Consider the following 67,694-nt stretch of genomic DNA (forward strand, 5'->3'; position numbering starts at 1 on the left):
AGTGGAGCTCAGGCCAGGACTTGGGGCACTCATCTTGGAAAGCGGGTGCTGCCTTTGGTGGAGGTGTGGGGTATAAGTCTGGTCCCCTCAAGTGGGGGTGTTCGGTCTTCCCGGGCGGCCAGAGGGCCAGACATCCCACTCAGCCGCAGGGTGCCAGCAGGGAGCAGGCCCAGTAGGGGTCCCCTGCCCCTGGCTCAGCTCCAGCCCCCTCACCCCCACTTCCCCTGCCCAGCGAGATTTCTCCAGCAAGATCAGGAAGCCCCGTCGTCATAGAAACGAACTGTGTTCCCAGAGTAAACCTCGGCCATCTGTGTCCCTCTCCGGCCAGGGCTGGAAGTGGGTGGGGACAGGCAGCCTCTCCTCTCCAGGCCTGTTAATGGGACAAATAGGTGGGGTCCCTGCTTGTACCCCCAGTCGAGCCAGCTTCCCGGGGCTCAGGAATCAAACCCTGAGAGCCTTCTGCACTGCCCGTGCCCCAGCCCCGTCGGCGGCTCCACACCAGGCCCCCACCCCCGGCTGGCCAGCAGACTTGCTGAGCCAGGGCCCATCCCAGCCTCAGGACAGGTACTAGCCACAGGCCACGGGGCCCGGGAGCCCCCAGAAGCGGGACAAAGGGGGGGACCTTCTCTGGAGCCCAGGAGGCACCTTGATGCAGGACTTCTGGCCTCCAGGCTGTAGGGGACAAGTTTCTGTGTGAAACCACCCGGCCTGTGGTCCCTTGTTACACAGCCTTTGGACACTAACACGCTACCTTAAATCGTGGTTATGGTAACCCTTAATGTGTGTGGTCTGAATAAATAAATATAGCTCTGAATCTTTTGCTGTTTTTATTGATCTGTCACATGGAAGGGAAGCACTGCAGCCTCATAACACTCGCCCCCCTTTCCAACCAGACGGGCCCCCCAGGGGCTCCCATCCTCCCCCAGGGCCCCACTGCCAGCCGTCAGGGCAGTGGGCAGTGCTCAGGTGCCCACGAGCGGGCCGGTCAGCTGGCCCTGGGGCAGTTGGGGCTCTGCAGACTGGCCGGGCAGGCAGATCTCCCAGCCCAGAAGCGCCAGACACCCACTAGCCCACTCCAGGGCAGAGCGCCCACCGGCCGCTGCCCATCTAGCCAGAGGGGGCCCCTGAGCGCAGTGGTCACCATGTTTCCTGGAGGGGGTGCTGGCTCACTGTGACGGGGACCACGGCTCCTGGCCCTGCAAGCGTGCAGGGCCCTCCGGTTGGTCAGGCCCATGTGCTCACTCGGTATGGAAGGCAGAGCCCTGCACAGCCCCAGGGGCCAGCTGGAGGGCGCAGGAGGGGCTGGGAGGCTCAGAGAGCTTCCTGGAGGAGGGGGTCCCAGGGCAGGTGCTGAGGATGGAGAGAGAGACAGGAGGAAGGGGTGAGGGCTCCAGGAGTGACAGCAGCCTCGGGGAGGCCCTGGAGGCAGAGTGACCTGGGACCTCAGCACCCCAGAGCTCAGACTGACCAGAGGAGCGACCGGGGGCTGTGGGCAGCCGGGCAGAGCTCACCAGGGAGGAAGGTCCAATAACTCTGGAGCAAATGGTGTTGGTTGGAATGAAGCGCCTGCTCCCTTATGGGGCAGACCTTTCTCTTCTCAGAAGCAAGATGGGCAGTAGTGCGAAGCACGGTCAGCTCTGGGGCAGGCCCGCCCTGTCCCGCTGGCTGCACTTCCGTGGGCAGCAGGTCAGTGCCTACGTGAAGCCATTCTGAGCTGCCCGGGGCCTGCGGGGGCCTTGCAAATGGGGGGCTGGGGGTGGAGGCTGTTTCCCCCACCCCAGCTGAGCCCACCCCACTCACCAGCCCCTGCCTGGTGGGGTCAGGGACGGTCCAACCCCCTGTGAACCCATGCCCAGCACAGTGCCTGCTGCACACAGGGCACTCTGTACAGTTTTACAAGACCACCCTGAATGGCTGGCAGGGGGGGCAGTGGTCAGCCTGTGCGGTGGGGAGGGGAGGCAGCCCCCAAAGGATTCTGTCCTCACACCTTTCAGGGGTCTGAAGACCAGCAGGCCAGACCTTCCCCATTGCCCAGCAATGCCCACCCTCCACACCTCACCCCACGCCTCCCCTTGGCCTCCAATGGCCTCAGGACCTGGTCCTGGGGCCTCCCTGACCCCATGGCCCCTGCAGGGTTGTTCTTGGGGTGTTGCAAGCCCACCCAGGCAGCTCCTGGGGTTCAGAGGATGGTGACTGAGCCCCACATCCTGGATCCCTGTCCCTCGCTGACCGAGGATGGTGCATTCGGTGGCATGGACCTCAGGATACCACCTCTCTCTCAGGGGCCCCTCCCAGCCTGGCCAGCCTGCCTGGGACAGAGAGGGGCCCTCTGCACCCAGGAGCTGACCTTACGCGTGAGGCCACCTCACACAGCCCACCTGAAGTCGGAGAAATCAAGGTGTGGGAAGGGGGTAGTGCAAACTGCCTGGCGCTGTGCCCCAACCTCTGCCCTCCAAGCAGCCAGCCAGGGGCACAAGGGAGGGTGCACCCGGGAGGGAGCAGGGTGAGGAGCCGAGGCCAGTGTGGCTCTGACGGGCAGAGGCAGCGGCTGCTCATGCCTGGGCAGCGGTGACCTTGCCCTCTCCCCTGAGCCCCTAACTGGCTGCCCGCCCCCTCTTGGAGACGCCCTGACTCCAAGTGCACCTGCTTCCACCAGCTAAGTGGCTCCACGTGGCGCCCGCTGCTCCCACGAGGACCACCCGGCCATACAGCCAAAGCCTCTTGCATCTATTTTTGGGGTCTTTTTGGGCTAAGTGCTGGGCAGAGCCCAGCCCTCTGCCACGGCCCGAGCGGCACATGCTTGGTCTATCTGTGCTCTCTCCAGGGCCATGGGCAGGTGAGGCCTCCCCACGCAGCTGCATGCCCAATGTCCCCTCCGATGCCCTTGGGCCGCCCTCCAAGGAGCACAGTCTCCCCTTTCTGCTGGCGGAACGTCATCTCAGAATGTCTGCATGGAGGTGCCCTCCCAGGATCCCAGCGGCAGAGCTGGTGCACCCCTTCCCGGGCAGTGTCTCCCCGCCTCAGCACCACTGGCATCGGGCAGACGATCCCTGGTGGGGGTTGAACTGGCCCTGGGGGTGCTGAGCAGCATCGCCAGCCGCTGTCCACCAGGAGCAGTGGGGGCCACAGAGACGCCTCCAGAGCTTGTGGTGTGTCCCCTGGGGGCCAAGTCACCCCCAGGTGGTAGCCACTTCTGCAGGGGTAGGATGAGGCGGTCTCTGGGGGCTGGGTGACCCCAGGAAGGGGATCTGAGGGGTCTGGGGACCCCCAGTCACCCTGCATGTACAGCAGGGAATGGTAGGTGCAGCCCAGCCTCAGTGGGTGTCACGGCTCCAGCCCCACCCTGGCCAGGATGCCACCCCCATGTCCAGAGCCTGTGATCCCACCACCAGCCAGCTGGGGCTATGGGAGGAAGAGGGGACTTCTCCATATAGAATCCAGGCTGAGGGCTGACCCCCTCCCCAGTTGGGCAAGCAGGCCTCAGCTCAGAGAGGGAAGGAATTTTCCAGAAGTCACACAGCACACAGGATGTGGGCGGACTTCAGGACAGCCCCGTGACCTTGATAGGCTGCCTCCAGAAAGGCAGGACGAGGTGGGGTAGGCGGCAGGAGGCAGATGGGTGGGGATGTGTTCCCACTGTCTTCCCCAGATGACCCTCAGGGCTCCTGAGCCTGCACGCCCTGGAGGGGCTGATTGCTGACAGACTGGGAGCCTCTTAACATCACAAGCCCCCATCCCTCCACTGGGAGGCCCGAGGTGGTGGGGCTGCAGGAGAACCAGGGGTGGGGACAATGGCTGCCCCCGCCGGGAGGGGCCGCAGGGGGAGGTGCCGGCCCTCAGGGGTGACCCTCGCCTCCTCTGCCCCAGCCCACAGCCCCCCTCCCTGGTCCACTGTCCTCCACCCGTTCAGCCACGGGAGGCTGCAGTTAGGGGCTGTCCCCAAGGCCACCTTTACTTCTGACACCAACTGTAAGCCCAGGAGTCCCCGAGACCACCTGAGGCTCAGTGATTCTCTGGAGGCACCCCAGGCTCAGTGGGGGCTATGACGCTCCTGGGGGGAGCAGTGGGCAGTGTCCAGACACGAAGGATGTCTTCTCCTGTGCCTGGCCCCCGTGTGTGGGGGCAGGTGGGCAGTACCAGCCGGGGCTCCCAGAGCCCAGTGTCCAGGCTTTTCCTGGGCATGCTTTGGAAGGGCTGTGGGGGGCCAGCGGGGGGCCCTGCACCCTCTCTGCACCCGTGCAGCTCAGGGTCCCGACTGGTCCTTCTGGAGGCTGCTCAGGGCTGGGACTGGAGGCTGGGGGGCAGCTCTAGCCCACGGCCACACTGGTCAGCCTGTCCCAGAGGAGCCAGTCGGTGCCTGTGACCTCAGCCTGGGTGAGCAGCGTCTCTGTGGCCTGTGGCTCTTGGCACTGGCGCCCACCTCCCCCGGGCCTGCCCTGGCGAGGGAGGCTTGGATGGGCTCTGGGTGCCAGTCTGGCACAGGGCTCCTTTACTCTGCCACTGGAAGGTTCCCAAGTCAGTTTTTAAGGACTGTGGCTTCTCCTGGCACAGAGCCAGAGCCACCCCCAGAAAGTGGGGTCATCCCCTGGGTGGGTTTACCCCCAGCCCCAGAGATGACCCAGGAAGAGTTTCTGTAGGGAAGGCTGGCCCCCCACCCACTGGGTTCACCTCCCGGGTGGCCCTCCTATCCTCAGGGCTGGGTGCCCCGGGGCCAGCCTGGGGTCTGAGGTCAGGAGATGCCCTGCCCTCGCCAAGCCTAGTGTCCTCACCTGGGAACTGGCTGGGAGGTCGTGCAGTCCCATCCCGCCCATGGCAGGCCATGAGAGTACCCACCCCGAATGGGGCGTGAAGGTTCTGAGAGGCTCTCCAGAAACACCCCAGTGGGGAGGGGGCCCAGGTGTAGAGGGCTGCGGCCGCAGCAGCTGGGCTGGGTGGGGGCCCCCCTCAGCCGGAGCGTCTGCAGACTTGTCACGTCGGCCTGTTCCCTTCCCTGCTCAGGCAGATGCACAATCTCTCCTAAATCCTGTATTTAATTTTGTTCTCTGGGAAACTGCAGGAGGTTTTGGAGATAAAGCTGAGCTGATAAATTGAGGATCTGGCTGTTCTTACAGAAATTCTTGGACTGGGAGGTGGTGGGAGGCTGGGATGCCCGAGTCACCCAGCCTGGCTCAGGAGCCCCCTCAGTGCACCCCGGGGGCCCCAGCAGGCCTGAAGGGCATCTATGGTGTGCTGGGCCAGCAGGACCCCAGGGGTGACAGCCATGAAAGGCACGAAGGTGCATGGACCCCTGAGGTCAGGCCCCAGGGGACCCCTGAGGCCGTGTGAGAGGGTCAATTGCAAGAGCCTGGGGGGCTGAAGTGCGCCGCTCAGCCTCCCCGAGCCTCTGCCGAGTTGTGCCTCTGCAGGTCTGTCCCGGGATGTGGTGGTCCCTGCCACAGTGGGCTGCCCTGCCCTGGGCATGCCCCACTTAGCCAACACCCCCACCTTCTGGAACATTCTCCTCCCATCCCGCAAGCAAGCATGCTCTGGCCAGTGTGCAGTGGAGTAGGACCGCCACCTCTCTCACTGGGGAACACGATACCTAGGTCCACGTGACCCAGGATGGCATTTGGTCTGTCAGCCTTGAAACCCACTGGCTCATGTTCATCCGGGGCGTCGGAAACCCTCCCGGGGAGAGCAGTTTCTGTCCGGTTTTCTAGGTCTTGTTGCGTCGGTCTTTTTAGCAGAAGATGGTGTTTGGCCAGGCTTCCCTGCCCTGAACACGGGCAGGCGATGGCTCCAACCCAAGGGAGGTCTCCATCTTGGGCACATGCGAGCTGCATGCCCAGTGTGGGATCCAGGGCCCTGGCCCTGGGCTCTCCCCGTGCCTCCAGAGCCTCTGACCTCTGCCTTGCACACTCCTCAAGCGGCATTCTTGCATCTCCTTAGCTGGCCTGAGTCCCTTTTACTCTCAGCAAAGGCCTGTGGGTGCTGGGGTGTGCACTTGGGACAGCAGGAGGATGATTCAGTATGGAGACTGTGTGAAGCAATCAGGGCAGGCTTCCTGGAGGAGGGGTGAGCTACCAGGAAGTAGGGCTGAGGGCGTCCCAGGATGGGGCGGGCATGAGTGTGAATGGCCAGTGTGGCTGTGGGTGTGATGAAGCCTGATGACAGGTCCCAGCTGAGCCTCAGTCAGGCAGGATGGGCCAGGTTTTGGTGTAGAAACAGACATGTGGTCGCCTCCGTGGCTCCCCAGGTCCCCATGGGCTGTCCAAGGCCCTGCCCCATGCCATCCTCATTTGGGGACATGGAGTGTCGCGAGTCACCTGGCAGGTGCCCTGACAGAATGCCTGGCAGGGGTAGGGCAGATGCAGCCCAGCACTGACTCTGGAATGCTCTACCTTGAGAGACTCAAGTCACTGGGGCCCCTCTCCCACGTTTTCAGCCACAGTGGGCACACAGCCTTACCTGGCTCCTAGCCTGCTGGGGCCCTGTGCCAGGGGCGGAGGCCATGGCCTGCTGCTGAGCACAGGGTGTGGGGCCACTTGGGGCCTGGGTCCAGCTGAGATAAGAAAACCCATTGTTCTGGCTCTTGAGGGCCATGCTAGGTCCTGGGCCAAGCGGGGGTCAGGTGCCCCCATCAGGAGCATGGAACCACAGGTGCCCCAGATCTCAGGGCCTGCCTGCTGGCCCTACTAACAAATGACTCCAGGCACAGAGCATGGCAGTGGCTGTGGGGCACCCCCCCCCCGAGCCCCGTGGAGCCTATGGGCCCGAGGCAGCTCCTTTCTGAAGTGCCCGCACCAAGGTCTCCTTAAACCCCCAATGCTGGCAGGGACATGCTCCGCAGGAGCCAGGAGCCCATTGGCAGATGGGGCCCGAGCCCCAGGCATTGGCTAGGAGGCACCTGGCAGGGACGGTGGCTGCTCCACCAGCTGCTTGGCGCCCCTGACCCCCCTGCTGCTCTGTGGGGCAGGTGGCCAGGCCCCTGGATGGCACGTGGAGGGCTGGCCCCAGGCCAGAAGCGTGCAGTGCCGGCCAGCCCTGCCCGTGCTGGGTCTCCAGCTTCCGTCACGCTCCCCCCTTGCAGGGCACACAGTGGCGGGTGGTCCTCAGGTTCTTGTTGTTTCTGAGACAACAAGAGGGGCCGGCTTGAGGGCCCTCCCTGTGTCGCCACGTTTTCACTTCCCTGATTCAGTTAGTTGTGGCCTGAGATAGTTGGAGTGGCGTCTGGGTCATGACAGAACAACATACCCCCAGGACCTGAACATGGTGCTCAGAGGAGCTGGGTGCCACGCCCCAAGGGCCCTCTCACTGTGGCCCACGCCCCTCACTGGGTGAGAGGTGCGCCGTGGTCCGTCCAAGCGGAATGGCCTTGGCTGCAGACAGGATGAGACCCTGACGTGCTGGCGCCTGGATGAACCGAGAAGACACAGTGCTCAGCGGGAGAGGCCGGACACGAGAAGCCACGGGTTGTGTGATTCCATTCATGTGAAAGGTCCAGAGCAGGTAAATTCATGACAGAATGTGAACTGGCGGATGCCAGGGGCTGGGAGGGGGACAGGGGTGACTACTAATGGGCACAGGACCTGCCCTTGGGATGGCGAGAAAGTCCTGATGCGACATCGGGGTGGCGGCTGTACGGCCTATGCACGTACTAAAGGGCAAAACTGGCAAACCCCATACGCGTGAGACTCCGCCGTAGCAGGGCAGTGGCCACAGCAAACGTCCCAGGCTGGCACCTCTCGGTCCCTCCCTCTCACAGAGGCATCCCAGCTGCCCGCTTACAGGTGACACCCCACCCGGGCCGCCTCCCTGCCCCCCAGTTCCCCTGCTCTGCAGATGGAGGGCTCATCCGGGCCTCCTTCCTCAGGCCCTGCCATCTCTGCTCCACCTCACAGGGCAGAACTTCCCTTGCAAAGCCGCTTTGTATTTATTCACCGTTAGCGGGAACCAGGCGGGCCCTCCGTGCCGTCAGTGGAGGCTGACACACTTCTCACTCTATTTTGGAGTTTTGTAGCTTCTTCTGAAACCGTGGAGTGTGGATGCATGTGCAGTCGGTTCTGGGGGCCGGGGCTCCACGGGGTGGTGAAGGCCCAGGGCCCACGTCCGGCTCCCAGCTGCTCAGGACACTTCCTGCCTCCTCGCCAGCCCTTTCCTGGGTGGGCACCAGGATCAGGATCAGGATCCAGTCCTGAGGCCCCACCTCCCACCCACGGCCCTGGGGCACAGGAGAGCTGAGCAGGAGCATCCCGAGCCTCCGTCAGACCCAGCCGGCCCGCCATCCTCACGCCCTGTCTCCTCGGCCGCCCTGACGCACTGCCATCCCTGCCGGGCCTGGCACCGCCCCAGGGAAGGGGGCCTCCTCAGCCGCCGCCTCCACAGCCCTAGGGGTGGCCCACTACGTCTGGACTGTGTGTCCTCCTGGTCCGGGTCCTGACAGAGGGAGGAAGTGTGGGGCTCGAACAGAACCCCGCCCCTAGGGCCGTCTGAGCAGCGAGCCTCCTGTAGCCGCTGGCTGCCAGAGGTGCGCTGCCGGGGGCCTGGCTCCAAGCCCATAGCAGGGGATGCTGTGTTTGAAGGCCCAGCCACGGGCGCAGAGGGCCCGAGTTGGGGAGCCCGGGCCTGCCTGCCCTGGGAGGGGCTTCCCAGGAACGCTGTGCAATGTGTCAGGGCAGCCGGTGGCCTGCGTGCAAATTCTGCCATCTCCCACCTGTGCTGCCTCTGTGACCCAGTGTCTCCCTCTGTTCAAAGGGAGAGAAATCACACAGGGCTGCGAGAGAGCCAGGAGCCTAGGGGCGGCTGTCCTTATGCCGCCGTCCCTGCCCTCTGCCACCTCAGTTTACCCTGAAAGGTCAGGGTCTGGGCTGCAGGCTGGGCAAGGGCTCACAACAGGGGCCAAACCCAGAGGGAGGAGCACGCAGGGGTGTCCCCCACAGTGGCCCTGGCAGGGGGAGGGCCTGTCCCTAGCAGTCGCCCCAGACTCAAGTTTGCTTTTGCAAATGCACTTTGGGAACAAGTAACCCCAGGCTCCCACCCCCACTCAGCCACCCCTCTGCCCTCTGACATGCCCCCACTCACCCCTCAGTCACCAGCCACCTGCCCGGATTCACACCCAGAGACCCTGTGAGGTGGGGGGCTGTGTGGGGCGGGAATGGGGGCACTGGTCAGCCCGGTGCTGGGTCAGCCACCTTCACTTGGGCTGTGCCCACAGCAGCCGCCATGGTGGCCGGTGAGACCCTACTGCCCAGAAGGGTCCTCACAGGGACCACCTGCTCGGCCACACGAGAGGCAGGGCCAAATTCCGACCGAGGAGTCTCCCCAGGGCACTTCCTCCCGTGAACTCAGGAAGTGTGGGCGTGTGCCACTGTCAGGATGGCAAGCACAGCCTGGGTGACATGTGGTCAAGTCTGGCTGGACCACCTTGCTACAGCCCCCACCCGGGCACCACGTCCTCTCAGGGGCCCACCCACCACACCCCAGGGTCATCCAGGGTCATGGGGCTTGGCTCCAGCCTGTGTGTTCCAGGAGGTTCTTGGGGAACAGATCCTGTGCACCTATGCCTTGCTCTGGCCAAGGTGAAAAGCAGGCTCTAATTAAAAGGGGGGGGGGAGCCGGTGGTCTGCCCGATGACTGCCCCTTAATGGGCCCTGTATGTCCACTGCCATCTTGGGAAACCGAGGCACAGAGGTCCCCTGGCCTCCTGAATCCGAGGATGGGCTCTGGCTCAGCCTGGTTCCGGAAGTCTCAGCTGCTGTCCCCAAACCATCTATGAAGCACCTACTGTGTGCGGGGGTGTGGTGTCAATGCTGGGTCCCACGGCCGCTGCTGTCAGCACACTGAGGGGTACCAGTGCTAAAGGCCAGGGCCGGGGATGTCCTGCTAAAGAGACCTGGAGGGTCCCACGGGGGCGACCAGGGCACGGTGCCGGCAAGAACCCAGAGCCGCAGCGCCCCTGGGCCATGAGGCATTTTATGGCCAATGGCGCCCTCTTCTTGCCACGTTGGGTATCGACCCAGGCGCTGGGGATGCGGGAGGAGATGCACCCGGGGAACCAGGCTGGCTGGCTTCCTGTGCAGGGCAGGGCCACCAGCCCTCCTCCCGACGGGGGCAGATTTGGGTGTCTGACCCCAGGTACTCACCAGAGGCTGAATTCAACTCCCCATCAAAGACTCTTGCACCCCAGCGTGCCTAGGGGCAGAGCCAAGCAGGAGTCCCCGGGCCTGGCCTGGGGCCGCCTTCCCAGGTGCAGTTCAGGGCGGCTGCCAGACGTGTGCCAGGGCGGGTGTGGCCGGGGCCTACCTGGCCCTTTAAGAGAGCCGCTGCTGGGGTGGGGGCGTTCCCTGTTGCCTAGCAACAGGAGGGCGTGGCGTGTACCTGTCGCTGGGAGACGAGGAGCGCCTAGGCTCCTGGGGACACGGTGTCTGTAACTGCGCCGCGGACCACGCCGAGGGGCCCTCCTCCCTGCGGCGGCACCATGGCGCAGACGGACGCGCTCCTGACCAAGCAGCCCGCCCCGCAGACGGTGCCGGCGTGCGAGCTGCCTCGCAAGCTGTACGACGTAGCCCGCAACACGGGCGCCAATACGTCCTCCGGCCTGGCCACCGCCGGCTTCCGCACGGCCAAGTACCTGGTGGACGAGTGGTTCCAGAACTGCTACGCCCGCTACCACCAGGCCTTCGCCGACCGCGACCAGTCGGAGCGGCAGCGGCACGAGAGCCAGCAGCTGGCGGCCGAGACGGAGGCGCTGGCGCGGTGCACGCAAGAGGACTCCACCAGGAGGGTGGGCGAGCGCCTGCAGGACACGCACTGCTGGAAGTCGGAGCTGCAGCGGCAGGTGGACGAGCTGGTCGCCGAGACTGACCTGCTGCTGGCCCAGAAGCAGCGGCTGCAGTGTGCGCTGGACGCCACGGCCGCGCCTTTCTCCATTGCCACTGACAACCTGCAGTGCCGCGAACGCCGCCAGCACCCCGACCTCGTGCGGGACCACGTGGAGATGGAGCTGCTCCAGGTTCCACCCCTTCCGTTTCCAGAAACGGCACACCCCGCCTCCCGTACCTTCAGGGGGCCGGGCCAGGGCCAAGCCGGGCAGGGCCCCGCGGTTCACACCTTGGTGTCCGTCACCACGTGGCTACACAGAGGCTCTGGGAGCCCACACCCCTCTACCCATGCAGGGACACACAGGCACACGTAGAGCACGTGCCCAGGCCCACTCCTGGCACAGAGAAGCAGGCTGGCTGTAGGTCGGGGGTACCCAGGGGGGCCCTTGCTGGGGGCAGGCTCAGGGCTCAGGGCCCTTCCTGCCGCCTGGTCCTCCCGGTGGGTGCTGGGGGAGCTGTGGCTGTCCGCTGGCCCCAAGCCCACCACCATCAGGGCTTGCCTTGGAGGAGAGGGGCCCAAGCCACGGCAGGATTCACGCCTGGACATGGGCTGGGGACACCTGCCCGGGTATGAGACAGCAGAGGCCACTGAGGCAGGGAGGGGCCTGGCTAGGCCCCCTTGTGCCCTGACACCCCTCTACACCCCCCCAAGGATGGGGAGGAACCTCACTTGAGCCCTGGGAGCAGCTGCCTGAGGTCTGGGATGGGTGCTGTCTGGCGGCTCCTCTTGGTCATGTCCTGGTGGCGCTTACACCTGCTGGGAGGCCCCTCGGGTCACTCCAGGTCATGCAGACTAAGCCCGACCCTGAGCTCCTGGAGGCTAAGCCCACCTTAGGCCGATGCCTGTGGCGGAAATCCAGACACAGGCCAGTGTGGGCATGGACGGGATGGGGACAGAGCCCCTCTCATCCCACAAGGAACCCTCCCCACCCCTTCCAGGAAAGAGACAGGGTCAGCAAGAGGCCACCCAGGCAGAGGTCAGGTGCTGGCCAGGCCCCCAGCTCCCCTGGGCACCTCTCCAAATCTCAGTTCCTCTGGGTTTTAAGGGGCTGCCTGGGTTCGCACAGCCCAGCCATCATGACATCCTCGCTAAGGATGGGGGTCCCCTCCCCTAGGAAGCTGAGCTCATCCGGAACATTCAAGAGCTCCTGAAAAGGACCATCATGCAGGCTGTGAACCAGATCCGGTGGGTCTGCGTGGCCTCAGGACTCTCCTCAGAACGACCCCGGCCCCCCACCCCTCCCCTGGCTCTGGGCAGGAAGTCGGAGCAACCCAGCCCTGAGGCCCGGAGAGATGGGGGCTTGTCCCAGATCACTGCCAAACGGGGGCCCCAGGTGGGGGGTGGCAGATTCCTGCAGGGTCCGGGGCCTGGGTGTCCAGATCCCAGGGCTGGGGGGAGCTGCTCCTGGACGCTGCTGGCCAGGGCGGCCAAGTGGCCCCACACTGGGCAGTTGAGGCAGCCTCACTCCCATCTGGGAACCGGAGGTGTGCTCGGTGCTGAGGGGCTCTCACCGGCGCAGTGCTCCCCTCCACACAAACACAGGCCCTGCCCGCCCCCAGGCTGAACCGGGGGCACAAGGAGACCTGCGAGATGGACTGGTCTGACAAGGTGGAGGCGTATGCCATCGACGAGACCTGCGCCGGCTACCACAACCAGAGCGCCCAGGTGCGGGTCTACCCGCACTCCACCAGGCTCCAGGAGAGGTGGGCGCCCGGCCCCAGCCGCCCCAGGGGCCCTCCGGAGCTCCCTGGCTCCTGCCTGCACCCTCGCTTTCCCACAGCCTGCCAGCCCCCCCGGCCCCCGAGGTTCTAGTGCAGGTGACCCTGGTACAGGTCTTCTGGTCCCGGGGTGGACAGGCGAGCAAGACCCCTGCCCGCATGCCCAGCACCACACAGTTCGCCAGAGGAGCCGGCGGCTGCGCAGAGTGGGGGCGGTGGGGACAGGACGCTGACCTGCAGGGGGCGTGCGACCACCGTCTATCGCAGAGCAGCCTGGGTGGGCCGAGGGGGCGGGGCGAGGAGTCACAGGGGACTCAGCGGCGCGAGACCGAGCTGGGGATGCAGGGTCGCGCTGGGTGCGGGGTTTGCGGGGAGGCGCTGGGGCTGGGAGAAGTTCTGGTCTGTTCTGGGGGGCAGAGGTCACAGGGCGCAGGCGGCGCGGGAAGGGCCAGGTGGGCGGGAGCCGTTGGCAAGCATCCGCACCGACCGCGCCGCCCGTGCTGCCCGCGCGCTCCCGGCCCAGCGCCTCCACGCCCGAGACGTGGGCCAAGTTCACCCAGGAAAACCTGCACCGCGCCGAGCGCGAGCGCCTGGCCTCGGTCAACCTGAGGGAGCTCATCGACTGCATCTTGCGGGACACTGCTGAGGACCTGCGGCTGCAGCGCGACGCCGTGAACCTGGCCTTTGAGCGCCGCTGCGAGGAGCTGGAGGACACGCTCCACAAGCTGGAGCAACACCTGCACAAGGTGGGCCCGCCCCTCCCGCCTGGGCCACGCCCACGCCGCGCCACGGTCTGGGCGCCCTTAACCACGGAGAGAGACCAGGCAGGCCCCTTGTGGCCAGTTGCGCCCCTGGGCACTACCTGGTCACGACCTGGACTGGCCCCTGCGCCGTGCCCGTCTGGAGGGACCCCAGAAGCAGGGCAACCCCCTTCCGCCCTCCCCCTGCCCTCCCTAAGCTGGCGAGAAGCCGGGTGACCTTGGCGGGGTCCACAGGCTTTGCCTGCTGAGTGACTGACAGGAGGCACCGCCGGGTGCGAGCAGGAAGGCGGCCCGGGCCTGGCAGCGCTCTGACCCTGGGCTCTCGGGGCGGCCTTTGCTTCCTCCGAGCGACTGATCCTTGGGCAGGGCTGGGGGCCTGGTCCCACCTAAGTGCCCTGGTGCCCCGTGAGGGCCGAGGTGGCGCTGCACCTCCTCCTGCCTCCATGGCCGCCAGAGACTGGGCACAGAGCTCGGGGGAGGCCCACCCCGAACGCTGGGGTGGGGCGGGGCACACGCGGGCACCCACGCACCGCCCTGTGTGCAGACGCTGCGGGAGATCGCGGACCAGGAGCGCAACGTCGCGGCGCTGAAGCAGGCCATCACGGACAAGGAGGCGCCTCTCAAGGTGGCCCAGACCCGTCTGTACCAGCGCTCCCACCGGCCCAACGTGGAGCTCTGCCGGGACAACGCCCAGTTCAGGTGCCCTGGGGTTGGCGGGGCCACCGCCCCCTCGTACGCCCGCTTCGGCGCCTCCCTCGACTCTGGGGCCCCCGTGAACCCCGCGCCCACCCACGCACAGCCCTGCACACGAGGGAAGACCGGGCCTCCCCCCACACACCTGCACGTCTCCCTCCCGCCCGGCACTTAGGTGTCAGGGCCCCCAGCGCACCACCGCCATTGCTGGTCGCGGCCACACGGTGTCGCTGTGGGGCGCGGGCCTGCAGTCCTGCGGACACAGGCTCCCCTGGGTCGGCTGGTGGAGGTCCCCGCTCAGGCCCAGCGCGGTGCCCTTCGGGCTCTCCTCCGGCCCTTCAGGGTTCCACCGGGGGGCACGGCGGGCCCTCCCCAGCGGGCCTTAGGCCGTCCCTAGGCCACCTGGGGCACCCTGGCCCTGCCGGCCCCTCCCCATACTGCTGGCCGGCTTCCCTGCGGCCCCCACCAGGGTCCCAGCCGCCCTCCCAGCCCTGAGGCCCGGCCCACTCGTCTCCCCGACCCCTCAGGCTGGTGAGTGAGGTGGAGGAGCTGAACTTGTCCCTGGCTGCCCTGAGGGAGAAACTTCTAGAAGCTGAGCAATCGCTGCGCAACCTGGAGGACACACGCATGAGCCTGGAGAAGGACATCGCCGTGAAGACCAACAGCCTGTTCATCGACCGTCAGAAGTGCATGGCCCACCGCACCCGCTACTCTTCCGTCCTGCAGCTGGCTGGCTACCAGTAACCCCCCCCCCCCAATAAAGCCCATTAGCTTCCTGCCCGGCATGTGCTTCAGGGTGGAGCCCTGGGCAGTCGTGGGAGGGGAGGGGTCACAGCTCTGTGCGGGCAGCTCCCCCTGCCTGGAGCACCCGTTACCCACGGGGGCGTCAGCCAAGGACGTGGCGCCCCCGCCCTGCTCACTGCTGACCGGGCTGCCGGCCCCCAGGCATGGACAGGTTTCTCCACACACCCGGGCCACCCGCGGGAAGCTTCAGAGGGGGCGCAAAAGGCACCCCGCCTGCCACCCAGTGGCCATTAAAGCCCTGGCCTTCCCTCTGTGCTTCGGGGACACTGTGTCACGAGGCAGCGGCTTTGCCCTGAGAGGCTTCCCTCCGGCACCTTGGGCATCCACGCAGCGTCCCAGAGCCCCTTGAGGGTGCCAGGCAGGGCCTGGGGCAGCAACTGCCCAGGACACCCCCAGGGCCCCTTCCTACCACCCCCGCATGGGACCTGGGCTGAGGGACTCCACCCCCAGCCCCCCTGGCTGCCTCGGGGGGCCTGGCCCCCTCCTCAGCCAGTGGGTGAGTCCGGCTGTGGTGGGGGTGGGTGGAAGCCAGCACGGTCTGCCTGCACGGTCCCACACCACCTGGCACACTGTGTTCACAGCTCTGGGCCTGGCTGCATCCCCGCGGGCACAGCACCGGGGGCCCCTGCCAGGAGGCCCTTCAGTGGAGGGACGGGTGGGGGTGAGGCCCTGGCTGTGCCCCCCGCCCTTCAGAAGAGCTCCCTGCTGCTGTCAGCTCACTGGCAGCAGCCAGTTCACCAACAGGGCTCTGAAGGGCCCATGAGAATGCTGGGGGATAACAGCCCCCCTGCACTGCATGCACACCTGCCGCTCAGCCCCCGTTATCAAGCACCAGCAGTGTCCCCATCGTCTTCCCAGCCCCCCCACCACAGTGGTAGCGGCTGATGGGGAGCTGAGTGCAGCACATTGCAAAGCTCATTATCTCTAAAGCATGGCTGGTGGCACCAGGCCGGGAGTGGGGGTGGGCAGCAGGCTCTGTCCCCGGGAGGTGCCGGCCGGGTGCTCGCTGACTGTCATGTCGCACGGCGCCCTGGGGGGCTCACAGGGGCAAATGATCTGGCCTCGGAGCTGAAGGAGGCTCCTGGTCACACGGCGAATTCCCGAGGCTGCGTCTCTCTGGGGGGCTTGGAGAGAGACCACTATGTGCACCCCCAGGCTGGCCAGCTGCCACCAGCAGTGAGACCCCATTGGACCCAGCCAGACGTCATTAAAGCACACCACACGTTCAGGCCCCGTAGCCACCGAGATAGGTCTCATTACCACACGTGGGGGCCCTGAGCCCATGCTGCCCCACCCCCAGGACAGATCTGAGGACCCCCGCTGCCCAGCCAGCTTCCCTGAGTCCTGACCCTGCTCTTCCTGGCCAGGCCCTGGAGGAGGGTCAGCTGTGGACCAGAGGAGGGTGCTTCTCCCCTGGGGGGCGGCCCACAGGTGCTGTGGCAACGGGTGACCTGACCGGGTGGGCCCGCGGGAGGTGAGGACACACACGTGCTGGGGCTAGGGATGGAAGGCTCTAGAGGGACCTGCGCAGAGTGCCACCCCCTCACCACCTTCCTGCCACGCCAGGCTGCCTTGGCTTCCATGCAAACGCCCCCGTGTCTTTGTGCGTAGGGCATCCCCGCCAGGCCACGCGGTCACTGTCACTGTCAGCGATGATGCCAGTGTGCCTGGCTGCAGAGCCATCGCCAGTCCCCGGGACTGCCCACCTAGACGAGCTCCAGTGAGGTCTGGGCACGCTCCGAGCGCGCCCACCTCAGGCGGACCACAGGGTCCCACCAGGGTCCCACCCCCACCAAATGTAGGCTCAGATTGTGGGAGATAGTGGCCTCCCTGGGGGCAGCGAGGGGCAGAGGGGCCCTACAGTGACACTGTGGCCCCCGTGGGCCGCTGACCCCACAGGACGATGCTCTGCCACACTTCTGTCGTCATGGAGATGATGGGCACGTGGCGGCACTGAGGCTATTTCTGTCCAGGTCCTCTGCCACCCGCTGAGTCACCTCGCTCAGACCACCTCCGCTCAGCTGCCCATCCTGGTTCCACAGGCTCCTGCTCAGCAGGGATGTGACACCAAGAGTAGGAGCCTGGGCCACCTGCCCCTGGGTGGCACCTGCTGAGCAAGACCCGCACCCAGTGGGCTGCGGGCTGATGAGGCACAGGGGCCACAGGGCCTCAGAGCTTCACACACCCTCCCTCTGTGCTGCCCACCACTGAGGGGTGAAGGCAGTTGTCCCCAAAAGGGGCTGCCACCTTCCAGGGGTCATGCGGCTCCACCCACAGCCCTCACCACCACTCCCCTCGGCCTGGCACGGGGGCAGGGGGCTCCTCAGTCTGCCCCTCTCCTGGCGTCCTTGGCCCTTCCCGGTCATCAGTGAGGAGGCCGGGTGGGGGCACCTCAGGCAAGGTGACCACAGTCTCCCAGGCCATGTCTGGCCCTCCCCACAGACGGCCTGTCTTGGTGGGGGATGCTTCCCAGAATCACGCATCCCCGTGTCCAGAGGCTGAGGGGCCTGGCCCTGCCCTGGACCCTATACTCAGCTTTCCAGACCTGGAGCAGGGACAGGCCCAGGCCCTGGGGTGGCTCAGCTTCCTGGGCACAGTGGGCTCAGCGCCCCACCCCTCCCACTGCCACCTGGAGGCCCGTGACTCATTCCCACAGACATCACAGCCTTTACTCCATGAACAGTTGGGTCCAGCGGGGCCCCCCGTGGGGTCACAGCAGGCCTCTCGCTCCACTGGGCAGTGACCCTGGGTGCTGGGCAACGGGGCACCAAGGCCTGGCCAGATGCTGCCGTCCCCAGCCAGAGACCAGGGGCATCACCATCTCCATCACTTGTGGGTCCAGCACAGGCACCGGGTCTGTCCCCCACCTCGGCTTCTGGCCCCCTCCCCAGTCTCCACCCAGCCACAGTGAGGCCTCCCCCACTGCCCCCAGATCATGTGCCCCCAACAGAGGATGGTGACCAGCCCACAGCGCCAGCCCCCGGTCCCCAGACCCATGACCGGCAGGAGGGCCCTGCGAGCCTCCTGCTCCAGAGCTCTGGAGCTGATCCCGGGCCTGTTGGACTTGGACAACCCAGGGGAAGCCACAGGCACCTGGGGTGGGCGTGAACGGGCCCTTTCACAGCCACTAGGGCAGTGATGCCCAGACGGCCAGGCGGGCAGCCGCACGAGGCCATGAGATGGTAAGGGGGCGTGGAGGTGGGTGGGGGTCTCCCCGAGGTGCTGTGAGGAGGGAGGCTTCAGCCCAGAGGGCTCTGGGGGGGCCCCAGATGTTCAAGGTGAGGTGGGCCTCCGCGGTGCAGACCTGCCTGTGGGGCAGGATCCCGGGTCCTCTGCAGACACCTGCTCTGTCAGGTGCCTCCACGGGGGATTCCAGGAGGGCCTTGCAGATCCACTGCAGCTTGGGGTGCCCGTTAGGGTCTGCTGGGCTCCACAGGGGAGGTGGTGGAGAGAAGGGGTCCCACCTGCCAGGGACGCTCGGTCTGGGAGAGGGTCTCAGACCCCCTGTGCAAGGGGAAAGACCTTGTCACGGCTGCATCCCCAGGGGCTTCCTGGAGGAGAAGGCCAGTGTCTCTTTTGGCAGGGCTGGGCTCAGAAAAGAGTGAGGACCCTGATCTTACGCTCCCACCCTTGCAAGGGACCAGCCCTGGCTGAGCCTCCTGGATTCAGCCCCGCCCCGGGGAGACCAAGATAGGCAGGACCCACAAGCCAGGGGAGACTGAGGCCCGGGCACATTTGGGGCTCACCCAGGGCCCGCCCCCAGCAGCTGCTGGCTGAGCCGAGAAGGGTGCCCCCACCCACAGACCTCCTGGGTGGGGAGAGGTGGAGCCAGGAGGCCCAGGTCTGGGGTTAAAGACCACCTTTCCCACCTCAGGGTTGGGGGCCACATGGTGAGTGTCTGTGGAGAGCTGGCTCCCCAGCCCTGTCCCCACAGGGACACCGTATACACTGCAAGACATCAAGCCAAACCCGAGGCCCTGATTGGGCAGAGCCACTCGGGAAGGGCACCCAGGGCCAGGGCTGCTCCTGACAGGCTGGTAGGGCTGCCAGCCCCCAGGTGCCCCCTCAGGTGGGAAGATGGAGGGGCCCTGCTTGCCTGCTCCCGGCTTCCCTCCTAGGCCCGTGGAGGTCCCTGGGGGGGCATGCCCCCTGCGAGCAGGCCGGTTCCAAAGGGACCCCCTGCTGGAGGCCTGGCTGGACGGCTGCATGAGGCGGGCCTTTGGTGCCGGCTTTCCAGCCCTCTGGTCCTTCAAAGCCCAGGGTGAGTAGCAGCTGCCTGGGCCCCTGCTGTCCCCAGTGCCCCCAGGTGACAGCCCACACAGGCCCCAGAATGACCACGCTTTGGGGTGCAGCTCTCTTTGCCCTGTGTGAGGGGAAGCCCTGCCTTACAGATGCCGAGGCTCAGGAGAGGTGGGGCCACATGCACGCTGGTGTGTCTGACCCTGGGTCCTGATCTGTGGCCAGTGACTTCCACTTACTTCCGAGGCAGGGGTCAGAGGTCGCTCTGGCAGGAGTGGGAAGGAGGGTCCCCCAGGCTCCCAGGGCTTCTGGGGCCACAGGGCCAGAAGGGGCAGGTGGGGCTGCCGGGTGCCATGTGCCAGCACATCTACTGGGCCTTCTCAGTGGGCTGGTGTGAGGGCCTGCACAGTGCCGACACCTGCCAGGCTGTGTCCTTTGACACGGAGCTGGTGAACCTGGACGGTACTTTCAGCCTCCGGCAGGCTGCTTTCTCTGCACCTGTACTCAGGCGTGTGCCTCCTGAGCCTCAACATGTACACCTGGAACTACAAGGAGACGTACCTGCATATCATGTGCAACCAGCGAGCGCAGCACCATGCAGATCCAGAGCCTGCTGGCCGCCGGGGACCCCGTCTGGGTGCGCATGTTCCAGCGGGATCATGACAGTGCCATCTGCGGTGAGCACGGCAACCTCTACATCACCTTCAGTGGCCACCTGGTCAAGCCAGCCTCAGAGCTCTAGCAGCCATGGAGAGGCTCCCTGCCACACCAGCACTGGGTGGCACTCACTCCCCATCACCCCCCTCAGCAGAGGGTTGTGCCAGCAATGTTTGAGCACCAACTGTGCACAGTGGTTGCATCTTTGAGGGGTGTGGTGGGGCAGGGCAGCTCGGGGCTGACCTGGTGCAGACAGATGCAGACCACGTGTCCCAACAGCAGCAGATGGATCAGGGGCGTGCGGTGGGCCATGGCGGGGATGAAGGGGTAGGCGGAGCACCTCCACACACCATGAACTTTGCCCTCGTGACTGAGTGATCTGTTCCACTTATAAAGGGCTATGACAGGCACCACCGTGGTACCTACTGTTGGGGTGTCAGGCTAGACGCTGGGGAGGCTGGGGGGAGTTCAGGGAAGACGCTGGCCCTCAGAGCCAATTACTACAGGAAGCATGCTAAATTCCTGGATGTAGATGGTGGCAAAGGCCGCAAGACAGGACAATGTCAAGCAGGGAGGGTGCTGGCCGGGGCTGGGGATGAATCTTGCCCTGGGGGTGAATCCAAGCCCCATTCTGGTGGCTTGATTTTCTGGCTCTCTGGGTGACCTTCGTCTGTGGAACAGGCTGGGTGGTGGAGGGAGATCTCTATACCTGACGGAGCCCAGACCCCCACTATGCCCACTCAGATAGGGCCTGGAGGTCATGGGGTGGTGGGCTACAGGCTCATGTCCCTGCGGACAAGGGAGTACATGGGGTTGGCCACATTCTTACCACAGGCCTCCATCCACCCCACCCCAGATTGGGGCTGCCAGGCTGCCCCTCCCGGGGTCCACGCTGAGTCTGCTCCTTTCCCACTCCAGAGCCTCCCGCCCCCACCCAGCCTGGGCTCTGTGAGGGGCTGGGGCAGCAGGCTGGGCAGGAGACATTGGAGCCCTCTCAGCAGAAAGGTCCACGGGTCACCGGCTAGGGCCAACATGTGGCGGGAGGTGGCTGCTGGCAGACCCCAGTCCCTCTGCCCTGAAGATGAACCTGGAGCAGGCTGCCTGGTAGGTCGGCCCAAGCCTCCTGGGCACTGGGCACGGGGCTCTCCCGTCCTTGCCCGCCTTGGGGTCCTGGACCCACAGAGCTCCCCGCCTGGCTGTTCCTCTGGCCCCTCCATCACCTCCTGCCCTGGCCCCGCCGAGAGCCCCATCTGTCATGAAATGAACCCCCATATCCACCTGGCCTGGGCAGGTCCCGGAGGAGTGTGGCACCAGGGCTGGGGACTGTCTCTGGACGATGGCAGCTGACGGGGAGAGGCAGGAACAGGGTGGGGCATCTGCTTGTCCATTTCATAGGCAAGTCCCTCCTCACCCCTGAGCTGGGGAAGCTGGGAACACCCTCCCTGGTCACCATGGAGCTCACCCACACTGCACAGAGGCTGGAGCAGGGACCCTCCTGCATGCCCCATGGACAGGGGGCCGCTAGGTGGGTGGGACCCCAGAGTGAACCTGGGTCACGGAGGCCTAGAGAGGCAGCCTGGGGGTGGTCATCAGGCCCCGTCCTTCTAGACGCACAGACAGGTGTTCCTGTCCCCAGGGCAGAGGGCCACACCATTGGCATGTGGAAAAATGGAGCCCCAAATGGGTGTGCAGAGCTCTCAAGCACGGGTGGAGCTAGGAGCTGGCCCCCACTACGGGCTGGGATGGCCCCCAAGTGTGGCCCTGGACAGAGGAGGGGAGGGAGGAGGGGACGCCACCAGGGAAGGGCTGACAGGACCCCCTTTCTGTGCGGGCAGAGCCTGTCTGCAGGGGCAGGGGCTCTTGGCCCAGGCCTCACACACAGTGGGCACACCCTGGTGCTGCCCGAAGTGTGTCCACCTACAGCTGCCTTCCCCATGGCCTGGCCTGGAGGTCTGTGAGGGCCCCATGGAGCAAAGAGGGTGGGGGCTCCTACAGTCCCAGACAGGAGGCCCCACCGGCCCTAAAGCCCCTCCTGGCCCATAGAAAGCCGAGACCAAGAGATGTGGGTCAGTGCCCACACCCAGGCCCCCATGCTGGGTCCTGGGTTCAGAGGGAATGTCAGCACAGGTAGGGGTCTGTACCCAGAGACACAGAGTATCAGGGGGCTCAAAGGGGACCCTGTAGGCCAGAAACCCTGCAACCCAAGCAGGCCCCATGGCGGCATGTCAGGTGCAAGCAGGACTTGCGGGCTGGGGACCTGGGCCGGTTGGGCCACGGCCCCACTAGAGACAGAAGGAGTTCTGGGAGGGACGGCGGGCAGCCAGAGGAGGCCCTGGACCCCAGGCACCCTTCCAGCTGAGCTGAGCTGGGCGGAGCCTGTGTCCTTTTACGCCCGGAACAGCCTGGCAACCTGCCCGCGAGTCGGGAACTGCCTGAGAATGCTAATGGGGTCTGCGGCGGTAGAGAGGGCTCCGCCACAGAGATAAGTGCCGAGGTCCTGGGCCCCGTCCCACCCTGACCAGGACCCTGGCCCGTGTGCTCTGGGTCAGTCTGGGCAGTCCCTGTCTGGCCAGCTCCAAACAAAGCCTGCGTTCTTCCTGGCTTGTGTGGCCTCAGCTCACCTGGCCAGAAGTGGGGTGCAGGGGCCCTCTGTCAGGGCCCCCAGAGCAGCTGCAAGGGGACCCTGAGAACACAGGCCCAAGAATGAACAGACCAGTGATGCAGCAGCCACCAGGAGGGACACATGCACCCCTGGGGCCAAGCACTCCCCAAGTGCCAGCAAGGCAGGGGCCGTGATGAGGGGGTTCCAGGCATGTTCCCGCAGGCCCTACCTCAGACTTCAGAGCTGCCAGCAATACAGGCATTAGAATATGTGGGACACACACCGGCTCTCACAGCAGCAGGATTCACAACACCAAGAGGTGGAAACAGCCTGTGTGTCCCTCCACAGATCCCTGGGCCCACATGGGTGGTCCCCCCTGCACACGGTGGGGGATTAGTCAGGACATCCCGGCACCTGCCACAGCGTGCACGTCCCCTGAGGATGCGTGCTCAGAGAGGGAGGCCACAGGTCCTGCGTGACTCCATTTCCATGGGGTCCCAGGAGTCGTCAAATCCAGACACAGAAAATAGAGGGCACCAGGGGCAGGGGTGGGGTGGGGCGGGCAGCCGGTGTTTCCTGGGGACAGGGTGTCAGTTGGGAAGGTGACAGAGTTCTGGGGATGGGGCGCATGGTCACATAATATGTGAATGTGCCTGGTGGCCCTGAACTGCACACCTAACCCCGTTTCGGTAAATTCTGTGTTATGTGTATTTTACCACAATTAGAAATGAGTGGAAAGATTCAACTAATCCCTGGATGGGGGAAGAACACTCACTTTTTAAAAAAGTGGAAGAATTTCCCAATTTCCCAAAGGCAGGTTTGACTTTGTGAATATGGGAAATGCTGCTGCACATTCCAGCCTTGACGCCCCTTACCAGAGCACGGGCGGGAGAGCTTCCCCGCTGGGGAGGGCACAGGCGTCCGTGCGGACGGGCAAGGCAGGACAGGGCTTCTGAGCGCAGGGGAGCGGGGACCCCCTTGGCTGGTCCTTCCACTGCATGTGGGCACCCAAGTGTTCTTGCTTCCAGGGGCCTGGGCCCCACTGTCCTGTCCCTCAGGGAGGAGGCCCAGGACGGTAGCTCCGGAGGACTTGTGGGCCGACCCACCATCAGAAGGCCCAGCAGGGTCGCAGCCTGGGGTCAGGAAGTGGGGGGCCCCGGGCAGCCACAGGGCTCCTCCCCAGCTCCAGGGGCCTCTGGGATGACCCCCAGGGGCTCAGTTGGAGGAGGGTGAGGACTGCACCTGCCCCCAGCAGGGTGTGGGGGTGTGGGGAGAGGTCGGGGTCTCTGGAACTGGCCCGAGGGTGACTCCTGGGTGACCCCATCCTCTGGCTATCCTCTGAGGCCTGGGACCACAGAGCAGGGGTGCAGTGAGGGGTGCGGTGCTGGCCCAGAACCGCATCGCTACTCAGCAACAGAGGCTCGGGCAGTCAGTTCCAGCGCCCTGGCAGGCCCCCCGCTGGAGGAGTGCCCCGCCTCCTGTTCCGGTGACCCCTACCCCTTACCCTCCAGGGCAAAGCCCCTGACCCAGGGCTCCACCCACTGCTGCCCTCAAACCGCCCTGGTGAGGGGCTGCCTGTTTCCTGAGGGAGAGTCGGGTCCCACGGTGGCAGGTGAGCAGAGCGTGCGGCCGTCCCACCGGGGCTGGACAGCCAGTCCACACGGACTTCGTCAGGAGGCCCCCTGCTCTTCCCCTCCTCAGGGGCCCCCTGCCCCTGCACCTCAGAGCACCCGACCACACACGGCCACCATCTGGGATGGGGCTACCGTGTGTGCAAACATCAGGGAGGGGTGGGCGCCCTCCTGCCCTGAGGCAGGGGCTGGAGAGGGAGGCCTGGCCCACCCCAATGTTGGGATGGACCCAGGCGGCACCTGGCACGCCCATGAGCACAAATCTGGGACAGGTAAGGCTGTCAGACAGGCAGCCTGCAGTGGGAGAGCCCCAGGGGGGAGAGCAGGGAGGGGGGCCCCAGGCTCTGGGTCAGGACCTCCGGGTAGGGCCCCACCAGGGCAGAGTCCCTGGACGGGATGGGTGGGGGCGTCACAGCCCAGCGGTCTCCTGGGTCTTCGTCCCCACTGGCCCTTGAACTCCAGGGTCCAAAGGGGCCCTGATAAGCGATGGGCAGAGGACCTCCTCTCAACATCATCCCTTCTCTGACACCCCCAAAGGACTCCCCAGCCCTCTGTGCTCCCCAGGCTCCCCTGAGAAGTCCTCCCACCCCAGGCCACCTGGGGAGGGGCCCTTCCTGAGCCACCCCAGGCCCCCGACACAGCTCCTGCTGATGGGGCCTGGCTGAGAGGGGCCCCCACCACTCGGGTCCCCAGGGCAGGCCAACTCCCATTTCCCTCATCGTGGGGATACATCATCAGCTCTGCCTGTGGGGGCCGCACCCCTCTGAGCCTGAACCCTGCCCTGCTGGGCAAATAGACCCTCCCATCTGCACCCCACCCCGGGGGCTGCCTCGTCCTGTCCCCGACGGCCGGATTTCCTGAGCGATGTCGCCGTGGAGCCACTGGAGCCCAGCGGCCAATAAAACCCATCCATGCGGAGAGTGAGCCCGCGAAGCAGGCGGCCAGAGGGTTTGCTCTGCACACCCGCCCCCACTCGGGCCTGGGGACCCGGGGCCGGCAGGCAGCTGGCCAGCTCTGCGGCCCCGAGGCCACCCCCAGCTTGCGCAGGGGGCAGGAGGGCAGCAGCCAGGCAGGGCATGTCCACTGGCCCCAGAGCTTACACCCCCCCAAGATACTCTGCACCCGCCGACCGTCAGGCCCCTGGGTCATCCTGAATCCTCGCCGCCTGCAGCTGGAGCTGCCCCCCTCCCTGCTCCAGAGGCCATCCGTGCTGGCCAGGCCCAGCCCCAGGGTCCACACCCAGGAGCCCCCCAGAACGGCACACAGGCTCCTCGCCCACTGGGTCCCTCAGGCCCCATGCACTCACCCACTCACGGGCAGGAAGGGGCAGGGCGCTGCTGGTGCCTGCAGTCCCCACACGGGCAGGCGGCGCTCCCGCGGGCACAGACTGGGATGGTGCTCGTGTTATCAAATCAATTGGGAGGAATTGATCTGGGCAGATTTCCAAGCCATCTGCGCGCTCCCCAAAGTCATTCTGGAAGATAGGCTGTGCATCCAGGCCCCGGGGCCTGACCGAGGAGTGGCGGAGGCAGGCTGCACGGCCTCAGTCTCTCCTGGGGCACCCTGCCCTCACTGGGACCCTGGCCCCCAGGAGGGTGGGGGGCTCAGTCACCTGCTTCCGGTGAGTCTGTTGCCCAGCTCTGCAGACCCTCAAGTGGAGGAGCTCCCCGGCCCCCAGAACTGGGCCGAGGAGTGGCGGAGACCCACGTGCCCCAGCCAGCTGTCCACTCCCGGAACCCGCCAGCCACAGGAGGAACTGGTGCCCCTGAGTCCCTGGGGCTGCATCCTGGCCCCCCACTCTCAGGAGGCAGGACGCACGGCCCCAACCTGGGACTCCACCCCAAGGAGCTGCCTGTCCTTCCCCAGCCCCACCTGTTTACATTGCCTGTGTCATCATCTCACCGTCCCGCTGCCCGCATCCCGCCCCGCCCCCACCCCAGCCTCACTCGGTCCACGCACCCTGGTCTGCACCGGCTTCGATCGGCTCCAGGGACGATATTTGCTTTGGGAAAGAGTCAAACATTCATTCTCCGATTTATTCAGGAGAGCGGGTTGTCAAATACAAGCACCCTCATTACACGATCACGTTTCCAGGGCTTGGCCTCTACCCGGCTCGGCACCAAGGCCCAGGCAGCACTGACCAAGTCTTTCTGTGCGCGGCACAGATCCGCCTGCTCCCGTGCCCTCTGGGGCTGGGGTACCGTCTGGGCAGACCCAGGAAGCATGAGCCATGGTGGCAGGAGCCAGCATTTTGGGGGTGTGGGCAGGACCTGCAGCCTGGGGGTGGGGCAGAGCTCCTCAGGAGCCTGGCACTTGCTGGCTTCTGTGCATGTCCACGCAGTGCGCCTTTCTGAGTGGCTGCTATATGCGCTGGGGGGGCTGCCCCCCAGCTGCTGTCTGCATATTCTCCTCCTTCGCTCCTGCCCCCTCTCCCAGACTGAGGCCAGCAGCAGAAGAGATGGTTGCAGATTCCTGCCTCCTACCTCCGATGGCCTCCCTTGGTGCCCCGGGGTCCCTCAGAAGGGGCCCCTCCAGACACCTGTGCCCCCAGACCCAAAAGTCTCTCTCTCCATCCACAATTCGGCCTCGACACTCTCCCTCTATGCTTGCTGCCCCCCGCAATGCCCACTGTGGAAGCCGCAGCCCCCAGCACGTCCCTCGCTCCCCTAACCATCGGTCAGTGGTCAGCGACTGTGGCCAGCCAGGAAGGGAGATGCCCTGGCAGGGGGTGTGGAGGGGGTGGGTGGGTCTCAAGGGCTGGAGAGCGCTGCAATCCCAGCTGTCCCCTCTGCAGTTCCAGCCCCATACCCTGGGGGTGAGACATTCTGGTCATTGACCAGGACCCTGGGCCTCTCCTGCCTGCTCAGCGAGGACAGGCAGGCAGACGTGGCATCAGTCACTGCAGGACCACCCATGGCTCGCCATGCATGCTGGTCTTCTCACTGTGGGAGTGTCCCGGCCGCTGTGGGGGCACCTCGCAGGACCCCGGATCTCGGGGTGGCTGCTGGTGCCGGCTGCCCACTCACAGCTTGCTGGTCTGCATAAGCCCGTTGGCCTCAGAGCTGCGTGCAGGGACTGTGGCCTCCTGCAGCGGGCTGCTCTTGTGCCGCGGCTCCATGGCGTCCACATCCTCAGTGCCGTAGCCCTTGCGGAGGCACAGAACTTTCCGGAAACTCTGGCGGAAGTTATCAGAGAAGAAGGCGTACAACACGGGGTTGGCACAGCTGTTGGCATAGGACAGGATGACCACGAAGAAGTAGGCGCCAGCGGAGACGGGCTCCTCGGGCAGCACGAAGGCCAGGTTGACGATGTTGACGATGAAGAAGGGCAGCCAGCAGGCCACGAACACCACCACCACCACCACCACCATGCGGGTCACCTTGCGCTCTGACCGCCGCCGCGTGGAGCCCACGCGCACACCCGACGCCTTCACCTTCACCACGATGAGCAGATAGCAGAGGCAGATGACCAGCAGGGGCCCAAAGAAGCCGAGCACGGACGTGTAGGTGATGAAGACAGCACCCCACAGGCCCACGGGCTCCGGCCAGCTGAGGTTGCAGGTGTCTCCACCCTCCTGGACGTCGGCGAAGACCGCAAGCGGCAGTGCCATGAGCAGTGAGAAGGCCCAGACGGCAGCGCTGGCCAGCCTGGCCACCCTTGGGCGGCGCCACCGCGTGCAGCGGATGGGGTGGACGACGGCCAGGTAGCGGTCCACACTCATGACGGTCAGACAGAAGACGCTGGTGAACTGGTTGATGCCGTCCAGCGTCATGACCAGCCGGCACAGCACAGAGCCGAAGGGCCAGTAGGACACGGCGTTCTGCGTGGCCAGGAAAGGCAGCCCCAGCATGAGCAGTACGTCGGCCACAGCCAGGTTGAGGATGTAGATGTTGGTGACGGTCTTCATCTTGGCGTGGCGCAGCACCACGTAGATGACCAGCGTGTTGCCACCCAGCCCCGCCGTGCACACCAGCAGGTAGAGCGCCGGCACCAGCACGGCCCGGGCCCCTAGCGAGCGCGCCGGCCCCGCCAGCGTCCCGTTGCCGCCGCCTCCGCTGGTGGCTGCCGAGGAGGTGTTCCAGCCGTCCTGCATGGAGGCTGGGAACAGGGGCTCCATTGCCACCACCTCCGAGGGCAGGTGCGCCGGGAGCGTCCTCCCTGCAGAAGCAGAAGGGACACCTGGATGGGGCGTTTCCTGCCCCGCCTGCCCCGGGCTCGGGTTACCCCTGTGCGTCTGTAGTCTGTAAACACTGTTACTCACTGGCGGGAATCACATTAGGCAAATTGTTTGGAAAAGGAGCCCAGAGAGGAAGGAGCAGGGGACAGGACTGTGGGGCAGTGGGCAGGTGGCTCGGAGCCCAGACATTGTCCGCTGATGCCCTCACCGTCCCGGGTGGCCTGGCAGCCTGCAGCCTGCGGAGCCCTGGGGTCAGGGCCCTGCCTCCCTCCAGGCAAGGGGCTGAGGGCCACAGAGTTGCCTCCCGGGAGCCCCACAGGTCAGGCATAGGGACAGGGGAGTCATGAGGCCAGGCCAGCAAGCCCCTTGCACCCAGCCAGTGCCCGCTGGAAGTGAGGCAACCCCCACACCCCACTCTCCTGGGTGACCCCCTGGGACCTCAGGAGGCCTCCAGGCCAAGGAGGCTGTGGCGGCTGTGCCAGTGCCCACCCAGCTCTCAGAAGCACCATTCAGGGGTGAGTGGCATCTGCGCCACCCCCTCAGAGCCCAGGCCTGTGTCTTGGGGGGTTGGTTCCCTGCCCCCAACAGCTGCCAGCCAGCCACCCAGGGCCTACCACCCACTCCCCACCCCACTGCACTGCAGTGTCACCAAGCCAGGAAAGGATGGAAGCACATAAGTGCTGCACGAAGTGACGTCACGGCAACTGCGGGGACACGCGGGTCCCAGGGCGGGTCCCAGGGGCAGGGGCAGTTTCTGGAGCTCCAGGGAGAGCGTGCAGGATGGAACAGGCGGTCTCACAGGTAAAGGAGTGGACGCAAAAAAGGTACACGCACGCGGGAGGAGGTGTTGGGGGAAATCCAGGCAGCAGGTGGACGAAACGGCTCCCTGTGCCCATGGGATTCTGCAGAGACAGAGGCAGAGATGGGAAAATGTTACCATCTGCCACTCTCGGTGGCCTGCACGCGGGTATGTGTACAGTGACTGTACATTCCTATACGCTTGGAATAGTTCACAAAAATGGTGCTGCTCCAGAGAAGACACTGCCTGGATGCTGCGCTGTGCAGGCGCGCCGGGCTGACGGGAGCTGAGTGACACAGGGACCCAGACCGAAGGGCCAGGGCTGTGGCAACCCCCCCAGGAGCCCCACCCAGCGGGCCCACCATCACCTCAGCACAGGGGACACCCTGTGGGACCCTCCGTGTGGGGGGGGTCCCCTGGAATATGGTGGACATGGGGGCCCAGAGCAAACAACACTGGCAATTACAGAAGGAAACCCCCTGCTCCCCATGGACAGACACCCCGGAATTTCCACATTTACTCAGATAATGACACCAGGAAACCTAGAAAACCAACAGTAGTAAGGTGGATGGCAGGTTCACTTCAGGTGAAATGAATATCACGTGACTTAACAAGTACGCTCAAGGTACAAATCGTTATGTTTAGGACATCAGTAAGGCACTGGCAAAAATATTATGGAATAAATTTGGCTTCTGTCTAAGAAGTAAAATGAGCAAGTGCCTATTTTTGAAAATTACAACTCTTGGGTGTGAAAAATCATCGTTCAGACCAGAAAAACCTGCAAGTCAGGATCAGCTCAGTCTGGATATAGCTGGAGAGAGGATTGGGAAATGGGAAGAGGGGCTGAGGGACCCTCGGAGCCCGGTGCTGAGGTGAGGAGGCTGCAGGGGCCATTGTGTGCATACCTGTGTGTGCACCTGTGTGCATACCTGTGCGGCCTACACCTACTGTTGGGAACTGGTCAGGGCTGACCTGCCGAGCGCTGGGAATGAGGAGAAAATCCTAAGGACAGAGGGTCAGGGCAACAGGCTCTGCCAGCCTCCCATGGCTGCCTCCCGGGGCTGGCTGTGTCCCTGCGCCCACAACTGGAAGAGGAGTGGCTGTGCCCTGGGCGCCACCCCAGGAAGGCTCACCAGGAGGGGAAGGTCGTTCTGTGTCCGGATTTGCTGCTCTAGCACCTGTACTCCAGGGACCTGACGTGCGGTGTGTGCCTTTAACTCTGTCTAAAACAGGCCAGTTTGTGATGTTTGGGGATGACTGTGTCCCTTGGGGTCAAGCCGGGTCCCTTGGGCAGCATCCTGGGTGATGGGTCAGAAGGTGAGACCCTGGGCTGGAACGAGACCCCCACGCTGCAGAGGGCTCCCCTGCTGTCTCCTAGGGCGCCCCACATTTATAAAACAAGGGGCTTTCGGCCCATTCTGCATGGGCCCTTGGGTGCTGGGTGGGGCGAGGGAGCAGCCCCCCAGAGTGTCCTGCTCACAGTGTGGGGGTTGACCGTGTGCTCTCAGGCACCACCAGCTCAGGGCGGCTGGTGCTCTTTGACCCTAACATGGAAAGTGGTGGCACCCAGAACCCAGAGCAGGCGGAGCAGGCTGCCCCAGAGCCCTGCCCTGCTATAGCCCAAACACCCATTTCCCGAGTTACACTTCAGAGCCATGAATGAAATTAGGCCACTGGCTGCAGGGCCACCGCTCCGGGAAGGTAATTCTGAAGAGCCATTATTCTGGAGAGGCGATCTTCTTAGTCATAGAAATTACACTTTCATGCAAAATTGTCCCTGGGGCCCTTTCTTCGTAGGTGGGCATTCAGTCCAAGGGGCCTGGGGGCTAGCCTTGGGGCTCTCCAACCAAGGGTCCCCCAGGGGAGGGGCTGCCTATACCCACTGACACGGTGCAGAAAACAGCCCCCAACCCCTGCCCCACGCACCCCCGGCCCAGCGGTCTTGTGAGTCATGCCCCTGCCGAGCGCTGGCTTCCTGTGACCGCTGATGCGGTGAACAGATGAGATACACCCACGTGTGCAAGACGCTGAGCACAGTGCCCGGCACATGGAGGGCGCTCAGTGGGGGCTTCCTCTCACCTGCCCCAAATGGCCCAATATTAGGAAAGGCCCCTGCCCTGGGCTCCTCAGAGAAGGGGGCCAGAGCCCCCCAGGGGCCTGGGGACACGGCCTTAGCTCTGTGGCAGGAGGTCCAGGTTCTCCTATCCCTTCCAGGCTTGTTGGAGGAGCTGTGTCCCCCCCGAGGGCAGCCTAGCCCAAAGGTCTTAGCTGGGAGGCTGCAGAGTGCGGTGCTCCCCAAGCCCTTGTGGGGTAGCATGGTGAAGAGAGATGGGCCCCAGCCCCACCCACATGAGGACCTCTCCAGGCCTGACACCCCCATGGGAGGCCGTGGCTCTGAAGTACAGCCGGTGGCAAACCTACTCCTGTCCCCCACCCCAAATATCTCCACTTCCCTTAGGGCAGCCTGTGGCCAGGAGCCAGGTACCCCTTCACCAGGAGGGGGATACTGAGGTGGGTGGTGCTGGCTTGGTGCAGAAATGGGTGGGCGGGGCGGCAGAGCCCCTTCCTCAGCCCCTGGGCTGCGTTTCCAAGGCCTCATCCTGCCCCAGCACACTTTTTCGGAAATCTGGGTCATTATTTTACCAGGAACAAGTGGTGGGCATTGCCACTGGTGCCATCCACCACCTTCTGCCCCCCAGGCCCCCACTCCTGCCGAGTGGCCGCCTGTCCGCCTGTCTCTCTGCTCTACCCAGAGGCGAGCAGCAGCCAGAGCTGCCTGGCTTTGTGCCGGGGTTGCCCCTGGCCCTGGGCCTACCCCGGGACCGCAGGTCAGCTTACAGGCTGGGGACCTGGGCCGGGCAGGTGGGCAGGTGAGGGCCCCACGTGGGCCCTGGGTGGGGGGACCGCAGGCAGGCAGCCCTCCGGGAGTGAGCCCCCTTCTGCGGGCTTGGCCTCAGAGCACAGGGGCCAAGCCCTGGAGAGGCGGGGACTCGTTCCCAAGGATGCTGGGAGCTGGCCCAGCGCTGCCCGCGTCTTCCCAGAGCTGGCGGCCCCCCATATCCCCTCGGGCCGCGGGGCAGCCCCACTTCGACGCTCCCGCGCCCTTGGCCGGCTCATGCGGTGCCCTGGACGGCTCTCCCAGCGCCCCACTGGATCCTGCTCCCGCCGCTTCCCGCACCCACCTCCAGCCACTGCCTCCGAACCCTCGCCAGCCGCGCCGCCCACCCTCCGCCGGACCCGGCGAGCCCCACTGTGGCGCCCAGCGCGGGGAGGTCGGGCCGACAGAGGCTTCTGCCTTGACTCGGGCACACCCGGACCAGAGGGAGCGCGAGGGGACGGAGGGCTGAGAACGCGGGAGGCACCCAGGGCCGCGGCAGGTGCACCTCGGGTGCGCGCGGGCGCGGGGGAACAGGGCGCGCCGCAGGCGGGAGGCGCGGGCTTGCGCGCACGGTGGTGAGACCCCCGGAGAAGACAACAGGGATGGTGGTTAGACCCCCGGAGAAGACGGGAGAGATCTGCGCGGGACCCCGGCGGGAGCGGAGGGCGGGGGCGCGCGGCACTCACCCGGGCAGCAGGGAGCCGAGTGCGGGCGCCGCGCTCGCCGGGGCTGGGGCGGGGCGGGGCGAGCGTGGGGGGCGGGCCGGGCCGCCTGCGCCCGACGCCGGTCTGTCCTTCTGCACTTCTTTCCCGGAGCCTTCGCACGTTCCTCCGCGGTTCTGTCCCGTTGGCTGCGACTTGAAGAAGAGGGGCGCCCTCACCTCATTCTCTTCTGGCCGCAGACTAGAGCTTGGGAGCAGGGGCCCTTGCCCCAGCTGATGCCAAGAGAGGTCCCCGTAGTTCCTCAACGTCTGGGGAGGTTTCGCCAGGGGTCCCTACTCAGGGGGGGACCCGCCGGAGGCCAGTGTCTCAGACGGACGCCGTGGCGTTGAGCCAGAGAGATGGGGGTCAAGACGATGGTGGAGGGGCGGCCGGCTGGGTGGTTTGGGGATTCCCAAGATGCTCCTCCACTCTGTGGGGTCGCCCCTTAGCAGATGAGGCCAGGCCACCCACCAGGAGGCCAATGCTTTCCCGATGTCCTGCAAGGAACAGCAGCTGCAGCAGGCCCAGTGGTCCAGCTACCCAGGGCCTGCCGGAGGCAAGTGGCCTGTGCTGACGTCCATATGGCCCCGTGGGCCGGGTGGGTGGGACAAGGTGGCAAGCCAGGGCTAGGCTGCACGTCCTGCTTGGCCTACCCGCTGAGAAGGCGGCCTGCATGAGCACATGCATGTGGCCTGTACACACTCAGTGCATTCACACCAAAACTCCAGGACTGTTTAGGTGGGAGACACCCAGCTCCTGGCTTTCCCAAGCACCAGGCTGGCACCAGATGATACAGACATCACTGTGGACAAAGCAGACATGGCCCTATTCCATCAGTTCTGACTTGGGAGAGAAAGTAGGGATAAACCAAAAAAAAAAAAAAAACTTAACAGAGGTGACTTTACATTATCATAAATGTGTGGGAGAAGCGGGACAACAAGAAAAAAGAGTAACAGGGCCAGGAAGGCCAAGGACAGCTTCTTTAAGGAGGGCCTGACTCCAGCAGTGAACAAGCAGGTAGGAAGAGATTGAGGCTGAAGGAGCTGCAGGTGCAAAGGTCCTGTGGCAGGAATGGGCTTGGCACGTTCATGTGGCTGGGCGGGTGACGGGAGGTGGTGGGAAAGGAGCCCAATGTTAGGGCCAGGCTACAGTAAGGGCTGCAATCTGACCCTGAGAGTGACTGGAGGGCCTTGGGGGGTCTGAGCATGGTGGGGACCATTGGATTTGTGTCCCAAGAGCACAGCCAGGGGCCTCCCCACCCTGAATGGGCAGCTGTTCACCTGCACAGAGCTCAGGGTGTCTCTGGGTCAGAGTCCTGGGGTCAGGTTATGTTCCCCTGTGAGCAGCGTCCTGTGAGATCTGACCTCTGTGGGGTCTATTCTCTGCACTTCCCGCTTGGCCTGGAACCTCCTTATCCCCACAGGAGGCTGGTCCGGAGGTGAGGGAGTCTAATCCCCAATGGCACCCCCAGCTGGTGGGACAGGAGCCAGTATGAATGTCCAAACCTGCTTTTCTAGGAGACCATTTTGTCCTTGGGAATTGAGCCCCCACTGTGCCGAATCCCATACCCATTCCAGTCCTGGGTTCACGTCTCAAATCCCACCCCCAGACCCAGGCTCTACTCCCAGGGCTGCTAGGGAAGCTGGGAAGGTGCGCCAGGGCACGTCTGGTCTGCACACCTGAGCCAGGTAGCCAGGGGGTGCCAGGAGGACTGGTGACTCACCCCAGGTGAGCAGCCCCTCAGGAATTAGGCCCCTAGGGTAGCCCTGGAGTGCACCCTCCCCATGGGTCTCAGAAGACTGCATTCCCCGGACACTTGGGAAAGGGGCTTGTTCCCAGGGCTGGGGGCTGTGCCCTCGCCCCCTCCCAGGGCTCATGTTCTCAGCCTCACTGCTCTGTGCATGGTCTCCGCTCTGCTGGACACCTGGCTGCTGTCCCAGGTCAGGTTTCTGTGCTCAGGGCCAGAGTCAGCCAGCCTGGGTTTGGGGGGAGCTCTGCAGGCTGGGATTTAGGACTCTATCCAGGCCACAGGCAAGAGCCGGGGTGGCTTCTCAGAGCAACAGCCCAGCCCAGGTGAAGAGGGTGTAGCGGGGGTGGGAACAGGTAGGCACTCTGTGTCCCTGCTGTGCCCCAGCAGGCCCTCCCCACCCAGCACCTGACCACAGAGGCCAGTCCAACTTCCCCGTTACCTATGCAGCTGAGGAAAGGGGGAACCCAGACAAGGGACCCAAGCTGGTAAAGTTACTGGGAGGCCAAGACCTTTCTCTCCTGGGATCCTGCAAGGGACAAGCCACTGGAAGGCGCTCCACAAGGACTCGGGGACAGTCCCTGCTGTGCACTGTATGAGGTCCTCGGCCGCAGGTACCCACTTTGGGTCCAGCCACTCCAGGATCCTTCTAGACCAGGGCCTGCTCCTGGGCCCCCAGGGCTTTGGGGACAGAGCAGCCTGTAGTAGGAGCTGCTACCTGGGAGCAGGTCCCAGGGCCCCTCCCCAGAATCTGCCCCTGTAAGCCCTTTGCCTTTCTGCCCTCTCCAACAGTGGCTTCTCCAGGCAGACCCTCTGAGAACCCCTGAAAGGCCCCCAGACTCCTTCCTGCCCCTCCCCTCAACCTCTGGTTCACACTTCAGCCGTGGGCCGTGCTTGCCCAGCCCCTGCCAGCCAGATCCAGAGGCCCCATCAGGTTCTGGGTTCCCTGGGCAGCCTCGTCAGGGAGGGAGGCACTGTTCTGGGGTGCAGGTCCCGTGCAGAGCAGGGACACGGCCCTGTGACAGGTGTTCCGTTCAGGTACAGCCCAGCATCAGGCCGGGACACCCCCAGCACCCCAACACCTAGGTGTCTCACCCCAGCCCTCCTGGAGGCTTGGATGGGAAGGAAGGTACCCAGAGAGAGTGGCCTGTCCACCCCCAGGCCACAGGCCCCTTCCCTGTCTCCCTGAGCTCCTACCAGGAATCCCTCACCTCTCAGCCTGGTTCTGAGCCCTGGGAATCAAGTCAGGGGAAGCCTGGGGACACTCTGCTGAGGTCATGCCAGAACTGGCAAGGAGGGTGACGATGGGTGGCAGCCAGGAACCATGGCAACTGGACAGCGACCTGACCGACTCCCCAGGGATGATCCCTGGGCCCCCTGCACAGGCCCCACGCTAGCTGTGAGTTCTCCCGTGGTCTGCTGTGACACCTCTTCCAGAGGCTGAGGCCAGTGGATGCTGGACACAAAGTGCACCTCTGCTGCCCCCCCAGCCCCCTGCAGGCTCTGCCCCCACCCTGCCAGGCTCAGCCTCTGGGGCTGAGGCACCTTGTGGTTATTCAGAAGGGACAGCAGCTGACTCCAGTTCACCTGGAGACACCCTGGAGGCCCCCATCTGGGACTGTCTTCTGAACAGGCCGGCCCTCCCCTGCCTCCCCACACTGGCCAGGCTGCCTCCCCACTGAGCCCCCTCCTGGTGCACCCCACTCCCCTTCCCCAGTCGGCTCCAATGCCCCTTCCTCGGGGGCTCACTGGCTGCCCTGTATCGTTTGCTTGCCCCTCAGCCACCTGCTGCTCCCAGACCACATCCCCTGGGTAGCATCCTGGCTGCAGGTGTCAATGCTGGTGGCCGAGCACCTGCCGCCCGCACCCTGAAGACGCCACACCGGAGCCTTCTGCAGGGGCCTGAGCCCTGGGGGTGCTGGCTGACACTCCTGGCTGTGGTCTCAGGCTTCAGTGGGCACCTCCTTAAAACGAAGAAACATGAAAGGGCAGCTTCCCAGGCCATCCCAGCCTTCAGAATGGGAGGTGGGTGCTGTGAGACTTCACCCTGCCCCAGGGGCTGAGTGGACATCACACTATGATGGGCACCATCCAGGCACTGGGACAGTCAGGGCAGGAGACCAGGCCCCAGTGAAGGGGCCGCAGCCTGGCTCAGTGTCCAGGAGGGGGAAGATGAGCAATTTGGGTGGAATGCACCCCTGGACGCCCCACCTGGCCCCACCTCCTCCACTTCACCCCCAGCTGGTCTCACCTCCCAGGTGAGGCCTGCCTTGAGCACTCTGATTGGCTCAGGGAGGGGGCGGAGCCTGCTTCCCGGTTGCCTCTGGTCACTCTCACTGGCTCTGTTGGGGGCGGAGCCTATGCCAGCCTGGCTCCAGCCCTGGCCTGACGTGGGCCCTCACCATGAGCCATCTGGGCAACCCAGAGGGTCAGGAGGGCCATAGCTCCAAGGCCAGACCCCAGGTGTGGTAGCACGTCACCAGACACGGGCACGTGAGGGGAGAGGGCGGGGCCAGACCCCAGGTGGGGTAGCGAGTAGGAGACACGGGCACGTGAGGGGAGAGGGCGGGGGCCAGACCCCAGGTGGGGTAGCGTCACCAGACATGGGCACGTGAGGGGAGAGGGCGGGGCCAGTCCCCAAGTGGGGTAGCGAGTAGGAGACACGGGCACGTGAGGGGAGAGGGCGGGGCCAGACCCCAGGTGGGGTAGCGCGTAGGGGACACGGGCACGTGAGGGGAGAGGGAGAGGCCAGACCCCAGGTGGGGTAGCGTCACCAGACACACAGGCACGTGGAGAGGGCGGGGCCAGACCCCAGGTGGGGTAGCGTCACCAGACACGGGCACGTGAGGGGAGAGGGCGGGGCCAGTCCCCAAGTGGGGTAGCGTCACCAGACACACAGGCACGTGGAGAGGGCGGGGCCAGACCCCAGGTGGGGTAGCGAGGAGACACGGGCACGTGAGGGGAGAGGGCGGGGCCGGTCCCCAGGTGGGGTAGCGAGTAGGAGACACGGGCACGTGAGGGGAGAGGGCGGGGCCAGACCCCAGGTGGGGTAGCGTCACCAGACACACAGGCACGTGGAGAGGGCGGGGCCAGACCCCAGGTGGGGTAGCGCCTCAGGAGACACGGGCACGTGAGGGGAGAGGGCGGGGCCAGACCCCAGGTGGGGTAGCGCCTCAGGAGACACGGGCACGTGAGGGGAGAGGGCGGGGCCAGACTCCAGGTGGGGTAGCTTCACCAGACACACAGGCACGTGGAGAGGGCGGGGCCAGACCCCAGGTGGGGTAGCTTCACCAGACACACAGGCACGTGGAGAGGGCGGGGCCAGACCCCAGGTGGGGTAGCGTCACCAGACACACGGGCACGTGAGGGTAGAGGGCGGGGCCAGACCCCAGGTGGGGTAGCGAGTAGGAGACACGGGCACGTGAGGGGAGAGGGCGGGGCCAGACCCCAGCAGGTCCCCATCACCTGGCACAAATGTTTGCTCTCCACGTGCGGCCTGGACGTGGGAGAGGCAGGATTCTGTAGGTCCCCCCTCTTCACCTGAAGATGAGGAAACAGGTTCAGAGAGGGCAAGGGGCAGGGCACAGAGCAAGGAGGCGTGGATGTGGGGCTCTGGACACCCTGCTAGGAGGAGGGTCCCGAAGGGGAGAGGTGGGCAGATGGGGTCCCATTGTTGTGTGGTTGCGGCAGCAACCTTTCTCCTCCTAGAAGGCGAGTCCGGAGAGGCCCAGCTTCAGGCTACGTGGCCTGGGTCGTCCTGGGAGAGCTCTCTCGGGGTGACTCGCAGCCTCACTCTTGCCAGAGACTCCCCAGAGGGTGGAACTGGTCTCTCCCTGCTCTGCTGCCACCCTCAGCCTCCCCCTCCTCCCCGGCCACCCCCGCCGTCCCAAGTGACCCTCAGACTGCTGTTTCCAGGGCTGAGGGCTCACGGGCAGGGTGGGGAAGGCAGCGGAGGCCTGTCCAGGCGGGACGTCACTGCCTCCCCCACAGCCTGTACTCAGCTGGCAAGGAGCCGCTGGGCCAGGAGCGACCATCCCTCCAACGCCAGGAGACGGCTTGGCAGGGTCCCAACGAGAGTGGAGCTGCGGGCTCTGTGACAACCAGGGTGGGCTGGCCAGGCATGGCTCACCTCTGCTTCCCAGGGGTTGGAGCAGAAGGAAGGCAGTGTCTGTGTCTGCCTGGAGTCCCTTGGGCAAGGAGCAATGCCCTCCCAGCGCCCTGGGCGCCCTGTCCTTGAGGGTGCCCAAGGAGCCTGCCTGGAGGTGCTTCAACCAAGTGTGATCCAATGAGCTGGCGGCAGCCCTGACGTAATCAACCCAGGAGTTTGCCAGAATGACACAGGGGCCTTGGCGCCTGGGGAAACTCAAGTTCTGATCTAAGCTGGAAGTGGGGGGGGGTGCGGGCAGAGGGGGATGCGGCCTTGGCCCTTAGGAGGGGACCCAGGGAGGGTGAGGCCAGGGGATAGGGTGGCAGGCTGGAGCCTGAGGGCAGGAGCTCCTACAGACAGCTCCTCATGGCCAGCCTGGCGTGGCCTGGCTGCAGCCGGAAACCTGGAACCTGGCCCCGTGTCTTTTTTTATTTTAATTAAATGACTTCATATTTAGGGCAGTGTTTACAGAAAATGGAGCAGATAGTACAGAGCTCCCACATACCCAGCTGTCCCCACAATTTCCTCTGTGATAAGCGTCTTACATTCACGGTGCCTTTGCTACAGCTGAGGTTACAACGATCAATAACATTGGTACATGATTAGCTAACGTCATCCATTCACTCACACAGGGACTCCTGATGGCTCCCAGACCCCCATCCTTCTAAGGACAGGCAACACTCTAAGTTCCAAACTGTGCCCTCCCTGCTGCCCCAGGGCTGGTCCTGCACTGGGCGGGAGTCTGTTCAGGAGTCTACCCCGCCCCGCCCCCCGGAACAAGAATCTCAGAGCTGCCCAGGGCCCCACCCTTGCCCAGGCCTGACATGGGGCCAGGCATATGCCAGGGTCCCAGCCAGTGCTGGATGGCTACATGGGTCTTGCTCAAAGAATGCTGGTCCCAGAACTCAAGGGGGAGAGTCAGCTCTCTGGGCAGCAGAGCCACCTCCTCCAGGAAGCCCCCCTCCTCAAACTTCTGCGGCCACTGTGGGCCTGACACACAGTAGGGCCCTGTCCTGAACTGAATTCGGCCCTACCCCTCCAAAATTCATGTCCATGCAGAACCTCAGAATGAGACCTTATTTGGAAACAGGGTCTTTGTGGATGTGGTCAGCAAAGGGTCTCGAGATGAGATCATTCTGGGTTAGGGTGGGTTGTAAATCCAGTCACATGTGTCCTTATGAGAGAGGGGAGAAGACACAGCAGCCGTGTGAGGACGGAACCAGGGGCCACAGCGGTGCAGCCACAAGCCCAGAGCCGCCGGAGCCCACAGGAGCTGCCAGGCTGGAAGGAGCCGCCGGGCAGCCAGGGAGGGGCCCAGCCCGCACCAGGCTGTGGGAGGATGATGTCCGTCACTGCAGCCACCAGGCTTGTGATCATTCTTCCCGGTGGCCACAGGGCATCAGGGCTCAATCCTTGCAGGCTCCCTCCTGCCCTCTCTCCACGGAGGCCCCGGCCCCTTATCCTTGTTTATCCCCTGTGCTTTCCCTGCTCCGCCTCCCCTGGAGACCTTTTGGGCTGCAGCCGCCCCCCAGGGGCGGGACCCTGTGAACCTGCCCCCCGGGGAGAAGGAAGGGCTGAGTCCCCAGGGGCCGGGCGAGGCTCGCCACCCCTCGTCACTGTCCCCACCCTCCCTAGCGCAGAGCCCACAGTCGGTGCGTGTTCACGTTGACGCAGTCAAGGCTCATTTAAGTCGCTCAACTCCCTGCTCAGAGGCAGATCAAAAGGAGCGCCTTTTCCCTGATTCGTTCACATCGATCAGCTTTTACTGCGACAAGAAGCCCATGTTGCTCACCAGATGCCGATGTGATGTCCTTTCTGATGTCGGAATTTAGTGATTCATCAACCTACTTCACTGCATTTTGCATTGGAAAGTCAAATGGCATTCATACAGAATTCCTCATTACAGAAAAGTCATTGATAAGTCAGCATGAAAACATGGAGCCTAGCCCTGCCCTGCCTTTGTGGCCAGCCTGGGCGCCACGGGTACAGTGTGCTGCCAGCAAACTCACGCAGCAGGTGTCTAGAGCAGGCCAAGCAGAGCCATGTGAGCCTCCCAGCGTGCCCAGGTCCCAGTGCCCTCAAGCTGCCCTGACACCCACCAGAGGTGCTGGTCACCCTCCCTCCCAGCCCGCTGCCACCACCAACTCCCCGGCCTGAGGTCTGGCTCTGCAGGCTCTACAGCCACCTGGTACTTGACTGGCAGGCCTGAGTCCCCGAGGAGCTCTCCACAAGGAGCGTGCTGCTTCCTGACGCCTGGGGGGCCAGAGTGGGGACAGGGAAACAAATGTGTGGGTGGGTTCTGGCCAGGGCGCCATTCTTGGGCCTCAGCAAAGGGGCTGGAAGGGGAGACTGAGGCCTGAGGGCTGAGCACAGTCACCCAAGTGATGTCTGATGGCTGCCATAACAAAGGGCCACAAACTGGGGGCCTAAAGTGACAGGGTCTGCTCTCTCAGTTCTGGGGAGTGTCGTTAGCGGGGTGTGGGCAGGGCTGAATCCCCTCTGGAGGCCCTGGGGGGTGGGGCCTTCCTGCCACTGCCCTGGGGTCTGGGGTCCCCAGCAGTCCTTGGCCATTCTCAGCTCATGACCACGTCCCCCATCCCCCACCGCTGTCCTAACACGGCTGTCCCCCTGCACCTGTGCTCCCTCTTACAAGGACACGGGCCGCTGGGTGAAGGGCCCATCTGGCCTGCCGCCTTCACCCCGGTACATCTGCAAAGACCTTATTTTCAAATAGGCCGGTTACAGAGGAGGGGACTTAGACATCTTTCAGAGGCCACGATTCAACCCCCACCAGCCTCTGGGTGGGCTGGGCCTCTGGCTGCAGGGACCACGGGCCAGTCCTGCTCATCGGCAGCCTCCCCAGGGCTCAGGGAAGGGCCCTCTCTGCCCACCTACCCCTGTGGAGGGCCCACGCAGAACACTGGTGGGTCCTGGGCCAGCCACCCCCACCTGCTGGGCTGCTGGGCTCCCCTGGAGCTGCCCTGAGGGTCCCCCCCCCACCAAGGGCCAGGCCGACGTGGTTGCCTGCTCATCAGAGCTTCATGCTATCTTTGTCCTAATCGGCTGAAAAGACAAATTCAGGCGTTAGCCCAGGACGAATTAGAGGCTCAGCAGAGCTGGCAGGAGGGTGCAGACAGCGGGGTCACCTGCGTTCCCTGCCTCCTCTCCCAACCGCTTCCAGGGGCCATTCACACCCCACCACCCCTCCTCTGACCCCATTTTCCCTGGAGGGTCCTCTTTCAGACGCCCATGGCCCCTGTCGCATTCCTTCTGCCAGCTCTGGACCCCGGGCATGGGCGACGCTCCAGCCCTTCCCCTCCTCCCAACACCTGTCCTCCTACCCGGGTCTCCCCAGGGAATGGGCAGCCTGTTGTGGGGTAGGGGGGTGCAGCCCTCTCTGCCCTCCGAGAAGAACTGAGCCCCTGCTCGCACAGCCTGGGGGTGGCAAAGCCAGGGTCCGTTTCCTGCACCGCGGGGACCCCAGCAGGGTCCGCCCCCAGCTCCCGCCCCATCCCTCTGGTCCCTGCCAGGCCATCCATGCCGGACTGAGTCTGAGGCTCGGCTCCCAGCCCTGGGCCAGTTCCCCTTGCCGGGCCTCGCGGCCTCTGGCGCCACCTGCCGGCCTCTGCGGTCACCGCACGAGGAGGATCTGCAGGGGGTGCCGAGCGCCCCGGTGCACCCCGCAGCCCTGTCCACCCCGGGGCCCCGCCCAGGTCCTGCTCACCGCCCGGCATGGACCCGGCTCCCAGGGGCTCCCGCTGCGTGGCCTCTGCTGGTCTCAACCTCTGAGCCTCCGCGTCCTCCGCTGCTTGGGCTCATAACTACTGCCCCTCCTGCCCGCTCCACCCGGAGTTTCCGGGAGATCTGTCTTGGGCCTGCCCCCAGGCCAATGTGGTCCCTCCCAGGGCCTCCCTAGGCCTGTGCTGGGGTCCCTGGGGATCCCCGGGTTGGCCGGTCCCTCCGCGCCTCCAGTGCCTCTTCCTGCCCCTCCTCTTGCGGATCAGGCCGTTCCCTGCCCACCCGCCCTCTGGTCGGGTCCTGCTCCTGGCCCCTGGCCAGGCCGAGGCCCCTCCAGCAGGCACCCACCACTGCTGTGCCGGCTACAGCAGGCAGGTCCCCGGGGTGCTGGGCCCCCACCTGACAGGGCGGGGTCGCTAACAGCGCCCAAGGGCCCCTGGGAGCTGCTCCTACGTCCCCTCCCCTCCCCACCGAGACCCTTCTCTGGAGCCAGGTTGGGAGCCTCAGCCCAAGGCAGCCGCCTGCTGCCCGCCTCCTGCATCTCAGCCCCTCCGCCCAGCCCCACTGAGGGGGTGTCCAGAGCCCCCTCTGGTTCCCTGCTCTCAGCACAGCACCGCCCAGCTCCCCGACCCCTGGGCACCCCTTCAGGCCCAGCGCTTGGAATGGAGCAGGCGCTCGCCACTGGGGGGCGCGAGCAGCTCGCAGATGCTGCCAGCACAAAACCGGGCCATGCCGCCAGACCGAGACCCAGACGGGTGGGGCATCCCGGCTGAACCTGCTCCCTCCTTTCTGGCTGGGGTTTCCCGTGTTGCAGGGCTTGAGAACCTGGGGTTTCAGGCCAAGACCTGGGGCCAGATGACACCCCCTGGCCCGGCTGCAGGGCCGGGATGGCAGCACACTGGTGAGGGGCAGTGGTGACCCCATGGGATGTGGGGTCTTCCTGCTGCTCGCCCACCCTCAGCTGGCCCTGCTGCCCAAGCAACTGGCCAGCCTGGCTGCCCCACACCCTCCAGCAGCTGACTGGCGACCCTCCCAGTGGACTCCGCTCGGCCGGGCTGGCCACACCTGCCACAGCAGCTGGTTCAAAATCCTCAAATCCCACAAACCGGCCGCTGGGTCCTGCGCGGCCAGGCCAGGGAGTCCTCAGCTCGGAAGGTCGGCCGGTCCTGTGCTGAGCTGGATCAGGGACTGACCGGGAGGGCTGCAGACAATGCCCCCAGGCCCCGAGGTGCCGGCAGGCCCGGCTGGGCGGACCCCAGGCCCCTGCCGGGCTGGCGGTGGGCGGGCCCCCACTGCTGCGGGTCCACCGTGTCTGTAGACACGTTGCTCAGCAGAGAGTAAAGGCGGCGCCCGTGCAGGGGTCTGACCTCCCTCTGCCTTGGCCTGGAGGAGGGGAGTTTGGGCACTGAGCCTCTGCAGTCAGGGGCACCAGGGGAGGCCACGGCCCGTGGTCATGATGGGGGCCCCCCAAATCTGCAGGAAGCTCAGCCCCAGAAAGAGTGGAGCAGCTTGTGGGTGTGGCCGTGCACTGCCCAGAGGCCTGCTGGGAGGGGGTTTCCTGCACAGGTGGAAATGGCTGTGGTCACTGATCAGAGGTTAGGGCCAGGGCAGTGTCAGTGGTGACCAGACACAAGGGGGCAGTTTCCCCTGAGCTGTGTTCACCTGGGCTCCAGTCCCAGGGGAGTGCTGGGGGGAGAGGCCAGCCCTTTGACCTGCCCCCTGCCCACCCTCCCTGCACCCACTACTGTGTACCGTGTCCCCCAAGCATCTGCAGCCTGTGTGACCGGTCCCGGCCTGGCCAGCCTGGGCTCTCGGCCCTGGGCTCCCCCGGCTCCCGAGTCTCCAGCCCAGCTGTTGCTGGGGAGGCCACGTCTGTCCTGGGGACCAACAGCTGCAGGCCCGGAAGCCCCCCATCCGCCTGGGAGCAGGTGTGCCCCATGGCCCAGCCCAGCCTGCCAAGGGCCAGTCCCAGAGGTACAAGGGCCCTTTGCCCTCATCTGGGGGGCCCTGGGCCTGTGTCAGCGCAAGGCACACTCCTATGGCCAGCCTGCAGACAGGGCCAGAGGGCTGAGGCTGTGGCCACACCCAGCTGACCCTGAGAGGCCGGCTGTGCAAACCGGGGCTGTGCCCTGCCCGAGGTCCTGGGGGGTGGCAGGGAGGTCGGCTTCCTCGGAGGAACGTGGAGTTGGAGCTAGCTGGCCCAGCAAGCAGCCCAGAGAGCCCAGCCCCTCCCTCCAAGCCCTGCACCCAGTATTCCCCTGAACCATGACCTGTCCCTGCCATCTGCTCCATTTCCTCAGCCCAGTAACTTGCACACATTTTTAAGGGTTGTCCCTGCCGTGGGGAGCCTGGGATGGGTGTCTGGCCCTGCTCTGTGCAGCCTGGCTGCCCATTCCCTGGGCCGGCCACGGCCACGGCGGGGAGAGCCTGAAGCTGCAAACCAGGGACCCCCCTCCACCACCCTGCACCAGCTCTGGGCGCCGAGCCCCTCCCCTGGGCCTCTGCACCCACCCCCACCTCCAACACCCCACCTCTGCCAGCACTTGCTGGCCTTCAGAGCCTCTTACCATCTGAGCCAGGCCCCAACGCCAGCCCACCCTCTGAGGACAGGGAGCAGCTCCTGGTTAGGGCCTGGGGCATGAGGGCGCCCGCTGGGGCCCCCCCAAGGCCAACTGCCCCCACTTTGTGAGGAGGGGCTGGGTTCTGTGGGGTGGCGTGACTGCTGTATGATGCCTCTACTGGGTTGAATAGTTCCCCCAAATTCATGCCCACCGGGACCCCCAGCATGTGGTTCTATTTGTGGGTGTGGCTGAGATGAGGTCACACTGGGCAGTGGGCCCCGAATCCAGCAACAGGGCCCTGAGGAGGGAGATGACCCCCAGGAAGGAGCTGTGAGGGGACGAGGCAGAGGCTGGAGCCAGGCGGCCACAGCCAAGCCCGGGACCACCCGGGGCTGGACGCGTGCAGGGACCCGCTGCTGGAGCCCCCAGGAGCTTGCCCTGCCCCGGCCAACCTCCTCTGGCTCCGGACTCCATGAGGAGACCCCTGCTGTGTTAAGCTCCCAGCTGTGGTGGTGGCCCCAGAACTCTAGCACAGTGACCCTGTCCCTGAATGTGGTGTGAGGTGCCCTTGGTGCCCAGAGGCAGGCCTGTGGCTGGACACTCCATAGTCCTCCCATCCCCCTGATGTTGGCACGTGGTGGCCTCAGCCTCGTCCCCATGGCCCTTGCCCAGGGCACGGCCTTTGGCTGTGGTCCTGGACCCTGACGAGCCCTGGTCCAGCTCAGAGGCCCTTCACGGCCCCCACTCGTAGGTGGCGTCACTCACTGAATGTTTGGGTGTTGGGTTTGAACCTGAATCACTGACCAGACTGCTCATCCCATGGGGCAGAAACCCCAGCCCAGGGCAGCCCTGACACAGAGGGTAGCCCTCAAGATGTCTTGGGGCTCTGAGGACAGAAGCCCACAGGGGCCCCGACCGCACCTGGTGGGATGTTTCCAAACAGCCTCTGCCTCCCGGGGCCGTGGCTGCATCGCTGCTCAGCCCCAGGGTGGTGGCCCTCAGGGACCTGGGGCACAGGCATGGACCCGGCAGATGTCTTGAGAGGGTCACAGATGGAGCTGAAGACCCAGGGTGGGGCTGGAGGGTGCCCAGAGGGAGGGCTCTGTGGGGCCACTGGGAGGGCCGGGCAGCATGGCCCTGGGGGCCTTGGGCCCCAGTCACTTCGCTCACTCCGCAGTGGCACCGACCTCTAACTCCCTGCCTCACGCAGGGCCCCTGACACTGTAGGCTTGGGGTGCCAGGCCTTCCCAGAGGGAGGAGGGCAACTGCAGCCCCCAGGCTATGCCTGGTCAGAGCTGGCGGCTCTGGGGAGGAAGACCCATCGCCCCTCCGGGCTAGGCAGACAGGGGCAGATTAGTGCATCTCTGGGGCCAGAGCTCCCAGATTGCCCGCAGTTACCCTGGGGGATGTGCTAGAGGCTGTCTGGGCCCGGGTCTTGCAGGAATGCCATTGGCGGGGTTTTCCCTGCAGGAGGGCAGCCTGCTTGGGGAGGCCTGCCCTGGGAGCCACTTGGCCATGTCGGTGTTGCCATGTGGCTGAGAGGGGAGGACGGAGCAGGCAACATCTAGAGATGCCCCTCCACCAGCCCCAGCCTGGGTAGCTCGGGGCCTGGGTACACGGCTCAGACAGCCAGAACAGGGTGGTTGCCCTGTGGCCTGGTCTCCAGGCCCTTGGGAGTGCAGTGGGCACCCTGGGATGCCTGCAAGATGAGGAGAGAGTGGGCACACCGACCTCCCCGCCCAACTCTCCCCGGGTCCCCGGCAGGAGGCCTGTGCCAGACGTGGCTGGTCAGGCAGCCACGGTCCCGGGTCCCTCAAGCCCCGGCACCCAGTCCATCGGCTGCCCCTCTGGCCCGGGACCCAGTGGCAAGGTGGCTAGCTGATGCCAAGCAGGTGATCGGTCTGGGCTGTTTCTCCCCAGCATCTTCAAACAAACATCTCTTGGTTTTATTTCACCAGAGCCGCTCTCGGCAGGGTCTGGATTTCCCATCTCCGGGAGCTTTTGCTCTGAGGGAGACTGGTGGGGTGGATGTTTATTTTATCGCCTCTCCACACACAGGAGTTTTACAATTTTGCAGCAGGTTTGAGGCATCTCCACGTGGAGCTATTTGTCCAAATTTCTCTTCTTTTCCAGAACCACATGTGTTTGCACCGGCTGGTGCGTATCATTTTCCCTTGAAGAAGTGGTTTTCCTATTAAGATCTTCATTCCCGCTAGATTGTTCTGCCATGCCTCGCCGCGGGGCCAGCTGCCCGGGGCCAGTGGCGGCTCCATGGGCTTTGCTGGCACCTTCACCTGCGCAGCTCAGCCGGGCGCTGTCAGGAGCAGAGGCAGCCTTACACCGGCGCCGTGGGCTTCTCTCCGCCCCAAAGGAGTCCTGGCTATGGACAGGGCCTCACCCACCAGGACGGGCCAAAGACGACAACCCTGTGGAGCACCTACCGTGCGCTGCTGGCTCGGCTTGCCTCATCTCTGAACTTGGGGCTGGTGGCCCCCACACAGAGAGGGGCGCGAGGTCCTGAGAGGAGCCATATATTTAACAAACTCAGTGTGCTCCTGTCCTCCAGTCGCCCTTCACGCTGCTGCTCCACGCCATACCCGACGTAGGTGTGACAACTTCCCAGGCAAGGAGACTGAGCACTTGTCCTGTGGCTGGGGGCTGGCGGGTGGGGTGCCAGGCACCCGGCACCCGGCACCGCACAGCCCTGGGATCTGGCCCGGCCTCCCCTCCCCACTTGGGCTTGAAGGGCTGTGCTGGTGCAGGGAGGAGGCCCTGGGGAGGAGTCCAAGGGGGCTGCAGCCGCCCCAGGACCCTGGGCCACTGGTGGGAGCACTCCGTGACCCCTGACCCCATGCCCAGGACAGAACGCAGATCCAAGGGGCCCAGTGTCCAAAGTGGCCGAAGTCTCAAAACGGGGCCTCGGAGCGTCACATGGCACAGGGCCTCTGCGGACACCTGGCGGTCCACAGACCATGAGACGGGGGCCTGCTTCAGACAGGCCGTGTGTCCCTGGGCCCTGGACACACCAGCCCCTCAGCCCATGGAAGCAGGTCCTGGGGCTGTGGGGCACACAGGGCCCCCGGCTGGCTGGGGAGGGGCTCCAGGGAGCTGCCTGCAGTCCCGTCCACCCTCATCTCACACGTGTGAGCACAGCTGCGGGCCTCCCAGCCGCAGGAAATCCTCAGCTTTGCACAGGCCCCAGGGGACACAGAGCTTGCCCGGAGCAGCTGGGAGGGTCTGGTTTGGGGGTACTGGGCTGCTTTCCTGCTCCCAGGCAGGGCAGACTGGGGGCACTGTTTCTGAAGTGGGGGGCAAGGTAGGGGCTGTTCTCCAAGGACCCTCTCCCCTCACAGGGCCACCCTAGCAAGGGGCTGGAGCCCCAGGCCACCTACCTCTGGGCAGAGGTGATCTCCCCGAGTGGCTGTAACTGTCCCAGGGTTGCAAGGAAAGAGCCTTAGGAATTTTTGTCACTGAGTCACCACCAGGACACCCAGGATTCTGGGCACAGCTCGGGGGCAAGGGAGAAAGGGTGGGTCCCAAGCCTGGAGAAGTGTGTAGCCCCCTCCAGCTGCCCCTGGAGCTGTCCTAGGGTGGGCACAGGGTGATGGTCAGGTGTGACTGGGAGACACAGGTCAACCCCCAGGGGCAGCGGCCTGGGGGTCAGGCATGCAAGTTAATGATTGTGTCCAAAGCACGTCCCCACTCAGAGTCCCCAACAGGCCCAGCTAACAGGAGGCCTCTGCGGGCTTGGGACATGCCACTGAGGAGGGGGGCTCCCAGGGGGAAAGGGTCAGCGTGGAGGCCACACAGTGGGATGGGGGTGGCTGCTGGACCAGCGATGCCCCTCAGGCTTCTCTGTGGGCATAGTCACAGGCAGCCCAGGTCCCCGGGGAGGAGAGAAGGGAGTGGGCTCACCTGCCACCGGCCCTGAGCTCAACCCCAGTGCGGCGCTCCTGACCCAGGTGCCACTCAGCGTCCTGGAGGCCTCAGGGGCAAATACAGAAAACCTCAGTTCTCCTGACTTAGGTGAAAAGCCCAACTTTTTAGATCATGAAGTTGGGAGCGTGGCTTCAGGCATGGCTGGATCCAGGAGCTCGGTGGTCCTGCCTGGCCTGTGTCCCTGTATCCTCACTCCCCTAGTGAGGATGGCCTCCTGCGTGGCCCTGTCTTTCCTCGTCTGGCTGAGGGTTGGCTCAGACTGGCTCTGTGGTCACATGGCACATCCTGTGGTTGGGACAACCACCCTGTGATAAAGCCCCTCCGCCACCCCACGGAGCCCAGGTGGTCAGGGGGAGAACGGCCTGTGTCCCCTCCAAGGACCTGCAGGGTCCGAGCCTTCAAGGACTTCAATGTTGAATGCCTCTTTGCCCAATGGAGACGCCTGGTCTCTCTGAGCGACCCACCTGGGGGCTCAGCAGATCCCGGGACAAGTGCCCCACGGCCCCTCTGGGGCTCTGAGACCCTGAACCCTGTGTGCTGGGCCAGCCACACCAGGCCTCCCTATGGGGACACAGCACCCCCAGGCTGGGTGGCTGACCCCAGGGCAGTGGCCAGCTGGCTCGTGGGGACCCCCTTCCCGGCAGATGTGTCTGTGGTCTGCCCCCAGCCCCTGGGAGCAGCAGGACAACCCGCCTGACACCCTGGCTGTGAGGAGACCGAGGTCTGGGGACAGAGAGGAAGCCAGGAGTGGATGCCGGGTGGCACACACTGGTGATTAGGCCCTGGCTGACTGAGATGCCCAGGGAAGGGGCCCTCGGCACAGAGTTCTGGCCCTGGATAAGCCCCACCCTCTGCCTAGTGGGTGGTGGGGACAGGGCACTGCATCTCTGTGGCCCGGGTCAGTGGGGCCTGCCTGTCCGGCTCCGTGCTGCCCGGCTTGGGCTTCTGCCCCATACAACAAGGCTCTGAGCCTGGGGTGGGCCAGGAGGAGCTGCCCGCCGCCTGCCGCCCACTGCCCTGCTCACAAGGGCCCCATTGTGTGGCTGCGGCTGTGGGCAGCAGGTGGCTGCCTGGTCCCGCACGGGGAGGTCCTGCCACCAGCCGCGCAAGCGGAGGAGGGCACCGCAGGCACCAGTGGGGTGGGGGCATGGATGGGCCGGGCTGGACCAGGGTGCAGCATGCAGAGCCAGTCCTCCGCATGAAGGCGCCTATTCTCCTGGCCCCGGCCCTCCCCCTGCCCCTGCTCAGCCCGGAGAGTATGTGGCGGGGCAGCCCCAGGCCAGTGCACGGCCACACCCAGGAAGTGGATGCTGGCACCAGAGCCTGGGCAGTGGCTGGGTATAGGGACCGAGGTCCGCCTCTGAGTAGAGCAGTCCCGGCAGCTTCCTGGAAGTGGCGAGAGGCAGGACAGACAGGAATTGGGCCCAGGAAGCTGCATGGGCCGCAGGGAGGCCCAGCCTGAGCTGGGGGACCCCAGCAGCCAGAGCGGCACCTGACATTGCTGAGAATCGGACAGCCACTGGGAGAGAGCTGCGTGCAGTTGCGGGCCCTGACCCTGCTCCGTCCCCTGTGCTTGCTGTGTGCCTCAGGCTCCCCGCCCGTGGAAGGGCTGGAACACCAAAACCAGCCTGGAGGAGGCTGAGAGGGTGGCGCGAGCCCACGTGTGTACGGGCCTGGTCTGGGTGAGCACCATGCCGAGGCTGGCCACCCCTTCTCTCGGACCCAGTGTGCCCCCTCCCCACCTGGCTCCCTGCAGCCGGCGGAGGGGCGTGGGGATGGCCCTGCCTGCCACCTTCCTTGGCCCCCAACATCACCCTCAACCCTGGTCTGTCCCTGGGCAGGGGCTCCAGCAAAGGTGCAAGGCTGGAATTTGGCCCCAACACTGGCCAGCTGGGCACACGGGTGGGGGCAGGCGCCCAGCTGCCCTCCCCGCTATGGCCCCACAGCCAGGCAGGCCTTTCACTGCAGCTGCTGCCCAGCCTGGGGCCCAGGTCAGACTGCCCCCCCTTGCCCCAGCAGTCAGAGGGCCAGTGGGCAGGCGGCCCTCCTGGGGGCCCCGAGGCTGGGGTCAGGGTGATCATTCCTGAAAACAAGACGCTTGCATTGATACTGTTTTAATGTGGAGGACGCGGCAGATGCACTGTGGAGACCGTTGGCCCCGACAGTGGTATCTCAGTCAAAACAAAACTTGGTGCGGGGCCTGGGCGCCCCTGGGACCCCAGGGCATGGACGCCAACTCGCACCTCCTGCAGCCCAGCCTCTGCCTGGACACAAAGCCCAGGCAGGGATGAGCTGCCCACCCTGGGGGAGCCCTGTGCCGTGGCCTCAGGCGGCTGAGCAGAACAACGAGGCCCCACTGCTCGGGTGAGAGCCCCGAGGCCCGGCCCAGGGCGCCACAGGGCTGACACTGGCACGGCTTGCGTGGGACGGCCCGCCCTGTACCATTGCCAGCTGTGGCCTCCTCCCAAGGACACTCCCAGGGACCCAAACTGTCCCCTTAGAAGCTGCTCCCGTGCTGGCCTCCTGAGCTCTGCAGAGCGCTGCTCACCCTCCAGCCCAGAGGGGCAGGCAGACCACTGGGATCTCAGTGCCCACCTGCCGACGCCTTTCTCTCCGCAGCTCTTGGCCAAGCCTCCTGGTCGGCCCCGGTTCTGGGCAGCCAAGCAGGCCCCCCAGGGCTCCGGAAGGGGCTCCACACACAGTGCAGCCTGTGGAGCCACCTCCTATGTGCTCAGGGAAGCCAGGGTGCTGGAGAGCGATGTCCCAGGTGGTGGAGAGCACTTGGCCGAGCAATGGTGGGGAGGCCACCGGGTCCCAGGGAAGAGTGTGGTCGTGCGCCGCAGCCAGTCAGCCAGCCGAGGGCTGTCCCCCCGGGGCCCCGAGGGCCTCACCGCCTGCCAGGCCTCCTTCCCTGCTCCTCAGCCCTGCTCACCCGGTGACTCTGCCTGTCCCTGCTGGCACCAGTTCATGGCTGCCTCCTCCAGGAAGCCTGCCTGAGGCTACCTTCTCCTCTCTGCGGTGGCTTAGAGTGGGTGGTGAGAGTCCAAGAAAGGGGCCTGGGATCTGGAGCCGCGCCGTCCTTCCGTCCCCACCTCGGCTGCTCAGCCTGAGGACAGAGCATCCTGACCCCCTCCCCTGTCTCTGATGTTCCCCCACATGTGTGTCCCTGTCCTGGGCTGCTCATTGTCCCTGGGTCCCCAGCCCGGCACAGTGCTGGCCCACAGATCAAGTCCCTGTGTGATCCGAGGCCCCTGCCTCTGGGAGGGACCAGGTCCCTGTGGACTGGCCTCAACTGCCACACCTGGTCCCACCTTTCCCAGCGCCAGCAGGCTGGACAGGGGTATGAGGAGAGGAGGGTGGGGACAGGCCAGGGACTCCCCACCCGCGGTCGCCTGGAGGTGGCACAAATCAATTCTCTCCCAACTTCTTCCTGGGCCAATCTGGAGACAGATCAGACAAGGAATTCCACAGCCGGCCGAGCGGAGCCAGGCTTAATGCTGAACAACCCGTCCCTGCTGCCGGCCCCCCCTGAGCCCCAGTCACAGCCAGAGCCCAATTACCCCCGCTCCCGTCATGCCCCGAGGCTCTGTGGGGCAAGGCGGGGGCATCGGGTGGGGGAAGCTGGCACCCCCAAGGCCTGATGGTGCCCCAGAGCCCAGGAGAGGTGGGGGCTGGACCCTTGGGCAGGGACCTCACTGCCCCACCACAGTTGGGGCCCAGCCCCTTCTCTCCAGCAGGTCTGCGGGCAGCTGCCCCAAGGGCTTGCCTCAGAGACACACAGGGTGCCCTGCACGTCCGCGCAGGTCAGAAGGTGTGTGTCTGTGTGGATGCTGTGAGCGCCCCCTGAAGACACGGGCTTCGTGTCTGCAGAGTGACATCCCGTGTGGCTTATCCCTAGTTCTCAAATTTAAAAAATACTCAGCTTGGTGAAAGGTGGGTGCTGGGTTTGGCTTTTGGGTTAGGAGGCTGGGTGGACATCCCCTAGGCTGCATCGGAAGCACATCCATGTGGGGAGCATTTCTGGAGGCTGGAAAGTCGCAGTGCCGGCAGATTTGGCGTCTGGGGGGAACTCACCCCTAGTTCACAGATGGCTGACTCTTTGCCGCGTCCTCCTCCGGGGAGGGGTGAGGGAACCCTGGCTGTCTCTTAGGAGGGCGCTGATCCCATTCATGAGGCTCGCAAGCTAATCACATCCCAGAGTCCCCAACTCTTAACACCATGACCCTGGGGGTCAGTGCCTAATGTAAGGATTTTGGAGGCAGACATTTGGTCTGTAGCCTCCTCTGAGAGGCCCTCCCTGAACGGCAGTGAGTGCCCACGCTGTACAGTCTTCTCCAGTACCACCCCTTAGTGACCTCGTGGTGAGCTTGCCCCTCCTAGACTGTCCAGACCATGAGCTCCTTCACAGCCCAGTCCAGCGCCTGGCGTTCACCGCACTTTGCCCGTCAAATCGGTGAACAGCGGTGTTCAAAATCCCGTGCTAGAGCTGAAAATAGAGAGCCAGCCACTTGGTTACATGATCTGCCAGCATCTGGCGTGCAATTCTTTTCACTGAATTAACCAGCTGTTTTGGAGTCACGCATAACCACGCTGATTAAATTCATTTTTGTAGGTTGATTTGAGTTGATGGAACAGGACAGAGCTCAGTAACAGACCTTGCACATAGGGGAGCTCGACGTATTGGATCAGTGGGAGGAAGTGTGCACCCCACAGCTGGCGTGGGGTGTGGGGGCCACTGCCTCATGCAAATGCACGTACAGTGAGATCCCTACCTCACACCCCACGCAGAAAGATTCTAGGTGATGGAAACTGTTAACACGGACAATAAACACGTCTAAGTGCCGGAAGAAAGTGAGAGGCAGCAGTGTCGTGGGATCGTACCGGGGAATCTCGTGACAGGGCTGGAGGTCCTCGGTGAGAGGCTGGCAGTCTGTTCGTGAGCACATTACATATTAAATGTGCTGCCCTGCAGTGTGCACTGGACAAAGTTGAAAGTTAGCAGGGGTACGGGCCTGGATAGCAAGGGGGTCACCAGGAAAGCAGGGAGGCGGTCCCGGGAGGCAGTCTGGCTGAGGTGAGGGCGGGTGGTCCTCAGGGCTGGCCGTGAGCATGAAAGGGCGGGGGGCTCCTGACTGTTTCTGGGGGGCGTGAGGCTCAGGGCAGTCCAGCCGCAGAAGGCAGCCTTCCCCTTGGCTGAGTTTCTTGAGGCCTTGAGCCGGGACGTGAGGTCTCCCTGTGCTCGGGCAGATTTCCCCTCTGCTGACCTGCTGGGGGCAGAGCGCCGTGTCCTGGAGAAGCCGGCCACTGCAGGGCTGCCCCGGGAGCTTCACATCGAGTGCAGCTCACACACCCCGGGGCGGCCGGCTGCCGGAGGTCGGGTTTCAGTCCACAGTGATGCCCAGTGACGGGCACGGAGAAAAATCAGAAACGTTAGTTGGGAAGACTGTGGTCACACAGTGAAGAGCCCCAGAAGTGTGGAGAATGCGTCAGACTGACAAGGGGTCAGGGGTCCCGTCTGACTTAGAGGTGTGGGCTCCCCAGCTGTGCTTGAACAGGAGTCAGTGTGCAGGCAGGTCGGCAAGACCGTCCACGCACTACTGGGGCACAACCAGAGACAGACAGAGAGAGACAGAGACAAGGAGAGTGAGAGAGAGACAGAAAGACAGAAATGGAGGGACAGATAGCAAGATTCAGGCAGAGAGGAAGGGGAGAAGGGGGCCATGCTGACCAGGGGCCGACGGACAGCCGCCCCCAGGAGGGCTGCGCTGTGCCTTCCGTGGAAATGTACTGCTCTCCACGCTATCCCGTGATTTCACAGAGTTTCTCAGCCTCTGAGTCTTGGCCACCCTCTTATTGTTTCAGGATGGAAAGGCCACCCCTGGGTAGGTCAGTTCTGAGGACTGAATGGAGTTTTATTTGTAGAAACGTGGGCATGGCTGTGGATGGAGGGGCAAACGCGTCCACCCACCTGGGGACAGTCCTCAGCAGGGACAGTCCAACGGTGCTGCTGTGCAGATGGACCCTGGGGATGCGATGCTGCATGTGACAAGCCAGAGCGACTCCCCTTCTGTGGGGTCCCGTGAGCAGGCAGAGCTGTGGGGACAGAAAGTGGAAAGCGAGTGTTCCCGGGGACAGTGTGGGGGTGACAGGCTCTGGAGAGGGTGGGGCCCTGAGCTAATGACACGTGCTTAGATCACCATCTGCCCCACCTGGGGGCCCGGGGAGGAGAGACACCAGAAAAGGTGGCCTTAGAGGGTGAGCAGAGCCAGTGACGAGGGGTAGGCTTCCCCAGGAGGTCAGGGAAGGGCACCCCAAGGAGCAGGTGGTAGTGGGGCCCCAGGGAGAAGGTGGGGGTGGGGCCCTGGGAGAAGGTGGAACCAGGGCCCCAGGGCTGAGGAGGCACCAGGGCAGGAGCAGGGTGGGGACCCCTGCAATCTCAGCACGGCTGCTGGCCGTGAGCCCCGGTCCTTGGCCCCCGGTGCCGGAGCGCACCCACACCTCAGCTCAGTGGGGATGGCCGGCCGAGCTGCCGCACCAGGCCGGGCTTCGGCTGGCTTTGCCTAACCAGGCCCTGCGGTCCCCAGCTAAAAGCCCGCTGCCCTAATTACATGTTGGGCCATGGTGGGGCCAGCCTGGCGGCCAGCACAGGCCTGGCTGGATTCTCAGAAGGAAGCCTCCAGCCCCGGGGCCCCAGGAGACCAGAGGCCCTGCGGGATCCCGGCAGCCGTGGTGCCGTGCACGTAGCGGCCTCTGTGCAATAGGAACAGCTATGCCCACGAGGTCCCACGGAGGCCTCCCTCCGCCCTGGAGTTCTGCTCCCATAGGACCCACAGTGCGGCCTCTTCTTTCTTGGCAGGAGACGGGCCTAGTTAGACTCGACTTCAGCATCCAGCTTTGCTGCCGGCTGTGGACCCCAGCCAGGTACCTGCCCTCCCGGAGCCCCTGATCCTGCATGTGAGAGGACGCACGCACTCTCATTTCTGGGAGCTGCCGTGAGCATTGAGCCCAAGGGCACACAGATGGCCATGGCCCCAGCACGTGGCCACCCAAGCTGGTGGAGGAGGCTGCAGGCAGGACGCCTCAGGGACTCAATGCCAGAGCACCGCAAAATCCCCCCCAGATTCACATTTTGAAGCCCAGCCCCTGGGCCTCAGGGTGGGACCCTGTCTGGAGGAAGGTGTTTGAAGAGGTGACTAAGGTAAAGTGGGCCCCGCGGACGGGCCCTAGTCCCCTCTGCGGCCTCACGAGAGGTCAGGACCCAGACACACACGGGGGCGACCAGGTGAGGACGCGGAGAGACGATGCCCAGGAGAGAGGCCTCGGGGGGACCAGCCCTGCTCGCACCCTAAACTGGGGTCCCAGCCTCCAGGACGGGAGGAGGACGGGAGGAAGCACACGCCACTCTGTGGGCCACTGGGCTTTGCTACGACAGCCCTTTTGAACCAGTGCAACTGCATAAAAAATTGCTCCAAAACTTAGCTGCTTAAAACAGCTACGACCATTCACTGTCCACACAGCTTCTGAGGTCCAGAGACCCCGGGGTGGCTTGCGGGGGCTCTGGCTCGGGGTCCCTGTGGAGAGGGCAGCTAAGCTGCGGGCTGCATTGTCTGAAGGTGGGACTGCCCGCTCGGCAGCTGGCAAGTCAGTGCAGGCTGCTGGGTGCCTCTCCGGGACCTCTGCCCAGGACTGCTGAGCGTCCCCCAGCCTGGGCCAGTGGCCTGAGAGTCAGACAGAGGGTGGACCTCCTCAGAAGCCACCCTGTCACTCAGGCCAGCTGCTCAGTGTGGCAGGGGGCCACAGAGGGCCGGGGTCCCTGGGCACAGACCCGTCAGGTTGGCTATTCACAGGCGATGAAGACTGGGTCCGTGTTGCTCTGCACCATGTCTGCAAAGGGACACCTCCTACCTGTGTCTGTAGGGAGACCAGTGAGGGACACGTCCCTGGACGTTCCCTGGGGTTATGTCACATGTTCAGGGTCACACAGATATCTCTGATGCCCACTCTGCTGTGCTGAGTGTGTTCTAAAGGGTTTTGGGGTGAGCAGGTCTGAATGGTATAATAATGCTTAAATTTTGATGGGACAGAAAAAGATGGTGAGCAAGACCAGAGGTCTGAGTCCCTACCTTGCGTCTGTGGCCACTGTGCGGATCAGCTGGCCTGGGAAGGCAGGAGGTGACTGAGGGCAGCAGCTTGGTTCTGTGGGGCTCCCTCTCCCCGAGACCGGCCTCCCCCGGGGGGACGTGAGCCCACAGAGGCACAGGGGCTTGCATGGGTCATCAGCTGGTCGGGGCACCCTGGGTTGACCCCCACCTGGTGGCAGAAACCGCTGGTGTGAGCCCGAGCCTGGCCTGCGCCAGGACCCCCGTGGCGATACCGGTCCAGGTGACATCCACCCGGCTTTGGTCCTTCCAGTCGCTGGCAAAAATGCAAGAAACCCACAAATGAAGGTCCCTAACTGTCCCAAACCCCAAAGCTGCAAACGCACAAGCCGCCTGCTGGGAGGACCACCATCACAAGGCCTCCAGGCAGATCTCATATCAGCAGGGGGGGTCTCCTGGCCCTGCCCCTGCTGTGCTCGGCCTTCCGGCCCCCTCCTCATTTTGGCGCCTCCAGGATTCCCGGCTTTCCCCGCAGGAAGCAGTGCTGTTCCCACAGACGTCCTGGGGGCATCCTTCAGCTGGGGCTGCTCTGGAGCCTGAGGCTGGCGTGGCCAGGGGAGAGCCTCCTAATTATAAGTGAGCAGAAATCACCAGCCATCGGAAACAGGGCGATTACATACCCGGGGGTTGCAATGTGGGCAGGCAAGCAATCGGAGATGAATTCCGGCTGGGAGAGCTCCCCACAGAGCCATCGCTGGCTGGGCGCCAGAGGCCCAGCTGCTGGGCACACAGCCCCTGACCCCTGAGACCCACAGCCACCTTTCTGGCTGGAGCGCCGCCCCTCAACTTTGAGGTTCGTGAGCAGGGAACACCCCGACCTTTCCCCAGGTCCCAGCCCTCCTGGGGGTGGCCTTTCATATCCCTCCCTGAACTTGGGGTCCACAGGTGGGGGGGAGAAGGCAAGGCTTCCCAGCCCCCTTCTTGCTCTGAGACCCCAGGAGGAGCAGCCATACGGGGGACAGTGGGGACCCCTGCTCAGCCCTGTGAGCTCCAGGGTTAGGGTCCCAGAGGTGGGGGCTATCCCCACCCTAGTCAGACCCCAGACATGGTCTGAGAGCCCACTTGTTTTCAGGGGATAAGGAGGTAAAGAGGGGGCGGCAGCAAAGAGAGGGCTCCTGGCTACCTGCGGGGGCTCCTGGGGGCCTTCAAGCATCCAGAGGCACCCCGGCCGGAGGGGGAAGCGCGGGGGGCTGGCTGTGTCCCCTCAGGGCCCCTTGTGCGGGGCAGAGGACGTGGGTGTGCACGCAGGACTATGGCCAAGGGACTGAGTGAAAGCCTCAAAGCACCCCCCTCCCTGGGAATGAGCCCCCAGCCCCAGCACAGGCCTGCCCTGCACACAGCAGGTGCTGGGCCAAGATCAGACCCCTGGGGATCCACTGCGTGTGCCAGGAGTACTGGAGAGCTGGCCCACCCATCCTGGACCCCTAGCCTAGCCTCAAGGGGTTAATGACCAGCAGGCTGTCAAGACCGTCCCCGCCTCCACCCCTCCAGACCCCTGGGCTCCCCCCTCCCCAGTAGCACCCACTCTCCAACTCCAAACAGGGCCCGTTGTCCACAGAGGCCCACGCTGGGTGGGGGGGAGGACGGGCATCAGGCCACCGCACGTGGGCTTGGCAGGACCACAGGAGAGGCCGGCATCCAGCTTATTCAATCAGGGGTCTCCAGGCCAGGGCTCTGGCCCGCTGCCCCTGCCTGCTAGCAGCCTCTGTCCACAAGGGAAGCGCAGGCTGCTGAGAATGTGGGCCCCAGCACTTCCCACCTGCATGGTAATGAGCCCTGGTCTCCCCCACCCGCACCTCAGCTGGGAGCCTGAGGAAGGCCCAGGGCCAGCACTCAGCAGATGTCCCCTCCCTGCCCACATCCCTCCAAAACCATACCAGCCAAGGTCCACAGACTCCTTGCAGCTGCCTGTGGCCAACCCCCTCCCGCTCGGCCCCAGGCACCCTCTAAGGCTGGCACTGCGCCCTCAGGCCCCACCAAGTCTGGACCAATGGATGCTGGGGACACACAGGGACCCCCAGAGCCCTTTCCCTTTCACAGACGCCCTGCACTTCTGCTCCAGCGGCCCTTCTTCCAGCTGCCCTGTCCTCTCCCTGCCCTGGACCAGCAGACACACCTTCCCTCCCAAGCTTCCCCCTCCAGAGAAGGGGAGGAATTATGCTGCTGTGAACTAGAAACCCCGCTCAGCTGCAGCAACAGGAGCCGGCAGGTCCAGACTCCCACCCGGAGCTCCCAGCTGCGGCTTGGGCTGCCTGCCTGGGGGCCAGTGGGAAGGCCAAGACTCTGGGGAGGAGGCTCCCCTCCCTTCCCATTCACCGTTTACCCAAGGTCAGACACACAGAGGGATGGACAGATGGATGGGCAGATGAAAAAATAGATGCACGGGTGGATGGATGGATGGATGGATGGATGGATGGACGGATGGATGGATGGAAGGACGGATGGATGGACGGACGGACGGATGGAGGGACAGATGGATGGATGGATGGATGGATGGATGGATGGATGGATGGATGGATGAGTGGATGGATGGGTGGTTGGTGGCTGGGTGGATGGATGGACAGATGGATGGATAGATGGATGGATGGATGGATGGACGGACAGATGGGTGGATGGATGGACGGACAGGTGGATGGGAGGGCAAACAGATCCTTCAGCTCCCTTCTCTTGGCTGTCAGGGGATCACAGGGCAGAACCACTGGCTGGAGGGTGAGACAGCAAACCCCGAATCACCCTGCCACTGCCCTTTGAACCTGGTGGGTGGTTCTACAGGTGGGCACATCCCAGGTAGCCCAAAGGCTTGCTCTGGACTCTTTCACTGGTGGCCAGGCAGCAGCCTTTGTCCAGAGATGCTGAGGGCAATGGGAGAGTTGTGGTGGGCCCTGATCCCCTCAGGCTCTGGGACCTGCCTGTGTGCCCGGCTAGAGAGGGCTGGAAGGTGTCCCCCCAAAATGCATGCCCACCAGATCCTGTGAATATGACCATATTCAGAAAAAGGGTGTGCAGATGCAGTGAAGGGTCCCCAGACAAGGTTGCCCTGGATCAGGGTGGCTCTAGATCCAAGGACAAGTGTCCATACAAGAAGAGAGACACAGGAGTGATGTGGCCACCACCCCAGGGAGTGCTTCCCCTGGTGGCCCACCCCTTTTCCACCTACCAAGCTGGGGCCCCACCGCCGAGGCTGGGCGCCTCGGTCGCCTGCCCTGGGCATCTTTGCCCTGAACTCTGTGAGCTGCAGGCCTAGAGAGGGCTTGGGGGGAAGGAGGTCGGGGCCCCTCTCCAATTTCTGCTGGTGTCTCAGTGGTTTCACTGCTCCACACACCTCACCCCGCCTCTGCACCCCCTTCTCAGTCACCCGGCTCCCTTTGGAGAAAATGCCCGTGGAGGCAGTTCTCTTCCCTGCCCCCCACCCCAAATGAGGGCCGTTCTTATCAATGTTGTCACCCTGTCACTGAGCCGCCTGGCTCCTGCCTCAGCCCCGAGCTCCAGCTTTGGCCCCTGTGTCCCTCTGGCTGTGGCCACAGAGCCTGGTCGAGTCCTGCTCTGTGTGGCCGGCACTCAGGAGTCCAAGTCAGGGAGCAGAGCCCACCACCAGCCCCTCCCGGCCTCTTTGCAGACAGGCTGTCCACAGCCCGGGGCTCAGGGCCAAACGGGGGCCGGGCCAAGCTGCCAAGGCTGGGGTTCCTCTCCTAGGACTGAGAATGTGGGCGCCCCTCCCCAGGCTGGGAGCAGCCCCCAGCTCAGCCTATGGCGTGGACGCTCTGTCCCCCAGCACCCTCTCTGAGCTCCCTCGGCCTCCCCGGCCTCCCCACCATCTGAGGCCATTTCCCACAGGTCCATACTCCCTGGAAAGAGACCAGGACGTCTCGTTGCCGAGCCAGGGGGCCGCCAACTGGGGGGGCAGCGGGAACCAGCCAGGCGGCAATTTGGAACAGGCGTGGGCTGGAGGAGAGGCCATGAGCGAGGGGGGGCGGCTGGACGGCAGTGCCAAGGTGGGTGGCACCCGCCCCGCCTTACTGGCGGTCCCAGGGCCTGGCATGCCGTGAGCCACAGCCCAGGAAGGGGCTGGGGCTGGGGCTGGGGCTGGGGTGGGCCAGGATGCCTCTCGGACCTGGGCGCTGTCACAAAGCACCACAGCCTGGGGCAGGGCAGCTCCTTCCTGCCTCGCGGCCCCTGGGCATATGGCCCCAGGCCCACCCCTCCCTCCCTCCCCCCTGAGGCGCGAGTCCTTTCTGCTCCTCATGGGAGCAGCGGTCCAGGACTCAGGGCCCATCCTGTCCAGTCTGATCCGACTTTAATGCAGCTTTTCTGCCGAGACCCATTTCCCAACAAGGCCTCTTTCTGAGGTTCTGGGTGGGCATGAATTCAAGGGGACTCGGGGCAGCGTCCCAGGAGGTGAGCAGAAGCCTCACGTCAGGGACACGGGTGGTGATGTCTGATGAATAAGGAGCGGTCTGCAGAGCCAGGGAGCACGAGGGGGGAGCCCCGGGTCCTGCGGCCACCTGAGGACACCCGGGCTAGTGGGGCCACTGGAGGCCTGGGGCAGGCCCAGGCGTGTGGGGCCCTGCAGCTGGGGCCCCATGCACAGTAGCGTACAGCAGTGGTCAGGGGATGCTTGCGGAGTGGCCTGGAGGGAGGAAAGGGCACTGCAGGGCCCAGGCAGGTCATGGGGGCATGTGCAGGCCCAGAGAGGGGACCTGGAGAGCCCGGTGGAGAGACACCCTCAGGGTCAGATGCACGTCGTGGCCTCGGCAGGCCTGGCTGGCCTTCCCCAGCGATGGACGTTTGTGGTGCTGAGCGCAGACAGAGCCGCACCCACCCGCCAGCAGCCAGCAAGGTGGGCAATAAGGGGCCAAGGCCTCGTGGGGCCTGTTGGGGGGGAGCAGCGGGAGGGTCAGCTGAGAGGGTGGCTGTTTGGGGCAGGCAGAGGTTGTGCACCTGGCGGGAGGGTGGGAAGGTGGGAGCTGCATGCAGTTCCTTCCTGGGCTGAGACACGAGGGAGCAGCCGTGTCTCAGAACGTGGAGTGGGGGTCCCAGCCTCCCCCACCGGCAGCAAGTGTTCCCCGGGCTCCTGGTCCGCAGGCCCTGGGGAACAAAGGGCCATCTGCTTTCCGTCGGCAGACAGCCTGGGGCCCACCCCTCCCAGTGGGGCCTGCTGCACCCCAGCCAGCCTCCCCGTGTCCGGAAACGGGAAAATGCCAAGAGCAGCTCAGCTGGCCGGCACCACGGTTAGCGTGGCCTTCCGTCCTTGCTGAGCTCCTCAGGGCAGGGAGGCTGAGCCTTCCGGAAGGTTCCAGCTTTGCCCCCTGTGGGAACAGGGTGGCACAGCCCATCAGACAAGTCGGCCGCCCCTTTCAGCGTCCTGGATGCGGGTCCTGGGGTCCCTCCCTGGCCCCAAGTCTTTCCACCCCACGTCGCTGGGAGAAGAACTTCTCACCCGTGTCCTGAGGTCTGCGCTGCTGCCATCCAGGCAGAAGCTGCTGCCCCTGGGGCCAGGGACTCCACCCCAGGGAGAAATCTGTGGGGCACCAGGTTTCCAAACCCTGAGCCCCTAGAAGGGGCACTGGTCTCCCACTGCAATTCTGTGACTCAGATTTACCATAAAAACACCAGGTTTGCGCACAGGCTTGGAGAAGAATGCACATCACAGCTCAACTTAGAGCCACAGGTACATGGAGCACGCCGCTGGGGAGGGGCAAAATAGCTCTGGGCATGGCCCGCGGCAGAGCCCTCGGCACAGGAGCCTCTCAGGAGGCACGTGGGGCCGTGGGAAGGGGGCTGCAGAGCAGCGTGCCCTCCCCCTGCGGGGGTAAGTCACATCACACAAACCTTCCTGCCCATTCTTGGCACACCTTCAGGGTCCGCCTCCGTTGCCCAGTGGACCCAAGATGTTACCAGCCTGTAATTAATGAAGGCAACCAATGAGGGGCGCCACACTCTTAACGTGATGTTGCCGAGATACTTCACACCGCACAGCCCACCCACTCAGGGAGCTGGCCCCCCTGCCCTCGGGGCACTCAGAGCCACCCTGCTCTGGGCCCACCATGGCTGCACAGCACGCCATCCCCACAGGGACCATGTGCCCATGGCCGCTCACTTCCCACTGCCTCCCCAGCCCCTGGTGGCCATAAGGCACATCTCCACGGATTGTCTGTTCTGGGCCCTTCCGTACCTGGTGACCATCTGCCCAGGCCTCAGTGAGCCCCTTTTTGGGGCTCAGCCTGAGGTGGCTCATGCTATTCCATTGCGTGGAGGGACCATGTCCCATTCTTTTCTCGGTCTTGGAAATCTGGTGAGCATTGCACAGCGACGGCCTGCTTGGTTTAGACAGGCACGCGTCAGGCTTCAGGCCCCGAGCAGCCAGCACAGGCTGGAGGGTCCTGGCCCACCGCACCCCAGCCCCTGACAGCGACAACTGGCCCTGGAGTGCAGCACAAGGTGGGCCAGTCAACAGCTCTGACGTCTCAAAAGGAGAGGAATCGGTCCTCTGGAGGCACTTTCCACCTGGCGACTTCCGCCTGGTGTCCTCGGAAGGAGCTCGAACATCTGGGGAAGGTGCTGCGGGGGCCTGTTGAATCCCCGTGGGTGGTGCTGTGTCTGGCCACAACTTCACAGCTGCGCCCAGGCATGGGCTTTGCCCTCGGGCCAGCAGCCACCGTCCAGCTCCCCAAACATGCAGGCACCCCACCCCTTCTGCCTTCTGCTGCCCTCCCAGCAGCCCACCTCCTCCTCCGAGGGCCATCTCCATGGCAACCCGAGCGCTAGGGGACACCCCTGACATCCAGGCCTGGGAGCACCCCCCAGGGGATCACTTTGCCCATCAGATGCCACCGTCTCTCTGTGTCCCACCAGGAGGAGAAAACCCCTCAGGAGCCACTCCTCCACTGAAAATGGCTGACAGCCCTGGCGGCCCCCCAGCATCTCCAGGGTGCCTGGCACCACCACGACCCCTCACCTGTGCACACAGCCCCTGGGGAGGCCGTCGTGGGGCAGGGCCTCCTGGCCACCGTGCCCACCATCCCTCTCAACTGCAGATGCTGTCCTCTCTGCAGGTGGGGAAACCGAGGCACAGTCAGGCCACCTGTCACCAGCGGGGGCTTTCTAACACATGATTAATGTCAGTGGTAAACCACACGTATCCTCTGGGGCATCCCAGGGAACCCAAAGCCCAGATTCGTATTGGGGCACCACCAGGTTCTGGAACAGTGGGCTTCTGTTCACTGTCTGCCTCTGCACGTTGCCAGAAGCTAACAGGCTCACGGGCTGCTTTGGGGCCCAGGACCCCAGCCCAAGAGGCCAGGATGAGCCCCCGGCCAGAAGCCTCAGGGGCTGCCTCCCACCGGGGCTTGACAGGGCCCATGAATACACCTTCTGGGCAAATAAAACGCCCAGTGGCTCCCAGCCTGACAACACGCATCCATTGTCCCCTCAGCCTGGAGCCCAGACTCGGAGCTGCAGGCCCCCCACGGGACCCACCAGCTGAGGAGGAGCCACACCCAAAACCTGCCTGGGCCTCACAGCAAATAATGACCCAGGGTAGGTGGGCACCCAGGCCTCCCTCCCATGAGGCCACCCAGGCCCCACGCTGTCCCAGCCGGCGGCACTTCCCCTCGTGTCTGACTCTGCCCACTTCTTAGCCGCGAGCATGGAGGTGTGGAGAGAGGAGGCAGCTCCTCAGCGCTGCCCTGCCTGCCTCCCATGTGGGGGGTGGATTCCCCACTGGGGGGTCCCAGGAGAGCCCCAGCGTGTGTGCGTGGCCCTTAGCCGCTGCCTGGCACTGACGCCTTGGCTGGTCCATGGGACCAGGCTGTCGGAAGCCAGTCCCTGGGCTTGCCCGCCAACGGCCCCCAGGCCAGGCTGAGCGAGGGACTGACCTCACCCTGCCTGGAGCCCCCGGGCAGGACTCTGGGGCCCCGCAGGTGCACTGAGTTCCCCCAAGAAGCAGGAACAGCATCTCTGGCCTGGCACGTCCCAGCGGTGGGCCCTCGTCCACTGGGGAAGCTGCCCAGCCACCAGGCCTGCATCCCCATTCCGTGTGCAAGGGGCAGCCGCTGTGCGGCTCTGGGTGCCGGCTACCGGTGAGTCATGCCAGGGACTCTGCTGTGTCCAGCTGGGTGGGGCCCTGGGCCCTGTTTGCTCTCACTGGAAGCAGGAGGGACTTCCTGCAAAGGTACTGTGGCCTCGCGCCAAGTGGACTCCAAGGGTGTTTTCCAGGCAAACCAGGAAGCAGAGCCGGCTGCTCCTCCAGCCCCCGCCGGCCCCGGTAGGGCAGACCCTTCCCAGCCGCCCCAGCGCCCACTTCGCCTGGCTCTGAGCGCCGGGGCCCCTCGCTGTCCCGCTGCCAGGTGCCGCGCGACGGGACAGCCACTGATCCCGCCACAGCGGCTCAGGGAGGCGAGGGAGGCGGTGCCCCCGACAGCCGGCCAGTGCCCGAGGGAGCCACGCCAGCACGAGGAGCCAGGGCTAGAGTGTCGTCACATCCAGGGGGACATGAGGAGACCCTGATCCAGGGGCGGGGATCAGTGAAGAGCAGCCCCCGGGGTGGAGCGCATGCTGGGGTCCTCAGCCAGAGTGTGAGTCGCCTTCCAGGGCCCGGACAGGAAGGTCCCCCCACCCGACAGGGACTCGGAGGGCTGGAGGCAGTTCAGCACCAGCCCGCTCTGCCCTCAGGGCAGCCGGCCAGTCGCTCGGGGCCACCTCTGCTGGCACGGCATGCACTCACCAGAACCCTCTGAACCCTGCATTCCAGCCAGGAAACCCCCACTTCCCCCATCTTGCTGGGGAATTCACCAAGAAGCAGAAGTTAATTTAGATCACCTGAAACCCCCAGGGAGGGTCACTGCCAGGTGAGTGGCAGGCGGCCCCGAAGCGGGCTCTGGGGGCAGAAGCCACTAGCGGAACTTCGGGAAATCACCAAGGCCCCGTCAGGAAGGAAAAGCCGGGGGTCTTGATGGCACAGCCCAGTTAGTCTCCTTCCCAGGTGTGGGGGGGGACGCCCGTCGCGTGTGGCCGCATTCCACCGCACGAGCAAGGCAGGAGGCCTGGCCACTGGCTTTGCCCCCCCAGGCTCAGTTCCCATGATGGCCCCTGCAAAAGCCTGGGTCCCTGTCCCAACTTGGGGACAGCGCCTGCTGGGCCTGCCCTCTGCCCTCCTGGCGCCCGGCCGCCCTGCCAGGGGGCTGCCGGCCGCATGTTAATCTATCAGTTCCTGGTGTGGGCTGGGACCGGGCGCCCAGCTGGGCTGTGTCTGACTGCAAACAGCAGAGGGATGCTGGCGTGGAGCCCTCGGCACACTGACAGCTCAGCCCCCACACCCGCAGCCCGACCAGAGTTCAAGCTAATCAGCACGCAGAGCCTCCCGTGGTAGCCTCGGTCACCGGGCCAGGGATGTCCTCCTGCCCTGACCTCCAGACCCCTCGCCTCTCACCCGGTGAAGGGTCCCCAGCCCTCCCTCCCCGCCTGAGCCTCTCTGTGGTCACTGTGATGGCACCAGGCCTGGTTCCACCGCCGTGGGCCGTGTCTCCACTGGCTTGGGCAGCCTCCTGGAGGTGAGCCGAGAACCAGGCACCACGAGCCCCTCACCAGCTGTGGGGTCCCAGGCGATGGGGGGAGCAGGGAGGATGAGGGACGGGGCGCTCCGGGCCCCCCACTCCAGGTGCCCCCATGCCTCCTGCTACCATACCCAGAAGCTCCGCCACACCATGAGGTTGTGTTTCAGGCCCTGCATGCAGACCTGCCGCCTGCCTGGCCCCAGCAAGGCAGATCCCACATGGGCCGCACGCCCGCTTTGTGCAAGGGTAAGAGCACAGCGTTTGGCACACACCCTCGGGAAAGCACCCCTGTGGTTTCTCTGGGGCCCGAGGACATGGGGAGGCCCACAGAGACCCCGGCCAGGGGGAGACTGGGCACGGAGCCCTGACCTCCAGGCCTCGGCCTGGAGAACCGCTGGGACAGCTGGTCAAGGGCAGCTGCTCCAACGTCCCTCGGTTGTGTCCACACGGTGGGCCCTGCCAGAACCAGAAGGGCAGCCCCACCTGGTCCTCATGCACCTGGACGGCAGGAGAGCCGGGAGACTGGTGGGGCAGACCCTTCCCAGCCGCCCCAGGGCCCACTTCGCCTGGCTCTGAGCGCCGGGGCCTGGGGCCCAGGCCTCATTGTCCCACTGCCAGGTGCCGTGCGACTGGACAGTCACTAATCCTGCCACACAGACTGTCTGTCACCTCTGCAGACACCAGCCAAACAGCCATGTGCACTCGTGGCTCAACAAAGAGAGACGGGGTCTCCTGAAACCCCAAAAAGACTGATAAAGAGGAAACAAGAGGCCAGAGCTGTGCAGGGTCGGTGACAGCGCTGGGACGCACAGCTGCAGAGGTGAGAGCCGGCCCAGGTCTGCAGGGACCTCGGCCCGCCTTGCACCTCCCGCTGTGGGACGGATGGGTTTGCAGTTTATGCAAGTGTGAAGGTGAAGCTGCGGCCCGGCAGCGGCACCAGGGTCTGGCCTGCCTGAGGGCCCAGCCTTCCCCTTGGCCGGCCCTCTGCGCTGGCCCTGCCCCGGGCCCAGCTGCCTCCAGGAGCGGTCTGCTGATTTGTGGCCGACCTAATCCCACACTAATTGGATTTCTGGTTGGTGGTGAAAGATCTGTGTGCGTGCCAGCCTGCTCCTCGTTTGCACAGAATTTTAATTGTTTCCAAATTAATCCTCAGACTCGAGTGAGCTCAGCACAGATAAGCTGGTCGCAGGGAGGGGAGCAGCCGCATTCCTGCCTTCCCGGGCCAGAGCTGGCCGCCCCTGGCGTGGGGAGGCCGAGCCTCGGACATGACGCGACCGCTGAGAAATGTCCAGCACCTTCTCCTGCTCTGCTGTCGGCAGGAGCGTGGCCGGG

General features: G+C 64.8%; 2 protein-coding genes and 2 long non-coding RNA genes across 6 annotated transcripts in view; 2 read left to right on the forward strand and 2 right to left on the reverse strand.

The window, feature by feature from the left end:
• Positions 1–829: 829 nt before the first annotated feature.
• LOC140843915 (uncharacterized) lies at positions 830–10,742 on the reverse strand. The gene is made up of 3 exons (XR_012121822.1): positions 10,610–10,742; positions 7,921–8,137; positions 830–1,350 (listed from the first exon to the last, which is right to left on the reverse strand). It is a non-coding gene; the product is annotated as an uncharacterized lncRNA (long non-coding RNA).
• On the forward strand, positions 10,307–14,784 carry TEKT4 (tektin 4). 2 transcript variants are annotated; one of them, XM_017647048.3, is made up of 6 exons: positions 10,307–10,990; positions 11,975–12,045; positions 12,420–12,563; positions 13,102–13,324; positions 13,884–14,038; positions 14,560–14,784. In XM_017647048.3, the coding sequence occupies exons 1-6, from the start codon at positions 10,457–10,459 to the stop codon at positions 14,774–14,776; spliced, it is 1,344 nt and encodes a 447-aa protein (XP_017502537.2). In that variant the 5' UTR covers positions 10,307–10,456; the 3' UTR covers positions 14,777–14,784. The 2 variants fall into 2 exon arrangements, with proteins under 2 accessions (XP_017502537.2, XP_073070518.1); XM_073214417.1 differs by lacking the exon at positions 10,307–10,990 and adding an exon at positions 11,050–11,218.
• Positions 14,785–25,999: 11,215 nt separating this feature from the next.
• SSTR5 (somatostatin receptor 5) lies at positions 26,000–38,495 on the reverse strand. Its single transcript, XM_073214418.1, has 5 exons — positions 38,397–38,495; positions 37,733–37,807; positions 32,506–33,322; positions 28,977–29,044; positions 26,000–28,123 (listed from the first exon to the last, which is right to left on the reverse strand). Exon 5 carries the CDS (start codon positions 28,080–28,082, stop codon positions 26,988–26,990), a length of 1,095 nt encoding a protein of 364 aa, XP_073070519.1. The 5' UTR covers positions 28,083–28,123; positions 28,977–29,044; positions 32,506–33,322; positions 37,733–37,807; positions 38,397–38,495; the 3' UTR covers positions 26,000–26,987.
• A 26,473-nt stretch (positions 38,496–64,968) lies between these two features.
• The window catches only part of LOC118970108 (uncharacterized), a 2,816-nt gene continuing 90 nt past the window's right edge, over positions 64,969–67,694 (forward strand). Inside the window, exons 1-6 of one of the 2 annotated variants that reach the window (XR_005057902.2) lie at positions 64,969–65,384; positions 65,561–65,657; positions 66,132–66,359; positions 66,530–66,608; positions 67,040–67,182; positions 67,516–67,694. The exon at positions 67,516–67,694 is cut by the window's right edge and continues 90 nt beyond it. This is a non-coding gene — a long non-coding RNA (uncharacterized lncRNA). Of the gene's footprint in view, positions 65,658–66,131; positions 66,360–66,529; positions 66,609–67,039; positions 67,183–67,515 lie in introns of both variants that reach the window. The other variant, XR_012121707.1, reaches the window with a different exon arrangement.

The sequence above is a fragment of the Manis javanica genome, chromosome 10 (assembly GCF_040802235.1).
Source record: "Manis javanica isolate MJ-LG chromosome 10, MJ_LKY, whole genome shotgun sequence".
Classification (NCBI taxonomy): domain Eukaryota; kingdom Metazoa; phylum Chordata; class Mammalia; order Pholidota; family Manidae; genus Manis; species Manis javanica.

What these genes read in the sequence shown, in the direction of transcription:
- TEKT4 (XM_017647048.3), top strand. Translation starts at nt 10,457, where the DNA reads ATGGCGCAGACGGACGCGCTCCTGACCAAGCAGCCCGCCCCGCAGACG. An exon ending in TGGAGATGGAGCTGCTCCAG is followed by an intron (nt 10,991 to 11,974) that starts GTTCCACCCCTT and finishes CCCCTCCCCTAG; the next exon opens with GAAGCTGAGCTCATCCGGAA. An exon ending in TGGAGCAACACCTGCACAAG is followed by an intron (nt 13,325 to 13,883) that starts GTGGGCCCGCCC and finishes CCCTGTGTGCAG; the next exon opens with ACGCTGCGGGAGATCGCGGA.
- SSTR5 (XM_073214418.1), bottom strand. Translation starts at nt 28,082, where the DNA reads ATGGAGCCCCTGTTCCCAGCCTCCATGCAGGACGGCTGGAACACCTCC.